This window comes from Salvia splendens, chromosome 11 (genome assembly GCF_004379255.2).
Source record: "Salvia splendens isolate huo1 chromosome 11, SspV2, whole genome shotgun sequence".
Lineage (NCBI taxonomy): Eukaryota > Viridiplantae > Streptophyta > Magnoliopsida > Lamiales > Lamiaceae > Salvia > Salvia splendens.
In genome coordinates, this window is record NC_056042.1 from 5,270,007 (window position 1) to 5,341,345 (window position 71,339).

Genomic DNA, 71,339 nt, shown 5'->3' on the forward strand with positions numbered 1-71,339 from the left:
TATAAATATTATATTTTCTCTTTTCCCCTAACGCATAAAACAAAACCTCCTAAAATCTTGTGACGTCCACAAGTGTGACATCTTTAGTGGGACGGAGGGAATATATAATACTGAAAAATATTGTAAAATCTGAGAGTATTAATTACAGTTACCATGAAATATAATAATTAGCTCAAAATATGCAGCCGTTAATTATTTTATACGTCTGATGATTTGAAAAGTTGGTGTCATTTAAAATCCTTATACAATAGGTTTTAGTATTTTATATATAAACACAGAAAGAATGAATGAAAATACTAAAAGTAGTGCAAGAAAGAGAAGGTATAAAATAAAGAATGAAAATATTGAAAGAAGAGAGAGAAAGAGATGGCTGAGTTTTGTTCACAAAATCTTGCGTATTATGCACAGCATCTTGTGCTGTGTTTTTTGGCACAGTAGGGGATCCATCCCCGGGAGAGAGAGGGGGGTGGTCGGTAGGGAGGGGCAGTAGAGAGAGAGGGGAATATTTAGAGAGAGAGATGAAATTTGAGGGAGGGTCGCTAAAGTCATGAGTGTAAATTTGAAGAGATAGATACACAATCACACTTTTTTTATGATTATTTATCAAAATGTGATAGCTATTTTGCGCTTGCTTTGATCGGGTTGACTATTTGCTTTAATCGGACCGACTATTTAATACAGATCACACTTATAATTTATCTAAGCTACCAAACATTGATAACTTAACTATAATACCTTATCTATCCTGCTTATTATATTATCTATGTAGCTTGCTCGGTAAGGATCACACCGTATGCGCACATTTTCTCTCTTTCTCCTCACATTCCCACTCCCACTCCCTATGGCCTATGCACACATTTTCTCTCTTCTTCGTAGAAATATGGTGAATTGGTGATTCCTCGCCACATAATAACTTGCCCAAACACCCATTTTTATTTTCATTTCTTCTCCATTTAATTATGTCTGCCTTTCTTTTTGCCATTTTTTATTTCCAAGAAATAAATTAGTTGTCTTCTTTCTCGGAGAAGCGTCGGCGACAGATGGAGGGACGACCATGGCAGTTTTCCGACAAGAGCAGGTAGACACCTGCCACCACTGATATATGGCGTCTGGACCTCTTTCTACTAGATAAGCCAACAAGGAAGTATAGGTAATAATTGTCGATATTACTTTCGTAGTGAGTAAAGGGTAGATCAATTTTCAGTAAAACAAATAAACTCACTCACTCTGTCATGCTCTTTATTTATTTCATATTAATAACCGCCTAAGAATATTATCAAGTACTCACTAGCAGTTAGCCTCCCATATAAAACATACACCTCATGCACACTCTACCCTCAAATCACTAACAAGTATCATCACTACTCCAGTATCTCAACAACATATATTATACATATATATTATTAAACAACACATTTTGATTTGAACACCTATGGTGTGGCGGGCAGGGTATCCGTCCCAGAGATGTGGGATGCTGCATCCTCTTTCGACATGGCCACGTAGTTCACTGGGGAGACCTGCCTCGTGTCTCTCTTCCCATCTCTGTTTATGGACCTCGAACCATTCTGGTGAGAGTTAAGCGAATGACGCCTAGTGGAGCTTCCATTGGCCCCTCCGTTGGCACGTGGCCCTAACGCCTTCTTTGTGCTAGGCTGTCGAGCTGGGCTTGGCGTTGAGCTAAATGCTTCCGGGTCTTTACTGAACTGTTCATGGGACTTCTTCTGATCCTGCAAAGAACACAAACATAGTTAAGAACATTTGAGCTCAAATGAATGGTCATAACTCATAAGCAAGCACAGCCACATTCTAGGGAACCAGGCCTACCCGCATTCTCTTCTTCTCCTCTTCCCTGTCTTGTCTGAGCATTGCATACTCATCTAGCATGGCAAGTAGAGGAACACCATCATAAGTAAACGTAATGCCACGATCTTGTTCCCAAGCACGAGTTTTAGCTACTAAGCTGTCTACTAGGGCTGCAGAACCAGAAAATGAAGAGTCATGAAGTCATCAAATATGCAAGAGTGGTGGCTAATCTTATTTAGCCTTAACTGCTCATAAGGACTCAAAATAAGATAGAACTACATAAACATATGAAATTAAAAAATGATCTACCCTTTACTGACTACAAAATGCAACTATTATTAACCTATATTCCTTATCGGCTTATCTAGTAGAAAGGGCTATTGACACTATATACAATACTAAGGATCAAATAATTGGAAGTTCCAATAGCAATATAGTATTGCATAATTAGGTCAGTACCTGGAATCTTATTAACCAGGACGCGTGCCTTTTCAGCTCTCTTCAGATTCAAGTGGGCACCTCTGCTAGCATTGTACCTGTTTTCATCCTGTTTTCACAAATGAAATCCTTATTGAGAGTTTAAATTCAAGTTTTAGGGAACTATAGAAGTGAATGAGATAGCAGATTTAGTTTAAGCCCTGTAGTTCAAAAGACATCTTTAGTTACAGAAGATACAGAGTGTTATTTTTAATCACTTGATGAATGATAAAATTGCATAAACCAAAGATCATATTGGGATGACCAAGTGAAAAATGAGGGCTGCTTAAATAATTGGCAATACTTGATTCTGTAATGAGAGAATATACAAAGTCACTGTTGAGCTTCAGATATAGGAAACGGTTTGACAAAATAGCTTAGTCTAGCAGCATGTAAATGACTAAAGAAACCATCAAATTAACACATGTACATAGTAAGTAGTACATAGCATGTAGCATAAACAGAGTGATGCATAGGATATGACAAACAAGGAGAGGAAGAGATTGGTGGAACTACTACTCATGTGATTCTTCACAACTTCAGCAAATATAATCACTGTGCTAATTGCTATTTACTATTTCCGAAAAGAGATCAAAATACACAATTTTGAGAATTCAGCAAGACAACTAAGGATTTAGGAAAAATCCTCATGATATTTGTGTATATATCCAAGTTCTAATTGCCATAGACAAGCGAGATATAGAATGTGAGAGTGAAGAAAGAGGAAAGATGCAATAGACAGTATTACCCTATTGTAATCTTCGAGCCAGCTTTCTTCTTCACAAGCTGACATCCATTTTTCAACCTTATCCAATATCTCCTTCCTGCTCAAAGCCTCTTCTTTTGCTTTTAGTATCTGATTATCCATGTCGGCCAATAACTCTACAGGCTCAACGTTCCCTGAATCAATGAGTGACAAAATCTTTTCTCGAGCTGCCTCACCATCAATCTCTACATGTGCATGAGAAAATATCTCTTCAAGCTCAGATTGCCTCTTAAAAGCAATCTCCTTCATTCTGCTTGCTTTCAGCTGATCAAGCCTCTCAACCTCCACTTCAGCCTTTCAAGGAACAGGATAACATCAGCCAATGATTGCCTATGCCATACACATTCAACAAATAAATACATTGTCGTACCTGTTCGATTAGGTCCAAAGCAAGAGCCCCAGGAATAGTAACTTCATCCACTGAAGCTGAAATATTACAAGTAACGTGGTCAAACAGGCTGCGCTCTTCAGGGGGGGTGTCCATCAAATTCCAAAGGTCAATTAGCTGAGTTGCTAATTCTTGAAGCTGTCAACACAAAAGTTCAAGTTAGCTGTCATTGTCTAGTGTCTAAAATGCAAACACAATTCTCAATGCAGCAATATATAGTTAAAAGTTTAAAACAAATGCAATAAAGACTGATATGCAAAGTTCATAATCAATGGAATCAATAAAATGGGAATGGGGATGGAAATTAGAGGATTTCCGTAGGTTCGAATTTTTCTATAATAAGAGAGAGAATTAGGTAGTATGGTGACAAAATGCAGAGAGTTGAGCTTCGATAATCAAATGGATTGATCATGTGTGTCTCATTTGACCAATGTAAAAAGAGTGGTTGTATAATGTTCAGAGTTCATTATCATAAATCATCCAAAAGTGACAACCTTTTGCAATCTCTGCTTCTTGTCTTCCTTTAGTGCTAAAACAGTCTTTGCCAGCCCAGCTAGGGTGTCATTGCTGATGCTTTTTGACTGAACACCAGTGGCGTCATTCAGGCTTGGATGGACTTCTGTGACTGTAGTAAAGAAGTCCATGCCAAGGACAGCACAAAGATCGTGAACTGTGCTGACAAATTCAAGAACCTTGTGCAGCCTGTCACTCTAGAAAACCAAGAAAGACAAGCCAAGAACAGTTCACTGTTTAGAGAAATAGTCCGAAAGCATTTAACAAACTCAGCATGTAAAAAAGTCATCACCTTTTCCTTTTGAAGATCTTGAAGTTGAGCATTAAACTCATCTAATTTTTTCATGGACAGATTGGACTCATCAACTGAGATATTCTCAAGCTGGGCACTAGTTCCAGCAATCTCCGCAGATATCTTCTGTATTTGATATTGAACATCAGAAAACTCTTTTATCTTCTCATCCTTTTGTTTCCATAGTTTATCGAGTGCAGGAGCTATAGCTTCAAGCTGTTCCTTGATCGTTCCTGACGTCTTCTCAGGCTGCAAAAAAAGTAAACAAACCAAACATTTAAATTTTACTAATTGAGACATTATTCAGCAAGAATAATTTTACACAAATGCCACTAGCTTGAAATGATTGCCGCATTTCTATAAAATCTAGAGCTTTAAGAAAATGTCATTATTGAACATCATCACATACTATTCCGACATAAGTCTTTTCTCCAAAAGCTGATAAGAGATTGGTGAGTTCAACTCTAGCATCTGCCAATGTCTGAAGAAGGTGGGCTCTAGATTTCACAGCCAGGTCAACTTTTCTCTTGTACACATCCAAGCACTCCTGATCCAGTTGAAGAAGAATTTTGTCTCGCTCTTCGTCATTTTCGCCAACTTCATCCCAAATTTGCTGCAGAGAAAAAGTTCATTTCTGTGTCAAAATGCAACAACTCGAGGGCAACTGAAACACTCAGCAAAGATCCCAAATTAGTCTTTAATGAGAAATTACCTGCAGTTGCTGCAGCAAAGATCCGCAAGTGGTTTGCTTCATATCCATTCTACTAGTTCAAATGAAACCTGAAAAAACAAAAGAAAGATAAATCATGAATTTCACCATATTCTAGTAGAACACTACCTCATGTGAGTTAAACCCCACACAAATCACTTTAAATCAACTCGACCTAATTCGTAAAAGATCAAAAGCTGCAATTTTGAATATCAATGTATAGGCAGAACTTAATCTCATAGCATCATCGACAAAAAAATCGGCAATAATCAGAAACTCAATGCAGCACTGCACACTCACATTCAACACACACATAATCGGTAAAGTCAAACTTCGGAGCAAGTGGATCTCTTCGAAAAAACCATTGTCGATTGAATCGAGATATAACTCCACAACAGTGAAAACACTCAAAGCTACACGAGCATTCTCAACATTTGGAACAAATTACAGAGATGAGGGGTTGAAAATGAAGATGAAAGTTACCGGATCGTAGTAGGCGGGTCGGGTAGCGGGATATGTAGGCTCAGATCTACTGTACTTTGATGGTAGGTTGAGTGAGTGAGAGAGATGCAAAAAGGATAGAAAGAAAAGGAGAGAGAAATAAATTGGGAAGGGGACGGGTGGTGTGGTGGGGTCGGGGGGTCTCCATACGCCGTCGTATTTGGTTCGGAATTGCCCGCGTTTGGGGCGAATTTAGCATATTCGAATGACAAGTTTGCCCCTGTCGGAGTCGTGATTGGGATTAATAAGTGCTGTCAGAATCAGTGTATTAATAGAGCATTAACTAATGACTACCTACTAAAATAGTTGCTCCCAATTTTAATTGCATATTTCAAATTTTCACAACAATTTAAAATCTTACTTACTTAAAAAGGGCTAACACTAAACTTTGTAGTAATATGCGTATTCAATTCATATTTTATACCATATCCAAGACCAATCGCATCTCTAAATTCCTTCTATTTTAGATTTTTGACAACTAATTTTAAGGTTTATATTTATAATAAACTCAAATCACTTTTTAAAATTTTGATTTATTACATTATGGAGATAATTCAAATCATTTTATATTTTATCAAAATAGAGAAGGAATGCAAGATTATGTATATATATAAAAAAAGTGAATTGAATTAGATTAGTTTAATAGGTTGATTCAATTTAATAATGAGTTTAGTTAATTGTCTTTTAAAGCTTTATTGAGAAATTATTTAATTTAATAAATTCTTTTATTACGTTAATTATCTCATTTACTTAATCTATGAAATTTGACAAAGCAATAGTTAAAATAAGATTAATAATTAAAAGGGAGTATAAAATATGGAAATTATAAAAATAAAAACAAATAAATAAATTATAGCAATTAAATAATGTGTTTATGTGTTTATTGTATCTTTAAATGTATTTTACTTTAAGTTGGAATGTTATTGATGTTTAACGTATTAAATTTTCTAGCGGTGTACTTTTTTAATAAATAATATACAATTTATAAATATATTAATAAAAAATCTTATTATTACAGTATAAGATCTATCATAAAGTATTGTGAGTGAATGTGTAATGTATATCAAATATAGATAAGATTGAAAAAATATCCAAAGCAAGTTAGTAGAGAGTATACATTTGAATTTGGTAAAGGATGGGCTAAAATCACATGTAATGTGATATTCTGGAAAATGAGTTTGAGATTAGTGACTAGGTGTAAATAGTTAAAGATAATCTTAATTAGGATTTAAAGCATCCACAATCATTAATCATTTATCTTCTCTGTCACGTCATCATTCCTCTATTTTTTTTTACGCCGAGCCACAAACACTCTGATTGTATCACCCTTCTCAAATTAATTTGAATTATTCAATGTTTTCACTTCAAATAATTGCAAATTTAAAATATGAAAAAACAATAAGTAGTAAAATTGTGAAAATACTTCATCTACGTGCAATTCGCATTCTGACCGTCTATCAATGTTCCAACCCTACCTCAAGCAAAAAGTCCTCCATCTTTTCTCGATCGTTTTGGTTGAACAAGAAAATGTGGTTGGGATCAATCTTTTTCCATAATAAAATAAAAATTTGCTAAAATTGAGAGTGGATTTGAATTAAATGAAAGCAAAATGAGCTTGTATTTATATGGTACTGAATTTGGACTAGAAAATTATATTAATAGAAAGTAGATTTGAAACGAAAGCGATCAGCGCTCACCATGCCCTTCACTACCCCCAGCGCACGACTCCTTGTCCGCCCCCCAATTGACGCCGCCACCGTTGGGAAACCCTGGGCGGTGCAACCTCTATGCATCCATTGTAGATGCTCTTGAAGTTTAGGGGGATAAAATCGAATAGAAAAAGACACAATTTTAAATTTGGTCATCAACCACTCACCCTACTAAACATTAATGAAAAGAATAGATTTTACCACCTCTATCTATATACCAACCTATTCCTCTTTGATCTAAAAACTCCAACCTAATAATTTCAGCCTTCAAGCTCCATACCCGTGACTCAACCTCACATCTATAAAAAGATAAGAAGTCATTTCTCCATAACATAAAAATAATAATCTAAGCTTTAAAATAGTACTTGGACTTGCAATAAGGGATGCTACTTTTCGTTGCATCTAAGAGTATAGGTTGGGCTATTTGGGGTATGTAAGACAACCGATTAAGCAATCTCATTTCTTGATAGGATTTATGATAACAAATGGGGTAGTACTATATTTGAGACATTACAAAAAAAAAAAAAGCAAACCCATAAAAATAATTGTATGTGGAGTAATTTTTTTGGCAGTGTAATTTTCTATTTCAGCACTTACAATTATTACTTGAATAAAAAAATCATACAGCTCTATAAATTATATTGTTGGACATAATTAGTTTAATTTTAATATTAACTTTAAAAAAATAAATTAATTAAATATATCAAAAATAAAATAAAATAAAAACACATGCTACACTGCGGCGCAATATTATAGGAACAATATATTTAGCATTATAGAATATGACCAACAGATTCGAGCCCCTAAGAGCACCCGCAACGCGGGCCGTGGGCATTCCACGTTTCGTTCCTTCGGAGCGAAACCGTAGCGGAACGCGTTGCGGTGCTGCGTTTCGTCGCGGTTCCGTTCCCATGCCGTCCCGGGTGCCGTCGGCACGAGACGCTGGCTCGCCCTGCGTCGTGTGTGACGCCCACTCGCCGGCCCGCGAGTGGGCGTCGTCACGCTGACGCAATAAATTTATTTTTTAAAAAAAAATGAATTTTTAAAAAAATATTTTTATTTATAAAAATTGTTTTTTATATTTAAAAACAATTTTTACAAATAAATGAATACTAGAAATTCGTATTAGCCAATAAATATTTGATGGGCTTGCGAATTTATAAAACTCATTCTTGGTTATCTCTATTTTATAGAGACATCCTTGAATGTTTTATGTTCCACTTTCGATGTGGGACAAATGGACAAACTCATTCTTGGTTATCTCTATTTTATAGAGACATCCTTGAATGTTTTATGTTCCACTTTCGATGTGGGACAAACTCATTCTTGGTTATCTCTATTTTATAGAGACATCCTTGAATGTTTTATGTTCCACTTTCGATGTGGGACAAACTCATTCTTGGTTATCTCTATTTTATAGAGACATCCTTGAATGTTTTATGTTCCACTTTCGATGTGGGACAAACTCATTCTTGGTTGTCTCTCTTTTATAGAGACATCCTTGAATATTTTATGTTCCACTTTCGATGTGGGACAAACTCATTCTTGGTTGTCTCTATTTTATAGAGACATCCTTGAATGTTTTATGTTCCACTTTCGATGTGGGACAAACTCATTCTTGGTTGTCTCTATAAAATTGTATTTTAAATTATGTCATTTTTTATTTTTTTAGGATTTTAATTATGTCTTTTTCTATTTTTTTGAATTTTAAGTTGTAATGTTATTTTAATTTTAATGAAGTGTGTTTGTTTTAATTGAATTGGGTTGGAAATAAAAATAAAATATGAAATTGAATGAATAGTAATTTAAGGAACGGTTAAGGAACGGAGGGTTGCAGGTTCCGTTCCTTAGTTAAGGAATGGAGTAAAAAAGTACAGTGGGGCCCTCAAATAGTGATTTAAGGAACGGTATAGGAACAGCGTTGTGGATGGCCTAACCACTGTATATTCAATTGATAATGGAATATATTCACAACCTATTTAATATGATCCTCCTAACCTTTTTTCGTGTGTTTATTTGCCCTTTTAAAAATTATTTGGAGCCACTTACTAAATCACGTCTTAGGAATAGCCAATCATCAGCCGTTCTATTTTAATAATTTAATACGGCTTGGAGCTCTATGAAATATTAATTGCATTTTTTATCACCCCACAAAGCCGTGATTCAATTCTATATACTAGTAGTATTATTCATTTTGCACAAAAGAATTATTCAATACTCTATCCATCTGTCTATCTTTTTAACACGCGGACGTTTCATTTTCTGTACTTTTTTTAAAAAAATAATTATTAATAATTAAATTGAAAAAAAAAGTAAAAATAAGAGAAAATAATATAGAAAAATAAATAAATAAAGTAAGACATTATTCTGTCTCTTACTTTATATTTTTTCCACTAACCATTTACTAGTATTATTTTTTCAAAATGAATGTAGAAAATAAAACACTTGTATTAAGGCAAAACATAATGAGTATAGTCCGTCCGTTGTACTTTGGAGGCTAGATGGGTGCCCTTGACGAGGCTAGAACGAGGCGCCACTGCAGCCCTAATTTTAGTGCTAAGCGGGGCGGAATGCCCGGTTGCACGGCTGATTTCGGTAGCAGCACGCGGCGACTGTGGCAGTCGGCCGCTAGCATTTCTCCTTTTTATTTTATAGACTGGTAAATTATGCATGTAGAATTAAAACATTCCAAAATATAATGTGAGCACGGGACTCGGGACAATAGGGGTATTTTAGTTCAAATGACATATATTCGGTGGGAAACATGACAATTACATATCCATCAATCACATTGCATCATGCTATAATTGATCTTGTCGTGTTTTTTAATTCCTAGACTAGATTATAAAATAAAATCAAATAGATACCATAAAGTTTTATTTTCACCCCTAGATACGTATGTTAAAACAAAAATTGATACTTACAACAAAAAATATCATAAATAAAACGATAATATATGTTAATAGTTAATACATAATGTTTACTTTTAATGTAGTGGAAAACATTGTAAATTTTATCCCTTATTAGATATTAAAAGAGCAAGTGTGGATTTTCATGAATACAAAAAACATGTATTTTCTTACTATCTTTTTTATAATAGCAAAGTTACTAACAGCAAGTTACTAAAGTAATAGTATAATATTTCTTAAACTTGTAAACTTTTGAAAACAAAATATGCATATTGGTAATTCAATACTGTAGCTATATTAATATTAGTAGAATTTGCTAAGAATCAAAGATTGGCTGCAATTCTAAATAATACTAATAAAATGCTTAAAATGCATAGTTACAATAATGACTAGAATATTACTATTATTCAAGTTTTAAAATGTTTTTGACGTAAACCAAATTATTTAGGATTTAATCCATAATAGTCTTGTTCCAACAAATATTCTTAGAAAATTAATTGGATAAACTTAAAAATGATTGAGATGCAGCGAGCGGATAATGGGATTGGACTATCATAAAGTCTCAATCGATGTAGGTGTCGCATACAACCACTCGTCACAATCGACTAGCTACGTATTTTAAAAAAGTGATGTTAAATGGTCATATTATGACCAGCCATATAAGGGTAATTTAGTTATTTTATAGATGTCAGAAAATTTTAATTACTTAAATATCCTTCTTTCATTTTCGGTCTTGCTTTCCCTCTATCGATTTTAGAGAATTAAGCCTCATTCAAATTTTAAATTTTAAATTAAAGATGCATTAATTACTCCTTAATAGCAGATTCAGTTACAACTTAATGAAAGTATAATTTATCATCTCTTGTAGTACATATTAGTGATAGCACGACAAATGCCATTTTAGTAATACTTATCTTTCTTAGTTACTATAAAATTTAATAGATTAACAAAATCAATTTATAAATTTAAAATACTACTACTACTTATGAATCTTAGTTATAATTTTTAAAAGGAAAACTTTATAAATAAGTGTATGCATAAAATCAATTAAAGAAAATCAATCCTAATGGAAATGATAATTGAACAAATCAATCTACTACGTTTTGTATTCTATTTTTAAAATGTAATTGACCAACTAAGGTGAATTTTAGATACAAATGAATAAGTAAATAGTGATTAATGTATAACTTTAATTCAAAATTAAATATAAGAAGCTGTCCTATCTAAATTAAAAGTCACCTCTAATATTGAATTAAATATAAACACTATTGAATTGTTTAGTTTTAATCTAAGATTCAATTGAATTGAGTAGTATGAATAAAATTTCTCAAGTTTGTCAAATTAATTCATTTACATAAGTAATTGGAAAATTAATGTAAATTTTAGATTCAAGTGAATCTAAGCACGATTGAATGGCTGAATCGATTCTATATTCAATTAACAGTAAGTTCAATTAATTTTTTATTTACATCTTATAATCGAGTAAATCGAAGCACTATTGAATTGCTCAATTGATAATGTATTCAATTAGCTCTCAATTCAATTGAATTATTTAGTTACATCTCATAATATCTTATAATTGAGTGAACCAAAACATTATTGAATTGCTTAGTTGATACTATATTCAATTATGTTTAATTTTGGTTGAATTGTTTAGTTACATCTTATAATTGAGTATCTTATAATTGAGTGAATCTAAACATTATTGAATTGCTCAATTGATATTATATTCAATTATTTCTAAGTTTAGTTGGATTGTTTCATTACGTATAACTTAGTGAATCTAAATACTATTGAATTTCTCAATTGATTCTATGTTGAATTTATTCTAAGTTTAATTAAATTATTTAGTTATATCTTACGTGGATTTATTTAAAATCTAGGCACCATTGAAGTGGTCAATTCTTTTTGTGTTCAATTGTTTATAAGTTCAATCCAATAGTTTAGTTGCATCTTCCTATATTTAAGTGAAACTAAGCACTATCAAAGGTCCAGTCGACATGGCTTTAATTAAATATCAAATCAATTTTATATTAGATTGAGTAGTCAGATTTGTTAATATTTAAAATTCATATATTTATTTGAGTATATAATAATAATTATTATTTTTTTAAAAATAAACTTTTAATTCTTTTCGCCGTTGCACTATCCACACTAAAGTAATCAAATAATGCCATCGAGTATTATCGTCGTTGCAAACATTTTTTCCGGTTCAAAATCACTGTTAAAATATGTGACTTGAGAATTGCAACTTGCCTCAAACAACACGTTTCAGTTTGAAATTTTAAGGTAAAATCATTAATTCCATCCTGAATAAATTTATCCAAATTGAAAATTTGAATTTATTATAAAATTAGTTTATTCACATATCCTCAATAATCTATGTTTAATTAAAAGTGAGTAACAAATTTTTATACCTCATATAGTTTATCTATTTATTCTGAAATTATTAAAATATAAATTGTCAATGTTTTAAGGGCCTGTTAACAATTTTTTTAAGCTTATGCCATCTCATATTTATTTATTTTCAATAAAAATTGTAAACTCTTAGGCCATCCGCAGCGCGTCTCGTTGCCATCTCTATCTCGTCTCGGCGAGACGAGACGGCGTTGCAGCCCCGCGTCTCGTCCCAGTCTCGGCGAGCGTCTCGTCCCAGCGAGACGGTTGGCGCGCGCTGGCGCTAGGCGTGACGCCCACTCGCCGGCCCGCGAGTGGGCGTCGTCACGTTAACGCAATAAATCATTTAAAAAAAATCGATTTTAATAAAAAAAAATGGTCATATTACCGTTCAACAGTTATTTTTTTATTCTATAAGTACTTCTCTTTCATCCTCATTATACACACAAACACACATCTATTCTTCTCAAATCATCTCCACTACTTTACGTGAATGATGTGGTTTGATGCTCGCAAAAGTATGTTTTATGATGTAGATAGCAAAATGAATGGTGAAACAGAACATGGAATGAAGCTCGCGTGCAGAACAAGGTCATTGAAGAAAGTCGTGCAAAATGCCCAATTTGACAGACTGCGCAGTCTGCGTCGCGAGTCCAGAATAGGCTGAAAAAGAGCCACCCGGCCGGATGAATTTCATGCCTAATAATTCACTCGGCCGGGTGAAAAAGTCGAAAAAATTCCAGTGAGCCCTCAAAAAGAGCCACCCGGCCGGGCGAATTTAATGCCCAATAATTCACCCAGGCGGGTACGAAGACGCAATAACCGCTGAATTCAGTTTTCATATAGTTTGGAGGCATTTTTTGGGCGATATTCAGACAGATTTTGGACGAGAAAAGAGAAAGGAAAAGAGAGAAAGAGAGGAGGAAGAAGAGAAGGAAGAAATTCTAGTCAATATTCCAACAATCCGTCTCCGAATCCCAATTCCACTCAAAGAGAGCATGATTCCTATGGTTTTTATTGCAAATTCCACCATGTGTTTATGCTAAACTCTCTATGTCGTTCCAAGTTGTAATCTAGGCTTTGTATGGATGTTTCTACACCATTGAATTACCAACAATGTGCTTAATGTTTATACACTATGTTTGGCTAATAATGTGGTGTTGTTCTTTCCTTTGCTATTGTCTCTTTAACATAGTTTAGGAATGCTTGATTGTTGGTATGCTATTGAATTAGAATTGTTCAAAGGATAATTTGATAGTGGATTAAGGGGGTGATTATAGTAGATGTTTATTTCTCCCGCGCTTCCGCAGGAGTTTATTTACATTGAAAATTGGTTCTTAGGTAATTAGGTTATGTGTTCAGCTAATTGTGAACTACTCATCGTGTACACGTTCAGTGTATGTGATTAAGTTGATGTTTTAATCCCTTCATATGTTTCATTGTTAAAGGTGTAGAACAAGACAAGTCTAGTGAGCAACTTGGAGTGACACATTTTTCCGTTTGAAAAGTCTTTCTTCAGTAAATTTGTAGCTTTATTTTGTCAACAACTTTCAAAATAAAAAATCAAACATTTGCATGTTTTTGTATGCTTTTAAGTGTAATCAATCTCTCACCTCCCTGTGGATCGACACTTGAAATACTACTACTACGTTGTATTCCTGGAGTTTTGTAGTAAACTTGATAACTTGTGTGAACTGGTCTGTCTAGATACTCTAAAATACGCATCAACTAGTCCGCGGATGAGAGCTCGTCCTACTTTTTCTCGCCCGACTTTTTCGCCGCGCCCAATAGCAGACGGCCGCGATGCCCGAGGCGCTAGCCGGTGGCTAGGGCGTGCGTTCGCCCGCTATTGCGGATGCTCTTATAAATACTTTTAGTGAACTTGTATCAGTCGAAAAATCAGTTATGAGTTAAACAATTTTTGTTTTCTATATAAATAAACAATTTTATTCAAAATATAAGTAACATACCCTATGTCCTAGTCGAAGTGATACGTTCTTTTTTGCATGTGTTTTGTGAAAATGATTATAAATAGTTAAAGTGGAAGAAAAGTAAAGTAAAAGAGAGATAATGCATATGAGGTTGTCCTCTACATTATTCACTCTGTCACTTTACTCTCTTTTCACTTAAATTATTTATTACTTTGTATTATTTTTTCAAAACACGTACGAAAAAAAAATGTGTCACATAGGCTAGGATAGAAGGAGTACATTATGCATAGACAGACATAATTTTCACTATAAGATAACTGAAAACAAATCCGAACAATCAGTTTTTCTGAATATATTCAAAATTGGAAATGAAGAATGATTTGATCAAAATCTCATTATCTATTTGACAATTTCTATTCTCTCCGTTCCGTTCCATTCTACAGTAGTAGAGTTATGTTACCACTTTAGTACGTTCCATAGTAGTGGAGTCATTTTCCTTTTTAGTAAAAGTCAACCCATTTCTTCGAACTAACTTTATCCTCTTTTACTTTATTATACCTTCATCTTGCTACTTTTTTCATTTTCTACTTTATTCTTCCTTTATTTAACTCACCTAACACAATTTTTCTTAATCGCGTGCAGAAAAGAAATGCCTCTAAAAACCGCGGTAAGGAGGGAGTACTTTTAATGACATTAAAACAACTTGAACCTCGTTTTCCGATTGCAATATAAATTCGTCAACTTTATATGCGTGAAAATATCTATGCGCGTACGGAACTAGCGACATGGCATGTGGTGGTGGCTTTTCGTCCCCTGGAGGATCTACGTCCTCGAGGGGACTTGATATGCCGCCTTTACATCCACCAGATAACACACACCCCTCGTGAGAGCATCTTTGAGAGGCTTGTTTCACTCGTTGAACGAACTATCTTCATCGGAGAAATTACCAGCATCATATAGATTCGTATAAATAAGGAAAATATGAAAGAGAAAATGATTAAATACAGAGAGAATGCAGAGGAAAAATGGAACACAACTATTAATTTTCATTACAGATACCAACTTTATAAGCTGGCTAGCTATTACTCTTTGATCCTTAGTTCATTATATTATGAGTAGGAACGAACTCAAATCAAATGAAACACAACAATTAATTTTCATTATATTCTTGCTAAAATGGATCCAAAAAAGCTCAAGAACATGTCGAATCGTCGAAAAAGAATGTGCGAATCTATACTAAACCTGAGAAGTGGAAGGGTGCAAACCTTGATATATCATCTCATACTACCTCTCCCTTCAAAATCGGGTGTGACCGTCTCCGACTCTCTTACTTGGTTATGAACTGGATGTCCGCACGCTCTTTCAGCCATTCGAGTACTTTTGCTCCCTCGAGTACCTCTTGTACCTGACCAACAAAACATCACTCTTCTTTTCAGGATGAGAAGCTGCAGATTCAAACGTTTATATTTTTCTGATTACAGAGTGCAGAAAATGAATAACATAGTATAGTGACCTGTTCCCGGACTCGTTCCTCATCGTATTCTTGGTTGTGCCGTCTAAACTCATCAATCGAATTCTCAACCTCCTTCACTATCTCGTCTGTTACTATCTGCATCACACCAAATCATAATAACCACATTGAAAACAGCTTGTGCCACACGGGAGGGATTTAAACTGAACTCAACAAAATTTGGAGTCGGAATGTATATATACACTCGCTGTTTTTTAATATGAAAACCCCACCATGTCTACGATAAACATAGGCTAACACCCCCTACACTAATGCTATGATTCACGAGTACTTCATCCATGTTCGATTTCTCAATGTGCCACGTACTTTATCACAACTACACAGATAAACGCATAAAATAGGTTCAAGAAAGAGGAAATTTTTACGACACCTGCAAGTTTTCGCGTTTGAATATGTCACCAACAGCTAGATTCTGCTTGATAATATTCGTTATGTTTTCTCTCTGGTTTTCGAGGAAATCCTTCACTGCCTTGGGACTTGATAGGGCTTCCAGTTGTTTTTCATTGAGTTTCATATTAGCCTGATAAAGTACATAATCGATCCAATGAGTATTTTTTCAATGGAAAACTACTGATGTTCTAAATAACCAGTTAGATTTCCAGCAAGCCTAACCTGAATTTGCAGAAGTTGTGCTCCATAAAGCTGCCTTCCTTGTTCCTCAAACAAAGATGGAGGAATATCGACTTCAACCATCTGAATTGAAGCACAAAATGCATCAGTCTCAGTTCAAATGCATGAGCAAGGATACGACGAGCAGTCTTTAGTAACGAGGACATGAACTGGTCGTGTAACTGCTCTTAGTAGATAACCAAATAAAAAAAACAAAAAACAATCTTTTTTTTACAAAAAAAAAGAGATTACTTTGTGTAACTGATCCAAAATTGCATTGTCTGCAGCTTGCTCTTTAGCTGTTTGCTCCACCTCAAGAAACTTTTGCAGCAATGTTTCCTTAACCTGCATAAAATCAACACTAAATCACGTGTCGTGTGTCCTGTGCAGATAAACAAACCAATTGTAATTTGCTGTATGTGCAAAAGTTCGGTGCAACAACTTGCCTCCTCAATGGTGGAGCAACCTGCCAGAATCTTTTCAGCAGTTGCATCATTCAATTCGGGCAGATCTCTGAAGAATAATTCCTTGCAGTCCACCTTAAAAAGAACAAGTAATGAAAGATTAAGCATAGGGAATTACTTCGTGCATACTATTTCCGACATGAAAAATTATATTCATTGAAAATTTGTGAGTGCATCACATCTTATGAACTATGAAATGTTTCAACCACAAAACACCTCTTGATATATTTATCCAGAAATATGGATTGGAAATGTGAACTATGTAAAGTAGAACAACAATATTTACACGGTTTCACATTAGTATATGACTTTTGAAAATCGATTCTAGTCAAGAACTACATACTTTATGTTCACTCAGTCTGCTAAACAATGTACCCAACATAGGTTTTGAGACAGCCATTAAGTACCGTTGAGACTCAGTTACGAAGCGCAATAAGAAAAATGATAATATAATCAAACTGATAGGAATCAGCATAAAAAGATACGAGCAAGTGTTCATGGTGCGCGTGATGAAAGAACTAACCGTGAACAGAGCGCGGACACCACGGAGATCTTCTTGTTCCCATGTATCAGGGAATGTATAAGGGAATGTCTTAGTTTCGCCACGTTTTATTCCAGCAATTGAATTCATAAAATCTGGAAGGACTTTATCTTCGTCTTCAGTGTCAAACCGAAATCCTGAAAAAATGAAATTGCAAAATAATATAATAAACCTTTAATGGATTTGAGGTAGGAATGACTTCCATAATCATCATAGTTAGTACCTATAAGAGAATATGTTAAAATATTGAATGTAAAACTAATTTATAACTCAATGTATACATGGAACTGCCAAATCAAACATCCACTTATTTAAACTTTACAAAACTCTTTCACATTTATGAAGATGCATTCACTCTTTTGCAAAAATCTATACAGTCTACTCTCTCAGAAGGTTAGACATTTGTAGTCAACCTAAACAGAAAAGAATGAAAATTGAACCAAGAAAGCTCATGTTTCCACTCAGTCAGTGAAGCCCCTTTTCTATTGTAAATCAAACTTCTGCAGTTTCCGCATAAGTACTTCAAGAAACAAATAATCAACGATGAAAAATATGCGTTGGGATTTATTTGTGAGTTACAATAAAGACAAGCTACGATGAAAGAAAGAGCTTGTTACAAACCTTTGCTCTCAGCAGATGGTATACTTTTAGCAGTTGATTCATCTTGCTCAATCGTCGCAGCTGATATATCAAGAATTGCAACATCACCTAGCTGAACAGGTTTTCAGCTTATAAATAACTTCATCGAATGAGAAAGAACCAAATTACTAGACTAACAACAGAAGCAACTACTTATGTCAGCTTCGTACGATTGACAGAATAATCACTGTAAACAAGAAACATAAAACCTAAACTTGCAACCAAAAGTATTAGATGAACGTGAAAAAAAAAGTTTAGCATGTTTAGTTACTAAGAAATGAAAGAAAAATTCAGCACAGAGGTAGCAACAGATCATGATCTAAGATAGACATTCAAAAAACTTACTACTAGGAGTTTAACACAAGACACTGCATTTTCCAGGAACCTCAAATCTTACAAAAGAAATTTATGTTTCACAAAATCTTGAAATGAATAGCAACTATATTGTTTTGAATTTACCTGAAGTCCTCTGTCAACTACGATTTTTAAAGCACCGAGAGCCTTGTGACGGCGCCGCAGTTCTTGTTCAGCTGCAGTCTGAGCATCTATCTCCTTATCAATCTCAACAACAACCTTTAAATTCTTGTATCCATCTTCAGGATTCCATTTGACTTCAGGCGCAACATCAACAAATATATCATATCTGACCACAAGTTCGGAAGCATGAACTCCAGCTGTGAGTGTTAAGATGATAACTTTATAATATTGTACGAGCAATCTTTAGGTGCATTGTGTCATAAATGCATGGTATATACGAAATATCCTAGTACCAGGAACATCATTTTATATTTTACACACACACACTGGTTCAGGCAAAACTCATAAAATAAGATCCACTCCCATCATCACTAACCGAAAAACAAAGTAAAGGTCAAAAGGTCAGAATCTCTGATCTCAGCACATTACATACATCTACAAGCATAACTCAATGTTTTGATGCATCAATTGTGAGGAAATTCTTTTTGTGAAATAGCTAACATACCTCAAAGATTTCATTGACGAGAACGAATTCTCCATCTCCGAAAATTTAGTTGAAATGCGGATTGAATCTTCCAAGGCTTTTCCGCTTACCTACAAAATGTAAGGAATTAAATATAGTTTACAAATAAAATAAATCTGAGTATCTATAAGACAGTATACCACTGCTAAGTATGATTGGAAAACAGTACTCCATCTTATATTAACAGAACAATCCTATTTGAATTTATCGTATCAAATGCTGTGACAACAAACCTTCATTATAATTTCTTAAAATGAGCAATTGTTACATGCATAAAAGAACCAATAAACACGTTAACGCCTATCCTAGTCGTATTTCAATACACAATTTACCCTAAGGGAAACAAATTTTTAGAAACTATTAAGTGAATGCTTACTGAAGACAAGGCATGTGGAAGTGTTCTCTTTAAGATAGATTCTATTGTGGCTCCTTTAACAGTCTCTTTCCCAATGTAACTAATAAGTATACTTTCTGGGACATTCTTCCCTGGACGAAACCCTGGGATCTGCAACAACAGAAATAACATTAATCAAATCATCTGCTCAATATAGCGGAGTAGGTAGAAGAATCACAAGGGGATGTACTAAAAGAAAGTGAGCACATTGGCAAGTGCGAAAGCGATCTCCGATGAAAAGGTGAACACCAAACAAAGCAATCAAATCTCAATAACAGAAAAACAATGACTCGTACCATCTTTTGGAAAAGAATCATCACCATAGTTTGTAAATAATATGATAAAGCCTAAAACAAAGCACTTCAAATATGATAAATAGACATAATTGATAGTATACTCCAAACAAATCAAATCTAACAGATGCTACAAAATACATCAAATATATATAATTCAACATTCACACAACCTTGTGAAAGTATGTTCTTGAATTAGGCTAATATATGAATTTTCCCTAAAAACAAAGCATCTAAAGCTAAGAAGTCCAAGTTACTACCTTTGCTTGTTTGGTGAACTCTCTCATGACTCTTCTGTAACAATCCTCACATACCTCTGCGGGAACCTCAACACTCAACTTTACCTGCAGACATATGAAAATCAGAATTGTGGATTGCTTATAACTGTCACAAACAAAAATTGACTTATTGTGGTGTCAAGTATCTGAAATTATGTTTTAAAACAGGAATTCAATCAGTATATGATGTGAATCAAATTGTACATTTTTATTCTCCTAACTTTACATGATTTATATAGTTTGATGCTCGCAAAAGTATGTTTTGTGGTGTAGGAAGAGGAATAAATGGTGAAACAAAGAATAAAGCTCGGATGGTGAAAAGGTTGTGCGAAAATTCCAGCAAGTCCTAGAAATAGGCCACCCGGCCGGGTGACTTTTTAGTTGTAAAATTCTACCCGGCCGGGTAGTTCATTAGAATATATTGCAGTTTTGTGGCAGAAGAAAAGGAGGGAGAGAGATAGTGGATGGGACGGTTTTGGAAAAAGGAGGAAGAGAGAGGAAGTGATTAGAAAAAGAGGAGGTGACGTGATGGGGAAATAAAAAATAGAGGAAAGAGAGTGACTTGGGTGGCGACAAATTCAGAGAGGAGGAAGACGAATTCAGAGAAGTTTCGGCCATCATTCCGACGCTCCGTTTCCGAATCCCATTCCACTCAACAAGAGCACGCTTCCTACGGTTTTAATTGTTATTATTACCATGTGTTTAGGCTAAGCTCTCTATGTTGCTCCAAGTTGTAATCTAGGCTTTGTATGGATGTTTTTACACCAATGAACTCATATGTTTGTGTCCAACAATGTGCTTAATATTATTCACTATGTTTTTGGCTAATAATGTAGTGTTGTTATTTCCTATGCTATTGTCTCTTTAACATAGTTTAGGAATGTTTGATTGTTGGATTGCTATCAAATTAGAATTGTTCAGAGGATAATTTGATAGTGGATTAAGTAGGTGATCATAGTAGATGTCTATTTCTCCCGCGCTTCCGCAGGAGTGTATAGACATTGAAAATTAGTTCATGGAACAAGTGTTCAGCTGACTGTGAACTATACGTCGCAAACATGTTCAGTGCACGCGATTAGGTTGATGTTTTAATCCCTTCGTATGTTTCATTGTTAAAGGTGTAGAATAATACAAGCCTCGTGAGCAACTTGGAGTGACATCTTTCTCCATTTTCGTACCTTAGTTTGTAACTTTAGTTTATTAATTTTGTCAATTCTTGTTAAATAACCTACGTCTCCCTGTGGTTCGACACTCGAAGTACTACAATCGACTCTGTACTCTTGCAGATAGATTGTAATATTAGAGCTATTTTATTAAACTTGTGTGTTATTAATCCATTAATATAAAAGCTCGAAAATTACACATCAAGTTTTGGCGCCGTTGCCGGGGAGGCAACTGGTTATTTAATTTAGGATTCTTTTTGTTTTTATTTTTGTATAGTTTTCTAACATTTTAATTTTTTGTTTCAGAGTTGTAGCTAGAAGACTAAGTCGAGCCAACGACTTTAAACAAAGGCGCTAGTTGGGAGGCAACCCAATGAGTTTTTAGTTTTCTTTTTTTTTTCTCTTAATAAATCGAGGGTTTTGTTCGCTCAATTCTTTCCTTCGATGTATTTTTATGAATTGAGTATTTTTGTTTTCTTTTTGTTGTTTTAATTTTTCTTTTTGTAGGAGCAACGTGGAGATAGGATTCACATTGGAGCTTAGGAGGAACCACACCCACAAAGGAACTTACACCCACCCACCCACCCGAATGCACTATGGATATCACGCCAAGTTTGGGGGAGTCTTCTTTCCCTTTACTTTATATGTTCTTCTTTGCTTACATTGAGGACAATGTAGCATTCAAGTGTGGGGGGATTGTGAATGATTTTTATGCATTAGGCATGTTTTTTGGGTGTATTGCATGCTAAAGTGTTGTGAATCATGTAATTGACGGGTGCAAGCTTTATCTTCGGCTTTCTGGTTGGGAAATCTTGCTTGATTTTACTTGATCTTTGAAGCTTAGGATGGATGGAATTTGTGCATGTATTTATTTGAAAGAGCATGTTGTGACTACATCCGATTTCTTGAGTTGAGGAGAGTATGAAAGTCGCATGTCTTGTGGAAATTATTTTGGGTTGATTTGCTTTATCGAGTGAAGTGCTTGCGTTCGTTTGTGTCAACGATTTGGGAGGATAAGGCACTAGGATGAACTCAATGGCCAAATAATCACATGCCTAGTCCATCAAATGATCCCCTAGAATCCACTTTGAGCTTAATCTCCTATTATTTGTGTAAACACTTAGCCTATCACTTAGCCAATTAAATAAGCCTCATTTTAGCCTCATCGAAAGACCTTGCTACTATTTGGGTGCTAAATACTAATTTGAGCTTTGTTGGTTGAGTTTTGAGTGTTGGGTGGTGTATTGCAAAAGTGTAGACATTTTTAGACTTGATGTAATGCATAGGTGAAAAGAATGAAGTTCTTAGAAAAAAAAAGAAGAAGAAAAAGACGACCTCCAAATTTGCAAAAGTCGAGGTCTTATCTAAAAAAAAAAAGTTTGATGAAATAAAGTTAGAGCTTCTATATTTGTGTAATATGTAATCTTGTCTAGATTTGATCTCAAGTTTGGGGGAGTGAGAATTTGGTTGTAATATTTTGTTGTTTGATCTTTGGAAGGAAGTTGTAGGAGGGAAGAAATTGGCACTCAAATGTGTAGCTTTTGAGCTCACTATCCATATTTATCCTACCTCATCCTTAGCCCCATTACAACCTTTAATTAAGACCTTGGACCTTGTTGTTGATGCTTGTGGATGTTTTGTAAATAGCTTGGTAGAGTTAAAAAAGTTTGATTTGAAATCCGCGAGTCTATGTGGTAATTAATGCTTGACGAGTCAATGATGACGGTTTGAGTTGTATGATCACATGTTTGGACTTACTTTGAAATGCACTATGACTTGAAGTTCTAGGTTGATAAGTGATGGTTCATGAGAGTGGGAATTCTTGATTGGAATTGTTGGAGGTTTAGATTTTGTCATTCATGTCTCTATGTGATTCACTCTTATGAAAACTTTTGTGAGCTGAGCTTTCAAGTTTTGTGTTTATTGTGATCTTGCTCGAGGACGAGCAAGCAAATAAGTTTGGGGGTATTTGATGTGAATCAAATTGTACATTTTTATTCTCCTAACTTTACATGATTTATATAGTTTGATGCTCGCAAAAGTATGTTTTGTGGTGTAGGAAGAGGAATAAATGGTGAAACAAAGAATAAAGCTCGGATGGTGAAAAGGTTGTGCGAAAATTCCAGCAAGTCCTAGAAATAGGCCACCCGGCCGGGTGACTTTTTAGTTGTAAAATTCTACCCGGCCGGGTAGTTCATTAGAATATATTGCAGTTTTGTGGCAGAAGAAAAGGAGGGAGAGAGATAGTGGATGGGACGGTTTTGGAAAAAGGAGGAAGAGAGAGGAAGTGATTAGAAAAAGAGGAGGTGACGTGATGGGGAAATAAAAAATAGAGGAAAGAGAGTGACTTGGGTGGCGACAAATTCAGAGAGGAGGAAGACGAATTCAGAGAAGTTTCGGCCATCATTCCGACGCTCCGTTTCCGAATCCCATTCCACTCAACAAGAGCACGCTTCCTACGGTTTTAATTGTTATTATTACCATGTGTTTAGGCTAAGCTCTCTATGTTGCTCCAAGTTGTAATCTAGGCTTTGTATGGATGTTTTTACACCAATGAACTCATATGTTTGTGTCCAACAATGTGCTTAATATTATTCACTATGTTTTTGGCTAATAATGTAGTGTTGTTATTTCCTATGCTATTGTCTCTTTAACATAGTTTAGGAATGTTTGATTGTTGGATTGCTATCAAATTAGAATTGTTCAGAGGATAATTTGATAGTGGATTAAGTAGGTGATCATAGTAGATGTCTATTTCTCCCGCGCTTCCGCAGGAGTGTATAGACATTGAAAATTAGTTCATGGAACAAGTGTTCAGCTGACTGTGAACTATACGTCGCAAACATGTTCAGTGCACGCGATTAGGTTGATGTTTTAATCCCTTCGTATGTTTCATTGTTAAAGGTGTAGAATAATACAAGCCTCGTGAGCAACTTGGAGTGACATCTTTCTCCATTTTCGTACCTTAGTTTGTAACTTTAGTTTATTAATTTTGTCAATTCTTGTTAAATAACCTACGTCTCCCTGTGGTTCGACACTCGAAGTACTACAATCGACTCTGTACTCTTGCAGATAGATTGTAATATTAGAGCTATTTTATTAAACTTGTGTGTTATTAATCCATTAATATAAAAGCTCGAAAATTACACATCAGTATACAAGTCCAAAATGCCAAAATTTTTCAAAGAGGGAATAAATGTGGAGAGATGATCACGGGCAGGGAAAAGAAAACTGACTCTTGAGTTGGGTTCGGGGGTTTCTGTAACAATGAGGTCGGCGGGGAGCTTGTCGGAAACGGCGCCGTCGGCAGTGGCGGTGGCCGCACACGCCACAAATGGGGTGGAATTTGTTCTTGGGGAGAGTTGGCGGGAAGAATGAGCTAGTGGGGACTGCTTGAAGTGGGATTTGAGGAAAGAAACAGAGGAATAAGAAGGAGAAGAAAAAGAAGAAGAGGGCTTGAGATTGAAGAAGGTTTGGACAGTGGGAGCACAGAAAGACTCCATCTTTGTAATTGCAGCACCACCTTCTTCTTCTTCAGGCTGTAATGCAATGGAAACATAGATATAGATAAACAGGATAAGGTATTTTAATCAACAAATACGACGTCGTTTTATATTTATTTCCCTACTCTTCATTTGTTTTTCTTTGTTTAATTTTAAACTTAAAATACAATCTGATGAATGAATTATTTGTTCATTTCAAATGGATCGATAACAAGAATTAAAGATTAAAAAATTTAAATGGATCAACAATGCTTTTAGGTAAAGGCTGGCCTAGGAATATAAATGAAAAGAAAGCAAAATTATATGCAAAGAAAGTTTGAGAATTTGAGAATTTGAGAAAGAACAAATATAAAGAAACTCTAAAAAAAATTTAAATTGGAAAAAAAAAATAGTAGTACTGTATGTTAATATATTTGAGGAGGGTTATTTACCCCACCTTAATATATGCTGGCTCTGCCCACGCTTTTAAGCCTAACTCAAAAATCAAATTTACATTGCTAAATGGTTAAGACTTAAGGTTATCTAAATTGATATCAGTACTTTTTATAAAAATAGAGATATTACTCACTTTACATTATAAACCATCCTCATAATTAATATACACAACATCACCAAATAAAATTATTATTAAATAATAAATGTTTCATTTTGAAATTTTGTTTAGTCAATAAACATTATAATTTTTATAATTTATAAATATAAGAATATTCATTCATAATTCTTTTTGTATTCTACCTAAGATAGAGTATATTTTTAATTGAGATGAGAATTTAAAAGTTATTGATTAATGCATTTAATTTAAGAGATAATTTAAGAGAGAGAAAAGAATACTCGTGCGAGAAATGACAAAAAAATGTGAAAGATCAATCCAACGGCTCAAAAGCAAAGGTGGAAAAGGAAAGGAGAATATAAAATTGGGAAGTGTGAATTAATTACCTAGGAGTACTAATAAAAGCATAGTAGTAGAGAGAAGTTCTCTGGTGTCTTCCCTATCTGCCACGATGGAAGCCGTGGGGTCCAGACAGAGCCGCGCCTCCTCCCGCTACGCTTCCGGCCCCTCCCCGCCGGTCTTCACCGGCCGCGTCAGGAAGTGGAGGAAGCAGTGGGTCACCTCTCCCGCCGCCACCATTTCCAAATCCGGCAAGCGCAACGACGCCCCGCCTCTCCGCCTCTGCCGCTGGACCCCCCTCTCCGCCGCCGCCGATGACCCGCCCAAGCGCCGCCAATTCCGCTACGCTCCGGTACTATTCACTCTATTTTTTTTAATTTTGATTTCGGGATTTAGAAATTACAAGGCGAATTGAGTGAATTTTATTATGCAGATTGTTCCGATTGAAAAGGGGAAAATGAAAAGTGTGGAGAAGGAGAATGATGTAGTAGTTGTCTCCAAGGAAGAACCACCTCAGGTTACTTTTTTTTTCCCTCAATTTGATGAAAATGTGAGTTGCTCAACATTTGTTCATCTTTAGGAAATCAATGAAGATGAAGCAAACACTGCTGAGATGTGAAGAACAAAGTGAGGAGGATTAACATTAACTATGGTTTAGTAAGTATTAGTATTAGTATGTATTAGCTTTGTGTATGTTAAGTAGGCATGTTGTATGTAATGTAACTCAGCTGAATCTCTTAATCCTATCCCTGTTTATTAGTGTCACTAATAACATAGAGTAGTAGTATTCAACTTGCTTGTTTTTATTCTATGTTGCACTATAATGTCATGATTTTGTATTTGATTTGAATGTTAATGCTTTGTGACTAAGACCCCAAAACTCTTTTGGGAGTCTCATCTTTCCACCAATACCACTGGTTACAAGCGCATTCTTTGTGGTAATGACTTTGGAACTCTGGTTTCAAAACTGTACACCACAAAGTAGACAATGCATACCTCAACTAAGGGGTCGTTTGCTAGGACCGATTAGAGACCCAATACAGAACTCGAGATGTTGCGGTGTCATAGCAATGCGTTTTAGAAATTTTTTCGATTTCTGTGACCTTGGTGCCTCTGTCGAAGTTTGATCACGCAACAAATCTATTCCATGATTATCATAGACTTGAACCAAGTCTAGCGCACTGATACGAATTTAACCAATTCAGATCAAGATTGTAAGACATCCTATTCTCTCGGTATCATGATATTGTGTCTGCGGAATTGGAATTGGAGCTTTGATTTCCATTGGAGCTTTGATTTCCAAATACAATGTTAGATGCTGCAAAATATTTAATTTGGAATTGAATTACAATTTCAATTTCTTTCAATTCCATAATTTGAATTTCATATTAAAAGTAGATAATTGGAATTTCAAATAGTTATAAAATTGAGCATCTACACATATTATTCATACATACACACACAAGTACAACACAGACACACACACACTTTCATATCAATTTTATCATTTTGATCGAACAAATGAGTTAGAGTTAGAGTTAGAGTTAGAGTTCAATTCCTTCAAATTCAATTATGCATAGTTCTAATTCCAATTCAATTTGAATTTCATGTATCAAACGGAACTAAGTGTTAGACGAGGACTTACATTATGATCTTTGCCGGCTAAATAAGGTAGAGAGATCAAAGAAGTAGAGGGACAAAGAAAGCTCAACAGCATTCTTGTATTTAACATGTAGAATTTCGCGACAAACTAAGAGTGTCAACTATTTTAATCGGACACCCAAAATTTTTAAATAGTTCTCAATCGTTATTAGTGAGTATATATGCATATCTGAAACATAAATCACATACTGCTAAGTTATGAGAGTCTTCTACATATTTGTAACCAAACACTAATATTATGGACTAAATATATATTGACGTTAATTGTTCAATGAGAAAATCATGAATTTCTTAAAAAAAAGGAAAAGTACAATCTTAAATTCTAATTCACTCCGTGATTATATATTTTTTTTATTTACTTTTAGTTAATTTATAGATCAATTTCTTTATGTTAATTTTAATTACTTTTACGTTACTTTTTTAAATCGGACTTTGATCATGCTATTTAAATGAATTTTATAGTTATCTAAATCTATGAATTCGTTAGATTTCATTATAAACAAATAAGAAACATTTCAAGTTTTTTGTTTGTTTTGTGTGAATAATTATGATTGTCAAGAGAGATGGACATAAAAATCCATTCAAAGGCTTATTCATTTTATTAGCTATGTTTGATACTAACTCATACTCAATTATTAGCAAAATATACGTAAAAATTATTTCCTCTCCTCGATCCATCATCAAATGACTCATATGTTATCATCCTTGATGCAACGACATTTTCCTTCAGAGCACCTGATTGTAGCATCGATACATGCTATGAGAAGCTTGCAGTCCTTGTCTTCCTGGCACGTTGGAAAGCCATCGTCTTCGGGGAGGGTGTTTGGGGCATCGGCTTCAATCAAGCTTTGTATGACACAAACGCACTCCCCATTTTCACATACCAATGTTTCAGCTTCAGGGCATATCAATTTTTCGTAGCAATCCTCTCTCGTCTGGCACGTTGGTCCCGCACCTCTTGCTAACTCTGTCAATCATAAAAATTGATAAGAGTCAAGTTATGCATGAAACAGATAGATAGATATAGATCGAGAAAGAACCTAGAGCGGCAAGCAAGAAAGCGAACACAATGATCAATTTTGGAGAAGCCATTAGTCTTTTAAACAAATGTATGCTATTGTTGTAGTCTGAAGAGAATATATTACTTGTTGATTGACGTACACTTTCATATATATAGATGTATTCACAAGATGGATTAAGTGAAGGATATAAGAAATTAATTCATATGCTCGATACTCTCACATACATTAATGACCTATGACGTGTCTAATTAAAGATAGATATAACCATTTCATCTAAAACTACAAACGTAATGACATGATATAAATGCCTCACATATGTTTGCAAAGGCTTACAGTATAAAAAACACACAAATGTTACGTTGCACGAATTAATTAATAGGTACGTATGTTACTAAAGCAAATAAATCTATGTTTAATCAATCCTACATTAAGAGAAATGAATATAGAATGGAAAATTTAAAGCTCAGAATGCAGTTACTTAATACATTAATACTGCTATTTGACATGCTAAAGAGGACAAAAGAAAAAACTAACAACAAGTGTTATTGTGCAGGCAATAATAGAAATGACAACAAAGATTTACGTGTTTCGGTATAAAACCTACAAATAACAATCAAAGATAAAGTTGCTAACGGTGAACATAAAATGAAATACAAAGATAAGTCAAGAAGATAAGTCATGCTTACGGGAAACAATAAGAGTGTTGATGATAGGGACTCAGACTTGTTGGTTATTTTAGTGTAATTGGATTAACTTGATTGATCAATATTGTTATAATGAGATATCATATAAGTTGGGAAGTGCGGGGTGCTCGCTTATTTGAATTCATTATGATTAGACGGGGTTCGGGGGCAGCGCCCCCGAGTAGTGGGGTCCAAGGGGCAGAGCCCCTGGCTGGGGTCGAGTTGACCTGGTCAGCTTGGAAATTTTTTATTTCCATTAAAGTTGCTGTGTAGAAAATTCATCCGGAAATGTAATTTCTGATAGTCGAAGGACTAATTTGCAATTTTCGAAACCCTTGAAAAACAGTTAAAATCGGTTAATATCCGAAGAGACGCGACGTTTCGTTTCAGGCCTCTTCTTATGGATCATTTTCGGTTCAAAGTTGTAATCGCAGAATCAACATACGAATCTTCTACAAACCTGAATTGTATCCGATCAAATATTGGTAGAACCACCAAATTGATTTGATCTGAAAGTGTTTCACGCCTTTCAGGATATCCAATTGTTCACATTTAGTAAATCTCCCTAACAAAGATCAAATCAAATTCTGAAAATGTCGAACAAGGAAACGGCGAAGGAAGCAACGAAAGGTTTCGCGAAATCGGACAAGTTTGCTGGCCAGGATTTCAGACGCTGGCAAAAGAAGATGCATTTCATGTTGATGAATCTGAAGGTCGTGTATGTTCTGAGTACTCCCATGCCCGAGGCTGTTGAGAATGAAACTCTGGAACAAACAAGGAGGCGGATGAAGTGGGAGAACGACGACTACATATGTCGTGGTCACATCTTAAAAGGTATGTCTGATTCCTTATTTGATGTGTATCAAAACGTACAGTCTGCTAAAGAGTTGTGGGATCCACTCGAAGCCAAATATATGGCAGAAGATGCCTCTAGCAAGAAATTTCTTGTTGGGAACTTCATTAATTATAAAATGGTTGATTCGAGGCCTGTCATGGAACAATACAACGAATTGTTGAGGATATTGGGCCAGTTTTCCCAATATGATATGAAAATGGATGAATCCATTTCTATTTCTAGCATTATCGATAAACTGCCACCCTCATGAAAATAATCTGAAACATAAGAAGGAGGAGTTGAATCTGGTCAAACTTGGAAGTGACTTCCAAATCGAACAGTCCATACGTGATATGGAAAAGGGCTCAGTCGGTAATGGGAAAACATTGGTTGGTTCTTCTGTGAACATGGTGGAAGAGGGTAAATCTTCCAAGGCTGGTAAAGAGAAACGAACATTTCAAGGGAAATGAAAGTTTCAAGGAAACTACAGTAAGGCTGGGGATAAGAAGCCTAAACTGATGTGCTGGAAGTGCGGTAAATCCGGGCACTTGAAGAGGGACTGCAAGTCTGGAAATAGAGGAAGTAAAGGAAAGAACGAGGCTGGTACAAGTGGATCCAAGGATCCAGGAAAACAATTAGGTTCGTTTTCTGTACCTAATGATCATTCGGTTGAAAATTATTATGCATCAATAATTTCTGAAGCACTTTATGTGCAGGATGATGATCTCTCATGGTGGGTTGATTCGGGTGCAACATGTCATGTGTGCAAGGATCGTCAATGGTTCAAAGATTTCAAACCAATTGAAAATGGATCTTCATTGAAGATGGGCAATGTTGCAACTGAACCAATCAAAGGAATAGGAACTGTTAGCCTAGTGTTTACTTCTGGAAACTCTTTAGTTTTAAAGAATGTTGTATATGTACCTGGTATTCGTAAAAACTTAGTATCTGGTATTGTATTAAATAATTATGGCTATAAACAAGTTTTAGAAAGTGACAAATACATTCTGTCAAGACATGGTACTTTTATTGGTTTCGGTTATCTTTGTGGCATGTTCAAGTTGAATCTAGATGTTTCTTTGGTTAATAATTCTGTTTGCATGATTTCTACTAGTTCTAGTAATCATGTTAGTAAATCAGAATTGTTGCATGCTAGATTAGGACATGTACATTACAAGAGATTGAAAGACATGTTGAAAATGAGTTTAATACCAGCTTTTGAATTGAATATTGAAAGGTGTAAAACTTACATGTTAACTAAGATTACTCGACAACCTTTCAATAAACATATCAGTAAAGATACTAAGGTATTAGATCTTATACACAGTGATCTGTGTGACTGTCATTCGACTCCATCACTTGGTAATAAAAAGTATATAGTTACTTTTATTGATGATGCTACTAGATATTGCAATGTGTATCTGTGCCATTCAAAAGATGAAGCTCTTGATAAATTTAAAATCTTCAAAGAAAGTGTAGAGTTTCATCACGGTGTGAAGATTAAAGTTCTTCGCACTAATAGGGGAGGTGAGTATTATGATCCAGTATATTTCGAATCTACTAGTATAGTACATCAGACCACTGCTCCATATACACCACAACAAAATGGTGTAGCGCAAAGAAAGAATAGAACATTGAAAGAAATGGTTAATTCAATGTTGTGCTATTATGGCCTAAGTGAAGGATTTTGGGGTGAGGCTATGTTAACAGCCTGTTATTTATTGAACAGAGTTCCTAATAAAAGGAACAAGATAACCCCTTATGAACTTTGGCATAAGAAACCACCAAAACTGAGTTATCTCAGAGTTTGGGGTTGTCGGGCTGTGGTAAGACTAACTAACCCTAAAATTAAAACCATAGGTCAAAGAGGTATAGATTGTGTATTTCTTGGCTATCCTGAAAATTCTGTCTGCTATAGGTTCTATGTCATAGAACCTAATGACTACGTATCCGTGCACTCTATTATTGAGTCAAGAGATGCTGATTTTGGCAATGAGGATAGATTCACATCTATGCCTAAACCTGGAGGCATGATTGCAAGTTCTAGTAACAGTAATGTGACTAACAAAGTGACTGATACACCTCATGAGGTTAGAAGGAGTGGTAGAGCAAGAAAAGCTAAATCTTTTGGTAATGATTTCCAATTATACTTGGTAGAAGGATCAAGGGATGAAATTAACTTTCAATATAAATATTGTTTTAATATTGGTGATGATCCAAGGACATACAAAGAAGCTATGGCATCGAGAGATGCTGCATTTTGGAAAGAGACAATCCAAGATGAGATGGATTCTATAATCCAAAATAATACTTGGAAACTGACCGATTTACCACCTGGGTGTGAACATTTGGATAGTAAATGGATCTTCAAAACGAAGTTGAAAGTGGATAGAAGCATAGACAAATATAAAGCCAGATTGGTTATCCAAGGTTTTAGACAAAAGGAAGGAATTGATTTCTTTGACACATATGCTCATGTTGCTAGGATTTCCACTATTAGATTATTGTTAGCACTTGCTGCTATACATAATCTAATAATTCACCAAATGGATGTTAAGTAGGGCTGTCAAATCGTGCGGGTTGGGTCGTTATCGTGTTAACCCATTATCGACCCAACCTAATCGTGTCCCAACCCTACCCAACCCGAAATCATCGGGTTCTTATCGTGTCCCAACCCAATGGGTTCGTGTCGGGTTCGTGCGTGTTATCGTTGTTAGGTTTAGTATACTAGAAAGCATGTTTCGAGCGAGTTCGCACGAATAGAATCTTGCTTGTGTACGGAAAAACTCTACAATCCACTTTTGACCCGATTCAGTATTATTCGAGCATTTCGCACGAATAGAATCAGTAAATTATTACATTTTTGTTTGCTTGTGCGTTTATAAGATGTTTTATAAACATTTAAATGCATAAGAAGTAAACGAAGCCTAAGTCTTTTGCTTAGTAGACTGGTTGTGGGCGTCGTCCACTTTAAGGTAACTACAGTCGGTTCTATGCAATGCTTTGCAAAAGAAAAAAAGAATTTCACAACCTAGATAGGCTTTGGCTACCTATCGTGAAAGGTTGCAATGTCAGTCCGATTATTTCTAAGCCTTATTGAAATAAGACGACGTTGGTGTGGTATAGCACTGAATGGATCTAACAGCAAGACGTGTCTTTATGCAATCTACTGAAAGACGAGGTCTTGATAAATATCTATTTCTTAATCAATGTACGTTAGCATTGAGCATACGATATTGAGTATCTACTACTTTGACTTATCAAAAGTGCGGGTTTTTCGTCACCCAACGATCCAGGTATATTGGGTAGCGGTGATCATTATCTAGCGGTGCTAGGATTGCTATTATGTTGAATCGTGCGCGAGGTGAGTCTCGTTTGATAATGTCCTCAAGAGGAGCTTGAACAAGGTTTTATTATTCGGAAACTGACCAGTTGGAGTTTTATTACTCTATGAATAATAAATAAGTGTTTCTTGCTAAGTCCACTCTTGGAATTAATAAGATGTTAATTAATTAAATCCATAGCAGACTTTAATTAATTAATGGACATTTATATCTTAAGCGCGGGAAATAAATAATAAACCAAATGGAAACCCGGAATACTTATAATTTCGGATTTGGATGGGGAGTTCAATATTACGTCTGTAGTGGTTGCTCGTAATATTCCAATATAAGCTTGTATTAAATTGTGGGTTCAATTTAATTAGTAAAAAGCTAATTGGGGGGAGCCCATATCCAAAACCTTCCATAGATCCCTGACTGGGCCCAATATGAACTTAATATAAATAGGAGAATAAATGAGACAGAAAACACAATTGATTTTGATAATGAAAATTCGCCCCTCTCTAATTAGAAGAGGAAATCGAAATTTTCAGTTCTCCTCCGTGAGAAGTTCTGTCTTCGTTATTCGAGTCCTAGTGTTTCGATAAGATCAGCTCACCCTGATGTCGAGATACAATTCGGGACACCAGTCAAAAGATCTGTGGTCTAGTATTGAAGATCATCGTGGAGAAGGCGCGAGCAATCGACGATTCTTTGGAGAATCAAATCGGTAACTCTAAACCGTAGAATTCATGTTTAGGATTTATATTCTATGAGCATGAATTATTTGTGTTCTAGCATGCAATTCTGTGTTAACATGTGAATTGATTAATCCCATAATATGTCAAATAGATCCTACGTCTGATTTATTTATTTTGTACAAGTCTTCCGCTGTGCAAGGGGCTCCAAACCCCAACAATCGTGTACAAAAAAAAAAGTCAACTATCTATTAATGATAGTAAGTTAGCTTGACACGACACGATAACGACTAAAACATGATGTTATTATACGATTTAAACATGATATTACACGATAAAATAAAAAATTACCAAATTAAAATAATTATTTTCTTAATCAAAATAATAAAATTAAAGTATAGTAATATTAAATATATATAATTAAATTAAATAATTAAAAAAATTAATTAATATTTTTTAATTAATAAATTTAAAGTATAGTATTTTTTAATTAATTAAAATTAAAGTATAATATTTTTAATTAATTAAAATTAAAGTATAATATTTTTAATCAACAAAAAAAATTAAAAATTAAAGTTTAATAATTTTTTAATTAATAAAAAATAATTTTTTTTCTTAAACGTATAACTCAAACCCGACCCAAACACGACCCGTCCCAACCCGTTATCTTCGTGTTCTTATTGGATCGACCCTATAAGGACCCAAATTCTGAACGTGCGTGTCCGTGTCGTGTTAATTTCGTGTCGGTCCGTGTCGTGTTATCGTGTCGTATCAAAAATTGTCAGCCCTAATGTTAAGACTGCCTTTTTGAATGGTGAATTAATTTAAAATCGTAAAGTAACTTGGGTTTGATTTCATTTGCTTATTTTTGTTGTTTAATTTTGTAAATTTTAATTTTAATAGTGGAACATTATGTATTTTATTCTTCAATTTTACTAGTTGCTTTTGAAAATATATGTAAAAAATAATTTTATTTATTTATGTTTATAATAAATTTATATAAGAAATTAATACTCCCTCCGTCCCAGTTTAGGAGTTAGAATTGGTTATGGCATGAGTTTTTTAAGAAATTGGTGGAGTGTGTAATAAATGAAGTGAGCTGTTGTAGTCACTTGTAGTGTGTAATAAATGAAGTGAGTTGGTGAAAAGTAGGTCCCTTTTGACTTTTTGGATTTAAAAGATGTTTCTTTTTGACTTGTAAGTCAAATTCATTAAATTATTTAAACTTATGGTTTTTAATCTTTCAATTTGATTAATCTTTCTTCCTTAAATTTAATAAACCTGCTGCCAACCTTAAAAAAATTGATTAACACATGTGAAGGAGTGCATCGACCATCACATCTCAAACAAATTTAAAGAGGGAACCAACAACTTTTTCACTAACTCAAACTCCAAATTAAGGAGGGAAACATTACAATCCCATGGAGGGAAAAATCCAAAACCATTCAAAAGCTAAACTACACCTATAAATACATTCACTCCACCATTACTATCAAAGACTTCAATTCCACCTACCAAAAACAAAGTAAACATATTTATAGCTAAAATACCCTCAGAAAATTCTCATCATAGGGCAATGGAGATGGAGCAGGAGCAGTTTCAAGAGGCAGAGCAAGAGCAAGGGCCGAGGGCCTCTCTGAGTTTGTGCAGCCAAGAGAAGAACCTTATTGTGCAGTTCCTTCAACAGCAATGCCGTGCTGGAGCACTTCCACATGGTTCATTTGAAGAGGCAGCCAAAAAATTCAAAGTGCATGCAAGGACAGCCAGCCGCTTATGGAGGATAGCCAAGCAGCAAATTGAAAATGGGGAACCTGTTGTCATGACAGGCAAAGCATCAGGATATAGTAAGAAAAAAGGTAAAGTAATTCCTGATGAAGATAATTTTAGACACTTGTCTGTGCTTGAGAGATCATCAATAAGAAAACTTGCTATTAAGATGGAAGTTAGCAGGTCCACAGTTGGTAGATGGGTGAAGGATAACCAGATAAGACCACATACAAATGCCATAAAGCTAGCATTCACTAAAGCAAACAAAATTGCTAGAATGAGATGGTGTCTTACTCATATTCAGCCAACTATAGCTGAAGGTAAGCTTCTTTATCATGCAATGCACAACACAGTTCATATCGATGAGATGGTTCTACATTACAAAGGCTTCAAACAGATACTATCTGTTGTCGGATGAGGATGAGCCTTACAGGTCTTGTAAGTCAAAAAGATTCATCACTAAAGTTATGTTCATGTGTGCTGTAAGTAGGCCACAATTTTGCAGTGATGGGCAGACCATCTTTGATGATAAAATAGGCATATTTCCATTCACACAACAAGTTCCAGCCAAAATGAAGTCAAAGAATAGGCCAAGAGGGACACTTGAGACAAAGCCTATCCCATCAGTTAACAAGGAAGCCATGAGAGAATGTCTCTTGAATCAGGTATGTACATTTTTTTTGTTTCACATTACTATTATACATTTGTAATGTCATCACTTAGTCATTCATTCATAAATCATGCACAGATTATTCCAACAAGTAAGGCTAAGTGGCCAGCCAATGCAAGCAAGGAGATATATATCCAACAAGATAATGCCAAACCCCACCTGAAATCCTATGACTTACAATTTGAGGCTCTTGCAAGTTTAGATGGTTTTCAATTCCATCTAATTAGCCAACCAGTTAACTCCCCAGACACCAATGTATTGGACCTTGGCTTTTTTAGGGCCATACAATCACTACAAGATGACAAACTAGCCACCAATATAAATGAATTGTTGGGTAATGTTTGGAGTTCTTTTGAGGAACTCACACCACAAACTCTGAACAATGTTTTCTTAACATTGCAAAGCTGTTTCAGCAAGATCCTAGAAGTCCATGGGGGCAACAACTACAAAATCCTTACTTGAAGAAAGATAGGTTGAGTAGGACAATGGGGCTTCCTACCTCACTTGAAGTTGAAGAAAATCTGGTAAGGGAAAGCTTGGAGTATCTACTACTCTCTGAGAATGATGTGGGTGCCTCATATGACATAGGGCATCTAAGCAATGTTTTAGGTTTCTAGATAGGCCACTTGGGTCATGGGGTTTACAGTATAAGCATCAAAATAGGTTGGTGTTTAGGATGTGAACTTGTTTTTGGGTTATAGCCTGCATTTTGGGTTAGGGTAAATAGGCTGCATTACAGCTTTATAAGCTGCATTTTGTATGAATTCCAGGTGTAAGTGATGTAGGTGTGTTTTTTTGTTTAAAAACTATCAGAAAAGCTTCATCATATGGCTTAAGCCTCCAAACCTATTACAGGGGTTGCTTATCATCAGAAAAACTTCATCACAGAGGAGTAATAACACAACATCAGAGCCAACAAACCATTCAAAGGCCACAAACATTGCAAATCAGAGCCTCCAAACCATCACATGGGTGGTTAAATTCACAATAATCCAACCAATGCAGATAATACATAGATTAGCATGTTGTACTCTCAGAAAAATTTCATCACAGAGGAGCAATAACACAAAATCAGAGCCAACAAACCATTCAAAAGGCCACAAACATTGCAAATCAGAGCCTCCAAACCATCACAGGGGTGGCTAAATTCACAATAATCCAACCAATGCAGAGAATACATAGATTAACATGCTTTACTCTCATAAAAACTTCATCACAGATGAGCAATAACACAAAATCAGAGCCAACAAACCATTCAGAGGCCACAAACATTGCAACTCACAGGGGTGGCTAAAATCACAATAATCCAACCAACGCAAAGAATACATAGATTAGCATGCTTTACTCTCAGAAAAACTTCATCATAGAGGAGCATGCAAACCAACATAGGCAAGGCAGCAATAACCCTCAATCAATTCCCTAAAAACAACCTCCAAACCCTACACAGGGGGTGGCTTAGAATTGAAAAAATACTCACAGATTAGATGAGATCCTTTAAGACTAGGCAACAAGATCAACAACATTGTTTTTTCATTCTCAGTGTACTCCACCTTTGATGAAGACGGTGGTTGAGTTTTAGAGTCGTCAAAGGGGTGGGACGGTGGCTGAGTTTTAGAGTCGTCAAAGGGCAGGGACGGTGCCTGCGTTTCAGAGTCATCATAGGGCTGGAACGGTGGTTGACTTTCAGATCCGTGAAAGCCTTCAGACGGTGGTTGGGTTTCAGATCCGTCGAAGACCTCAGACGGTGGAAGAGTTTCAGATTCGTAGACGACCTCAGATGGTGGAAGAGTTTCAGACCCGTCAACGCCCCCAAACGGTCGTGGATTTCCCGATCGGTGGTACCAATTGACCGCTCGTTCGATTTCCCACCTGTCAATAACCTCCGGTGGTGTATCAGGGACGACGGTATCCAAAGATGACAGCGATTCAAAATCCGGTGTTGCATCCCATTCATCGGCCATGAGAATTGAACGGTGATGGAATAATGGCGGATATAGAGAGGAGATTATAGGAGGTGCCGATTAGGGTTTCGCCGGATGAGAGTGAGGAGAGACGAGAAGGGGGGAGAGAGAGAGAGAGAGAGAGATGAAAGTCAAATAAGGGGTGGCGTTTGGGGGGGGTGTTGGGGGCATGTTATGTTTTTTATTTTTTTTTGGTTTATTTTTATGTAAATAATGGCATTTGGGTGTAATTTTGATGAATAATGGGGTAAAATTTTATGTCCAAATATGGAATATTCTAAATGTGACTCTTAAACTAGGACGGACTTAAATGGTAAAATGTGACTCTTAAATTGGGACGGAGGGAGTATAAGATTATAAAATCAAGGTATTATTTTTTTCTATAAATAAAAATGGTCAAACCTGAAAAAGAGTGAGCCAGAACCTGATACTATGAACAAAGAGAAACAAAGCACACAACCAAGCAACTAGAGCAAAACCAAGCAAAAAAAATAAAACCAACGTAAAAAATCCCAACAACTAACCTACAAATGTGGAAAACAAACCAACACCAGCACAAAAATAGATAGTTCTCACAAAGATAAGCTGCCAAGCCTGAAGACAATTCCCTAGTTCATCGAGCTATGGGTTTTGTCTTTTGTCTGGCCATCTCCTCAATTCATTTAAATTTTCGAGAGCTTGTTCTGGATAGAAAGGAAAATCATGGCACTAACGCCGAGTCTTTGGACCAAGCTGCCAGAATAGTTTCCCTTTTTCAAAATCTCAATTCGAAATGGACTATGTAATGACATAGAACATTGACATATAATCTTCCTATCAAACTTTACGAATGGCGCCTATTTTCTAAGAGATGAGACTTGCATTTGCATGGTTTAGGAGACAGTAAGAGAAGTTTCATTGATAGAAACAATAGTATCACAAGCTGTTGGAGAATCTGCATTTAAAAAAGTGATGATCTATGGTTTCACTTTCGTCCTTGCATAACGCGCATATGTCATTACCGATCTCCTGTGCTCCACCCCTGAGTAATTTTTCCATTGTTTGATTTTTCCATGGAGCTAAAACCATATATACAATTGCTCTCGTGGCCTAAATCATCAGGGTACTATTCTATCACTAGATTATTAGTGCTTGTTGCTTATCTCATGTCACAATATTTTTAACCCAAAGTATATTTAGTGTTTTAGCTTCGCTCTATACACTTTCAATTGAAAGTTGAAACCATTTTATATACGTGTAATTTGTTATTGGGAGATATATTAGGAGTGAGTGCAGTATAATTAACCGATCATTGATGCAATTTTTAAACGATTTTGTAGATAAAATATTTGCCTATCAAATCAAATGGTCAATCATAGCAAAAGAAAGACTAATGTTAAAAAGAAAGACAAATGTCAAAAGAAAGACACTACATAAAAATGTATTGCATTTCACAGAATACACTCTTGATGATTATTTTCTTATGACAGATTATGTTGAGTTGGATAAGAATTGCTTTAAATGTTTATGTATGTAATAAATAGAAGAAAATAATTTGAGTGGCTTTAATTCGAATTTTCTAGTTAAAATGACTGTTTGCTCACGCATATACTATTAAATTATCTTTGTCTACAAAAAATATTTATATTTCTGTTTTGATCTTTCCATCAAAATTAATTAAAAATATATTTATGAAAAGTTCAGTGGTTTGTATTTTCACAAATAACATTTTAACTATTTTTTCTCTGTATATAAAATATTTGAATTGCGAATTACAAATATGCAACCAATGTACATAGTGTGTGCTCTATTATAATCACAATTAACAGATCATTGTCGCGTAAATGAATAAGTAATTGAATTTTGAAACAATTTTATCCACCAAAAATCGAATAACAAATTATTAAATGGTCAACCATAACAAAAGAAGATAAACACCAATGTTGAATAATAAAAGAATGTAAATGATAAATCGATAAGATAAGGCGATACGATTTAAAAGAGAGAAATATAGCTCAAATTAATATGGTTTCATACGCAATAGTCTCAAATGTCTCACACTGCAAACCTAGCACTAAAAATCATATTGCTAATTAATTATTCCAATCATATATTTTCTGTGCCTGATCTATAAATCTGGTGTGATTACTAAAATAAATACCATCACTCTTCGGTATCCACCACGACTCATGGGTTATGAGTTTAGTGAGTTTTTCATGAAAAACTTCAAAGGCTTGATTCTTTTTATTCCACCAAAAATGACAGAAATATAACGTAGTTGGGAAAAAATCGGCACAAAAACTCCATTGATAATCTTGATTTGGATAAAGGACATGATCTCCAAGATCATCATCTCCAGAAGCACAGTGAACCGTTAACGTTGGAGACTTTGAAGGCAAATTGCTAAGGATGTGGATATGATGCTTTGCTGTGGCAAAACATCCATTGACAAAAACAAACTCACTCATTTCCACAAAGAGAAATAACAAGATAATTCTCTTCATTGTATTTTAGATTTTCTGCTTACATTCTGGTTTAGGGATTTATATTTATAGTGTATTTTTTGTTTACAGACAAATGAAAATGCTTCTCAATCTTGAGCCCATTTAATCTTGCCCATAATTAGAATTTGAATTGAAGTGAAGTTGCAAATTCGAGGGAAGATAATATAAGATATAAATGATATTCTTTCCAGTTATATAGGAGTATATATTTATAGTTATAATTCAATACGCGGATAATATGTAAAATTTATTGATTTTGAGGAATATTTATATTTGGGGTACATATTTGCTTACTGATTATAGGTTAAAATAATTTGAGGGATACTAACGAAAATGAATTTACTTATATCGACAGTATATGATATATCTACATTCCTTCAATAATTGAGAAACCCATGTCAATTGATGGTTGACCGATTTGCTTAATTGACGTTCTAATTTGAGAAGGTATTTTGAAATCGGCGATATACTATTAAATCGGCTGAAAATTAGGGGAATATGCAAATTCTGAAATTATTATTTTTTGTGCAATCAATATGCATAAAATCAAATCTACTACGAAAAATAGTTTTTCCCCCTGCCCATAACTGTATGTCTCAAAATTTGGCAATAATATTACTTTAGCAATTAAATTGCTTCCAAATTTGCCAATAATTTTTATACAATAAGCATTCGAATCTACATATCAATAATATAGTTATAGACATAATGCGGTTAATGTTTATACGATAATAATTCAAAAATAATATTGATGATTGAAGCTTTTATCTAAACTATTACTCTACTCATTACGAAGACAATAATAAGCTTGATTTTTTAAAAATATTCATTAATATTTATTATTTAAATAATAAAATCAATTGAACTAAATGATCCTAAGATAATACAGTAAAATATTTATCCAAGTTTTTTACAATTTCTCCAAAATTCTCAAAAGCGACTATAAATTTCACAATTTCGGTAATTGGGAGTATAATGATATCGCTAATATTTAATCGTGGCCATAAAAAATGACATCGATATCGCTAATATTTAAACGCAGGTGTACAGCAAATACAGAGTATTAAATCCGAGTAAAGTCTATACATGTGACACTGTATATAAAAATGATGAACCAATTTAATGTTGCTTTTGTTACAAACACATGTGATAGACCATATCTCCAGCCATTGTTAATCATAAGGATTCCGAAAGTTCTTCAAGAGGTCGGGGATGTCGTATCCGAGCATGTCATCAACATTCTGTATCATTTTAGGCTTCAGCTTCTCAAACTTATCTATGTTGTACCCACTCAAACTCTCCTTGAAGTGCTCGACGTGAGGGAAATCCCCCGCTGGTAGATGGTGCTCTCTCTGAACCTGCAAATGCGGCGAGATGATGAAGTAAGAATCCATAGTCGTCATGAGCAACCAATAACAATTATGTGTCTATGTATGAATGTGTGTGCGTAGAGACTAGAGAGACACCTTTGCAAATTCATCGGGCAGATTATCGATGAGCCTTTGCTGTGTCTTAGCTTTACCCATCATTGCGGGCATCTCCTTTTTCAGGTGACCGATTATGTAAGCATGGATTTTAGCAGCCCTAGCACGTTTTACAAATTCATTGATCTGCAAAATGTAAAGATAATTACATATATATCATGCTTCACTTTGCAATGGAAATCTCCACAAGACAAGGATCTTGTACGTACCCGACGATCACAGGCCTTCTTTGGTATGTCCTTCAAATCATTCAGAAGATCTTCCTGTTCTCTCTCAAAGAGCTCTTTACCGATGGGACCTATAGCACCCTCATTTATAGGCTTGTCATTAAATGAACTGTGACAACAGAAAAACACATCAGGTGTAGTCGAAAGAAAATATCTTCAAGAGAGAAAATAATCATGAATATGCCAAGACCCCGGTGTGTAGCAGGAAAGGAGAATCCGCGGGTTGAAGGTGACTCAAGATGGAGGATAACAAAAGAGTGAACTCTAGCATCTGTCTTAACCACCAAAGAAAGAATATTTGGAAAATGTCGTGTCAAGAAAAAAATGGCTAAACAGAAAATTCAAATAGAACTTTTTTGTAACAAACAGGACAAAGTGAGAGTCCATCCATTACAAGCGCATCAATTTCTTTTAAGGAAAAGCATTATATAGGGGATATCAGACATATATATCCGAAAAGGTATAAAGATCATAAAAGAACCACCTTAATGTAACGACAGAGTAATCCTAATGATAAAACAAAAACCAAAAGAGCTCGGAACGAGAGAACAGCAAATAAAATGCAGCCTACTTTCCAATTGCCAAATCTTCAAGATATTAAAGTCCAGACCATAATATCTCAATGGATAAATGAAAATTTAACTTGCTGCATAGTTCACAACAGTTGTCATATATGTATGTGGTCTGGTGACAATGTAGCTGTTTCACCACTATTAGAGCTTCTCAGACAAACAAAAGAAAGTGTTTATGTACTATAAAATCACAACAGAAAAACAATAGCATAGAACTTACCCAATATAAACACGATTAACCTCAGGAGTATTTAACACTTTCCCGAGGGACCACATCAAAGCTCCATATACACGCATAAGCTGCAAAATGAGAGAAACCGTTGCAATCAATTTAGCACAGACAGCATAACTTTCATTGTGACATAGAAAGGTAACAACATGAGCTAAGGAACATCCCTAATTAGGCGTACCTGCTGTGTATCAACTTGGTCAGCCTTATTCAAAACTACACGTATCTTATCATCATGTCCTCGTAAAGATCCAATTACTCGTTTAAATTCATCACTAATATCAAGCTTGTGAGGATCAAATAAAAGCAGGATGAGATCACACTTGGCAGCGAACCAAGATGTCACACCCGTGAAGTCATAACTTCTTTGTGTGCGTTGCTTTTCTCCGGATAAAACTCCAGGAGTATCCACGAAGGTAATATGTTCCAGCAGCTTTCAATAGTTAAAACAAAAAAAGTCACTTGCTGCAATGTTAAAAGAAATTATAAAATCTAGAAAAATTTCCTGCTCCCCCCAACATGCTTTTTGGTATTTGTCAGATTATTCCATTTTCAAATGTCTTTTTTGAAGGTTTTTTCATGCTTTATGTTTTTACATTCAAGGTTGAGTCAATCATTGGGTAGCTAGGGTTGACTCATAATTAATCTCATGATCAAAATGCTTTTAGCTATAGGCATGGCCAGCATAACAAGGCTGGATTAGCAGGGGGAAGGTTTTTGACTTTTCTATTTGGGTTACTACTTACTATCCAAAAACGAGAGAAAAAGAAAAGAGCCCCAAAACCATGAGGCAGCATGCAAGGAGGAGCAGGGACTCAAGATCCTAAAAGACAGAGCTTGTTCTCACAGGATGTGGCATTTGAGAACATTCAAATTTTGACAAAAATGACGTTCCAAAACTAGTTAGGCCACCGAACGGCATGTCTGCTTGAACAGCAACAGTGTTCCCTGGAATACTTCTCTCATCAGGTCCATTCTGTACAAAGAAAAGTAATCCCCAGTAACTAAAAGTGCACAGGATGCCTTACCAGCTGAACTTGAATCGAAATAGAAAGGTTCTTAAAGCAGAAGTCAGCATCACTGTCACCCAGACATTCCACACTAAGTACACATCAGGACCAAACAAAAGAACCAATTGGTGGCATAAATAAACTGAAACAAAACCATGTTGGGCATTTAAAACTATAATAGTAGTAGTAATACAGTGATATCTTCAACTGAATTTCGTACACACAAATTGGGATCGGATACCACCGTTCAGAATCATATAGCTGGTGCAAATTGCTGGTAATAACTAACACAGTTCATATGGCACGAATTACAGGAAAGTAAATAGCATACCATCACAACAACAAATCTATCCGTTGTAGGCTCAGGTCCAATGTGAGCACCTATTCACATGGAGAAGGAATAAAATAAATAAGTTCAATCAGGAAAAGGAAATGGATATTATTTGGTAGATACCTCATACCTGGATAGCTTGACCTAAGCAAATGCTTGATAAATGTGGTCTTCCCAGTGGAGTATTGACCCAGTAGCATTACCATGGGTTTAGCATCAAAATCACTATTGTTCTACCAGAACATGCAATACATTATTGCAGAGTCAGTGTCAACCCACCATACATTATCAGCTAAATTGCAATATGAACTGAAACAGAAACAGACAATTGCGATTTGTGTTTTTAGTCTAAGGGGCAGAGATGGGAAGTTACCAGTAAAGGAGAAACAAAATCGTTAAACTTATAGGTCATTTCCAGGGGCTTCAGCTGCTGCACATATAGCTTTTTCAAGCCATCGACAATTGATGTGACAGAGCTCAGAGATACCTAATATAAAGGATGAAGAACCATTCATGGAACCAAACAATTTGATAATGCATTTGAAAGCAAGGAGGTGAAGAGAGGAGGCAGTAAGCATTCATAAAGATGACACATCAATATTTGAATCGATAGGTGTCCTATATAATAAAAAAAAGATCTAAAGCGTAAATGCATGGAAGTTATTAGAAATGGGCCACTCACCCCTTAAAAGGCCTCATAAGGGGGAGGGTTATCCACACTTATATAGATTAGATGGGATCTTCACCAAGTCGATGTGGGACAGAATTTAGAGAATTTAACACGCCCCCTCACGTGTGGGCCGGAAAGGACATCGGTCTTCCATCACTTGGGTAGGCAATGCAAGAGAAACCATCATCGATGTGGGCCGGAAAGGACATCGGTCTTCCACTCGTGAGGTAGATAAGAGATAAAGAGAAAACCATCATCGACTTGGGCCCGCTCTGATACCATATTAGAAATGGGCCACTCACCCCTTAAAAGGCCTCATAAGGGGGAGGGTTATCCACACTTATATAGATTAGATGGGATCTTCACCAAGTCGATGTGGGACAGAATTAGAGAATTTAACAGAAGTGATTGATACAACATAATGAACATGACTTTACCCCCACATGTTGTGTCTCCCAGATGAAGAGAAAGAAAAAAGAAAGGACAAACACATGGCTGAGAGATTCAATTTTTTTTTCCAGAATTCTGAACTGCTGGAGCGTATCTACTGAAGAAAAGGAAATTTTGAAAAAGAAAAAAAAGGGAAAAAAGAAGAAGCAGAAATCTAGCTACTCATCAAAATATAGAACAATGAAGTTAACCTGTGCATAGACATACCAAGTACAGAAAGATCTTATAGAAGCGGAAAAATCAAATAAATTGATAATAGACTCAAAGAAATCGATATTCAATCACGTTCTCATGCACTTGGAAATCCAATTCTATTGAACAGAGACCAAAAACAGCCAATCTAAACACTTGGGGAAAACCGACTGCATAAATAAACCATGTTGAGTTAGACCTAAAAAAATAACTTAGTGGAAAGCAATCAGGGTAATATATTAGAGTCTAAGATACACTGCAGGCAGTGGATATTTTAGAATAGAACATGGAACGGCATATGCACTGGAGCTATGAAAAAGAGTGATGCCTTGCAAAAATCCACTTATACATCGTAAAAGAGTGACTGGCATTGAAATGACAGCGTAAAGTGAAATAAACAAGAAAGAAGCCATGATAATGCCATGAGCTAGATTACCTTCTTTGCGGACTTTGTAGAAGAAAACCAAGCAGCAGCAGGTGATTGCTCTTTAGGAGTCCCTAAATCATGAGAAACCAGTGTTAAATACTGAATCCTACTCTACTAGTTCAAATACTACCACACATCTCACCATCCCCATTATCTTCAGGTTCTCTTGATAGACGTTTTTTCTTCTGCAATGAAGAAAGAAAGAAAGCTTGAATATCTGTTATATAAACTTAATAAAAGCATGAATATGAAGGAAAAAAAAACTTACTGCAAGGAGAACATCCAGACCTTCCATGGTCGGAGGTTGTATGCTTTCAAAGTCAACTGCAGATAATTGATTATTTCAATCACGTCACAGTCACTTTATATTACGACAAGAACATAATGAAAAGACATGCAGAGAAATCATGTCAGTTAATGTACTGAAAAGAATCTGAGACTCCCGAGCTTACCTATAGAGCTTATAGTATTGGAGGTGAGAGTTTGCCCGGCTTGTGCCAAAGAGATTAACTATGTTGCAAATTATAAAGAAATATCAGTATCAAAGTAACAATAGTTCTTGCAAGAAGGATGGAACAACAAATGTGATCGGATTCAAACCTGCATTGCTGTAACAAATTCTTTAAATCCAAGAAAGCCTTGCCGTTTTGTATCAGCAATAGCCCAAACCTTGTCAAAACGGAAGAAGAGAAGAAGCACAAGTTCATGATCAGAAGAATCATAGAAAGGGACAACCAAATCAAAGGAATCATAATTCATAACTAAGTAGTACAAGACAGGGAAACACATAATGCTCACTAAGCAAGACCTTATAGGAGCACAATCATCGAAGTATATCACATTTCAATTCAAGCCATCATTGCACGATAAATCACAGAACATACACAAGGGGCTTCAAACACCCCCAAAATAAAAGTTGGTACATAAATAAGGAAATATTTCAGAAAAATTATAAACTCCCAATCCCCGAGAGTAAAATCAACAGAAAGCATAGAAAAGCAACAGCGGAAATAGTTACCTGTTTGAGATCTTGACGAGGTATGTTAGAGAGAGAAAAAAACTTGGTAGCATCAGCTCCAGTTAAACGCCCATCGCCATCTAACAAATTTCACCATTGATTAATCAATGTGAAGCTCGGTAAATACAGAAAAAAAATGAAATTAAAGTGTGAAGAGTAAAGCACCAGAATCAGCGCAAGAGAACCATTGTTGATAAATCTTCTGGTGCTCCTTGGAGCACCGACTAATCGGAACCGAATCTATCTCCATTCTCTTCTTCGAATTCGGCCTTTTGGTTTGAGGTTTGGGTTCAGAGGATCATTGGTGAAGGTAATTTAATGGCTTCTCTCTGATTTTCCGGCCAAAACTACCAGTTTTATTCTGCTCTAGCCTCTAGCTGGTAGAGAGCGCGTTTACCGACTCGAACAACTCAAACGACGACTTATTTAGGCCATCCACGACGCTGTCTCTATACCGTCTCTTAAACCGTCTCTTAACTACTATTTGAGCACTATTTGAGGGCCCCACTGTCCTTTTTTCCTCCATCTCTTAACTAAGAGACGGAGGCTGCAACGCTCCGTCTCTTAACCGTCTCTATACCGTCTCTTAATTACTATTCATTCAATTTAATTTATAATTTTTTTTAAAACCCAATTCAATTTAAACAAACACACTTTATTAAAATTAAAACAATATTACAACTTAACATTAAAAAGCGAAGACATAATTAAAATTCTAAAAAAATAAAAATGACATAATTTAATATTCTCCGCCAAAGTTTTCCCAAATGTGCTCAATTAGATCCTCTTGGAGTTGGGTGTGGGCGCTAGAGTCGCGTGTCCTTGCCCGAATAGCCAACCGTTCTTGTATAGATGGATGCGCTCCACTTCGCGGCGGACTACTTGCAGTTGAGCTTCCGGGGGATTCGGGGTCGAACCAATTTCCGGCATCGGGTCCTTCGTCTCGGACAATCATGTTGTGCAAGATTATGCACGTATACATGATGTCGACCATGCTCTCCATGAACCACGAACGAGCCGGGGCTTTGATGATGTTGAAGCGCGCTTGGAGAACCCCGAACGCCCTCTCCACATCCTTGCGCGCAGCCTCCTGCTTCTGCCTCCTGCTTCGTCGAATATGTCGGCCGTTTGTCCAGTCGCAAGCTGCCGGATGGCTGCATACATTTCTGCAGCGTCGTGTGGCTGGGACGACCGACCGCGTCGAACCCTTCTCGGAAGAACTCCTCCCTGGCCGCCAAAGTATTCGCTATGTGGAGAAATAGCGGTTTCCGCATGCGGAAACGGCGACGGAAATAGGTATCTCCCCAAATCGGGTTATCGCAGAAGTAGTCGCGTACTAACCGTGCGGCGGCTTCCTCCCGGTTCCGATTGATGTACTTCCGGGAGCGTCGTGGGGGTGGTGCGGCTTCCTCCGCCTCTCGTCGTCGATCTTCTTCGAGTGATTGTTCCATTAATTGACGCATTTGCTCAAAAGGATCCATTTGTTTGAGTTGATTGAAGATGGAAATTGGAGTGATAGAGAGGATTTGAGAGGAATAGATGTGTGTTTGTGTTTGAAATGAGTATGGAATAGAATTATTTATAGAGTAAAAAAATTAAAAATTTAAAAAATGAAAATAAATATTTAACGGTAATATTACCGTTTGAAAAAAAAAAAAAAATTTTTATTAAAAATCGATTTTTTTTAAAAAAAAATGAATTATTGCGTCATCAGTGACGACGCCCACTCGCGGGCCAGCGAGTGGGCGTCACGCACGCATGGGGACGTGCCACGTGTCTCGGGCGCGTGGCGAGACAACTCGTCTCGTGTCTCTCCGAGACGAGCTACGCGACGAGCCGGTCGCGAGCTGGAGACGAGACGGCCGCTGCAATGCGTCTCGCGGGGGTCTCGTCTCTCCGAGACGAGACGCGAGCCCGGCGCGAGACGCGTTGTGGATGGTCTTAGACTATTTGAGTGTATTTCGGATCAAACTAGCGGGTAATTAACGTTTTTCTATTTAGCGCAAAGTATATTCTCGATTTTAAAAAATATATACATCCCTATATATATATATATATATATATATATATATATATATATATATATATATAGGGTAGTGATCAATATATAACTAATCTTAAGTGTATAACTAGAGAACAAATCTCAGCCACACATCTCAATGCTCCAAATTAATCTCATGGCTTAGCTATTTTTACATGTTTTAAATAAAAAGTAATTAACAAGGGTATTTTGGGAAATCATATTCAACTCCAACCATCTCCTTCAATTTTCCAACTCCAATTCACACTCCATTATTTCCGGCGGAGTACGGGGAGCTGGCAGACACGGCGGTGCATGGGGTGGTGGTGATTGGGAGGAGTGTGTTCTCCTACTGGGGCTTTTTTGGGTGCTGAAGCTGCTCTCGGGGCTGGGGATTAGCCGGGAGAGTAGAGCGGCGCTGGAGCGGCTGATTGGGAGATGCTCGATCAGGCGAAGCTGGACCTTCTGGTGTCCGGCGGAGGAGTAGGGGTGTATGATGTGAATTTGGTGGTGAGGCTGATCAGATTGTGTGTGTATCACTCAATTTTCCAGCTCCAATTCAATTTGGAAACTATATTTGGAGTTTCCGAAAGATTAGGATAATTTCTATATACATCTATTTAATTTTTTTAATTACCTAATTTATTTTTTGTTTTTTTACAATTAATTGTGTTGATTATTCATATGAAATTAATTGTGGTAATAATTATTCAACAAATCTAAGTACAAATGCATTCGAAGTCCACCCAACACAAACAGTGGGAATAATTATGTTAACTCCAATAAACCCATCTTAACCCATCTATAAAAAAAGTACTCTTAATGAAATCAATTACATATTCATGTGACTGCTGGGGTAGTTTAATGAAATGGGCGGACAAGAGGAATGATTCATTAATTAATTAGTTGATGTAATTAGTTGGTTTATAGGTGAAATGTAATTGTTTACAAAACACATCACTCATGATTTTACCTCACTCTTGTTCACAAAACACGTCACTCTTATTATGATTTTACCTCACTCTTGTTCACAAAACACGTCACTCTTATTGTGATTTTACTTCACTCTTGTTTACAAAACATCACTCTTGTTCTGATTTTACTTCACTCTTGTTCACAAAACACATCACTCTTGTTCTGATTTCACTTCACTCTTGTTCACAAAACACATCACTCTTGTTCTGATTTCACTTCACTCTTGTTCACAAAACACATCACTTTTGTTCTGATTTCACTTCACTCTTGTTCTGATTTTACTTCACTCTTGTTCACAAAACACTTCACTCTTGTTCTGATTTTACTTCACTCTTGTTCACAAAACACATCACTCTTGTTATGATTTCACTTCACTCTTGTTCACAAAACACATCACTCTTGTTCTGATTTCACTTCACTCTTGTTCACAAAACACATCACTCTTGTTCTGATTTCACTTCACTCTTGTTCACAAAACACATCACTCTTGTTCTGATTTCACTTCACTCTTGTTCTGATTTTGGGGATGAGTTGTGGGGATGATTTAACTTATTGTATTGTGGGGATGAATTGCACATGGTGCACTAATTTATAAATGGAGCTATATCCTTTTACGTTATGACCTCAATAAGTAGTCTTTCATAATCTATTTAATAATTTTTTAAAAATCAAAATTTAATTTAATTTACAAATATCGAATAAATCTTCAAAAATAATAAGTGTATTATAATTTCTTGATGGTAATTTTATAGTAGTAAGAATGAAGAATAACAAAGATTTAAATATGAGTTATTCATATTAAAACAACGACAAGAAACAAATTCACAAGTCACGAATTTAACTAATTAAAAAATAGTACTCCCAAATTTAATTTTATGCTCTGTTTAAAATGTGTTTTGCATCAATTTGATCCCATTTGAGGTTTTGCTGGTGTTATGACATTCAATTATTATGTATAAAAGTGTTTATAAGTTTCTTTCTTGTTTGTATGTTCCCGTTAAACTTTTTGATTGGGCAATGTTTGTTCACTGATTATTTTTTTGTAGCATAGCTTAACCATTTGATTTATTAATTTAATGTGAAATTATGCCTTTTTGTTGTCACTGAAAAATGTATGTGATCCTTTCCATTTTATTTTCTGCATATTTATCCAGTAGCTTTGATGCACCATTTTGTGATATTGGTCTAAATAATCATAGTAATGAAAATGTGCAATATTCCTAAACCGGGACAAAACACATCACTCTTGTTCACAAAACACATCACTCTTGTTCTGATTTCACTTCGCTCTTGTTCACAAAACACATCACTCTTGTTCTGATTTCACTTCACTCTTGTTCTGATTTTACTTCACTCTTGTTCACAAAACACATCACTCTTGTTCTGATTTTACTTCACTCTTGTTCACAAAACACATCACTCTTAGCATGATTTTACTTCACTCTTGTTTACAAAACACATTACTCTTAGCATGATTTTACTTCACTCTTCACTCTTAGCATGATTATTTTTGGGACAATTCAACATTGATATTATAATTAGATCAGAGCAAGAAGAAACAGAAAGGGGCTACATCTGAAATGCATAGCTAAAATCTCACAAAATTCAAATACTACACTACATCCCATCATAAAAATTGCAACGATAGCTTATCACCTAATGTTAATTCCGTAAGTAAAGGAAATCAAAACTAAGAAAAACAGAAGATAAATTGGGAAATGCAGGCTAAATCATATCATAGATCTGTGTGTTCCCGCTCGGGGTCAGATGCCACGATCATGTGCGACAAGATGTCGTGGAGCGGCCCGCCCTTGGCCATCGCCTCCTTCTTCTCCTTGATCACCGCGATGAGCTCCTTCCGGAGCGCCGCCGCCGCCTTGTTGATGGTGGCGGTGTTGTTGGCCGCTGGAAGAGTGGCGGAGGGGCAGTCGTTGGATTGCGCCTCTAAGCTGGTGCCCTGCGGGGCCTACTTGAACTCGACGAAACCCTCAGCGGAGTGCTGCGACGCCATGAGAACTGTGATAACTTGATTTTGGTATCAAGCTTTTACAAAATTACCATAATACCCCCGTCTGGTTATTATGGAGTAAATTTATGATTGAGGGAACTAATTTCTCCTTAAATTAGAAAAATTAATACTAGCCCTTGATTTTTTTGATCTTGTGGCTATTATTTGTTCTCTAGTTATAGGTTTAAGAGGTGTTTGCCATAGATCATGACCCTATATATATATATATATATATATATATATATATATATATATATATATATCCTATTTTGTGCATTATGAGGGTATAATAGTAATCTAATAATGGCTGGAAACCGCTACGAATAATGCACTACATGGTCACGAGTAATGCATATAATTGCCTATATAATGCACAATATGTGAACTGCAATGCATACGAACAAGATGTGCTGTGTTATGATGTTTGACACACGTTTCTTGTTTCCCCTAAGGGTTTAATAAGCTTAGGGGCTAGGGTATAGTACGTAGACATGTATGTAATCTTCACATGGTAACGAGTAATGGATATAATTGACTATATAATGCACAATTTGTGAACTGCAATGCATACGAACAAGATGTGCTGTGTTATGATGTTTGACACACGTTTCTTGTTTCCCCTAAGGCTTTAATAAGCTTAGGGGCTAGGGTATAGTACGTACTCGTTAATAACAAATTATAAAACGATACGAATAATTCACCAAATTGTCACGAGTAATGGATGTTATTAACTATATAATGCACAATATGTGAACTGCAATGCATACGAATAAGATGTACCATGTTATGATGTTTGACACACGTTTCTTGTTTCCCCTAAGAGTTTAATCAGCTTAGGAGCTAGGGTATAGTACGTAGACATTACTAAATGCACGTATGTAATCTTCAATCCGTTGATTAACCCATATACACAATACCTCTAATAATGCATAATATACTGAGATAATGACAATTAACAGCTACATAATGCACTACCTAAACCAAATAATGCACATACGTATATTCCAATAACAACAATTTGTTAGTAATGTCTACGTACTATACCCTAGCCCCTAAGCTTATTAAACCCTTAGGGGAAACAAGAAACGTGTGTCAAACATCATAACATGGTACATCTTATTCGTATGCATTGCAGTTCACATATTGTGCATTATATAGTTAATAACATCCATTACTCGTGACAATTTGGTGAATTATTCGTATCGTTTTATAATTTGTTATTAATGCGTACGTACTATACCCTAGCCCCTAAGCTTATTAAACCCTTAGGGGAAACAAGAAATGTGTGTCAAACATCATAACACAGCACATCTTGTTCGTATGCATTCCAGTTCACAAATTGTGCATTATATAGTCAATTATATCCATTACTCGTTACCATGTGAAGATTACGTGTCTACGTACTATACCCTAGCCCCTAAGCTTATTAAACCCTTAGGGGAAACAAGAAACGTGTGTCCAAACATCATAACATGGTACATCTTATTCGTATGCATTGCAGTTCACATATTGTGCATTATATAGTCAATTATATGCATTACTCGTGACCATGTGGTGCATTATTCGCAGATACCAAAATGTGGCAGTTTCTTTTCCGTCAAATGTCAATAATAACCATGTAATGCATACAACCACCTTCTATAATGCAACACGGAACCAGTTTTATAGAATCAATCTGATCTGTTGATGCATTAGATCTAACGCGTAATATTAAGAAGGAAAAAGGATCTAAGATGTGAAAAGGAGAATAACGCTCCCCTATATATATATATATATATATATATATATATATATATTCTAGTTTCATTTTAATAGGGTGTACACTATTTATGAGCATGACTTTTTATAGCATGAGTTAATTAATGATAGTTTTGAGTGGAAAAAAAAATCTCACTTTTTATTGTCAACTGTGTGATTAAGTGGAAAATGCATTTGTTGTGAAATGATAAACGGTGTAGGCTATGCTATCCTTACTTTTTATTACTATATACACCAATATTGTGCACAAGTATTTATAAAAAATGGAAAAACATATTAAATATTCCAATATTGTGCACAAGTGTTTATAAAAAATGGAAAAACATATTAAATATTCCGTCCCATTATAAGTGACATATTTTTTTCTTTTTAAAAATATCTAACTCTAAATGACACAATTTTATACATAGAAACATCACTCTTTCTACCTTTTCCATCTCTCTTATTTTATTATTTTTACTTTACTCACAACACTATATAAAATCTCGTACTGAATTAAAAATGCTACACTTAGGGTACACAAATTAATAACATGGAAAAAAAATTAATAACATGGAAAAGGATTTGACCACTGGGATAAGGCTATTAGGTGGTAAATGAAGGATGTTTAACCGCCCCTAATTATATTTTATAGTATATTTTTTACTTTAGATAAGACCATCTCCAACCATTTACATCAAACTCAAACCCATTTTCGAGTAGGTGTCACACTAAAAGGTAGTTTTACTCCAACCATTTACACTAAATTTGAAATTTACACAATTTTTGAGTTTTTGTCTCATAAAATTTTTGCAGTAACATCATATTTGGTGTTGTTTCACAAAAAATATTAAAAATGGATTTGAATTTGGTGTATAGTTGGAGAAGATTTCTACACCAAAACTCATTTTTAGAGTAATATGTAAAAAAAATAGGGATGACAAAATGGTTACTCGCAAGTATTTGATTGATCCGACTTCGGTCAAAAGCGGCCACACATCCACCATTGGAGGGTAAAATCCCAACCCAATCAAATTAAAAATTTTGCATTTTATTTATTAATTACTTGAATTTTATTTTTCTAATGAATATAAGGGTGGAATTGGTAACTTATACGTACTGTATCACACAATTCGTACAAATTTAAAGAATGGAGACCTATATTTTCTAATAAAATTTGAATTATCCTCTTAATATTTTTAATTTTTCACCTATAAATATGTAATCCAGTTTCTAAATATATTCCAAATATCCAATTTTCTAAATAAATCAAATGTAATAGGAATATCAAATGAAATCACCATACGAAATTTTGAAATAACTGAATAAGTCACCATGAGTCATAACCATTCACCAATCAATAAATCAAAATAAAACAACTAAAACTAGAGATACTCCTATCTTATAAAATCAACAAAATGTAACCAATTAATTAAGCAGCGCAATCACTATTCATTTAAGAGTGGGTCACTTTGACTTTGCGCATTCTGCACAATCTTATGTGAACATTATACAAGAAAGAAGAAGCAAACACATGGTATACATACAATACTCCATCAAACAATATAAAATAAAATGAACGAATAGATTGGTCACATCTCAACATTTTCTTTCTCAAAATCGATCAAATCACAAACACCCGAATTCTCTCTCTTTGCTCGTTCAAGAAATGCCTACCGTCTTCCCAAGCAGCCAGAGCACCAACGACAACTCTATCCCAAAAATGGTGTGAAGAGAGCTTCTATCCAGCATGAATCCAAACACTGTTATTCCAGCTCTATTGTTCTCAAAGTATGTCACTGCAACCAAGCAAAATTTAAATACAATTACTTCTTATTCAGTTCTAGGAGGATAAGTACATAGCACAGGGAGATGAACTCACCCAAGGCTTGCCTCTTCTGGAATGAGATTGTGCTGTATGCATATGCCGGGATAAATTTTGTGTTGTCCAGTTCATCTTCTTCATCGCCAACATCGTCATAATCAAACGATCCACTGGAGTTCTCAAGGAACGCTTGTTCGTCACCTACCTTTGCAACCGGAGTCTCCCCATCTCCTCCATCGAAAGAGTCGATTGTGGCACAAACGTGCCACTTGGCTGCAAGGCACGTCACGCCCTGCGCCTTGTGTGTGATTCTGGCTGCGCTTCTCAACAGAATCAGCAGCCCGGCTAGAAGGCTCACGGAGCAAACCTGCGCCAACGCAGAATTTGAGAGAGCTAAACATTATGAATCGATGAAGAAAATTATCACAAGACGAATAAGATGTTTGGATGAACTTGTATAAGCTGTGAAAATAAGCTCCAAACATAAGCGAATGTGTTGCATACCGCGAGTTCTCCACAGTTGAATATGTCGAGATGAGAGTTGGGGCGCGTAGTCATGAGAAGGGAGGCAAATTGGCTGGCAGTGATGGATATGAGTCCACATAGAATGAATGATCTGTACCTATGGCTTATGATCCTAAGCTGTCTTCTGATTCTGAGGTGTTCCTTCAACACTGCTTCAACCTCGGAGTTGCCTTGGAAAACCAAGGCGAAATCTTGCATTCGGAGAATCTGGAGATAGCATATCAAACGGAACAGAACACAGACCAGGAAGAACACAACTGTTCTGTAAAACCATGAGCATAGATCAAGAATGCAAGCAACGGTGTTGCTAACGACAACATTCCCCAGGAACGGAATCTTTGATCCTCCAGAGCTGTACCACCATATCTTATAAGCGGCTTCAGCAGCAAAACACGGCAGCACGAAAACAAATAATATCTTCAGTGATCTCTGCATGCACAAAATGGCCATTCAGAATTCAAGAGACAATAGTATGGTATTACTACATGAAAAAGGAATCCACAGTTTGATAATATCATAGATAGTGTATCACAAATAGCCAAAGAAGTGTTAAATCCAAGATACATTGTAGAACTAGAAAATAAGCTCTTGTTACTTTGATGCTCAAAAAGGCCAAAGAAGTGCTAAAACCCAATATTCTATACATGTTTTTCGTTGTAGAACTAGATAACTCGAGTTTCTTGTTACTACTTTGTAACGCCATGAGCCCACAGAATGGGGGCTCGTAGTGCTATCGGCTCCTCTACCTCACATTGCCAAAATGCACAGTCAACTCAAATGCCTAGAAGAGTTTATTGATTCATACATATATCTCTTATATTCATAGAGATAGAAGTTGCAGTATAAAAATCCCAAACATTTGCTCTTCCACAGCAACTTTTTAGGACCAAACCACTAGATATTCTTGAAGTTCATACCATATATCAATAGTCATTAAGTTAATCAATGGCTGAATATAGATTAAACAGGGCTGGCTTGAGAAATACTAGCATAAAGTAGGCCTCCTACTATCATCATAAAAATTTATGAATCATGAAAAGCGATGCAAATTCTCATGCGATCCAATTGATTATTCTGAGCATTCAATCAAACAATGCCTTGGAGAAATGTACTATATGTCAGTAATCAATTAAATATATCCAAAATTCAGTCAGTCAAACCCCGTTAATACTTAGTTTAACCCCAAATCCTTTTCGATCCGCCTCATCTAAAGATAAACCCTAATAATTTAACACAAAAATGGGGAAAGAAATGGAAACTCACGTTGAGCTGCTCGGTGTAGCCCTGCCTAACGGTCTCGCTCTCGTGCCTGAGTTTATCGAAGAAGAGAAACCTCCGGAGGCCGTACCTCCGGACGAAGGTGGAGAGGCAGATGAAGGAGATGGCGGCGACACCGCTGAGGGAGAGCTGGGCGACGGTGTCGTAGGGGCGGCTGTGGCGGCTGTCGCAATCGGTGCAGAAGAGGACGAAATGGGAGAGGGCGGGGACGAGGATGGCGAAGAGGAGGAAGACGAGCCAGGAGAGGCAGGCGGTCCATGCATTGGACTGGTCGACGCAGAGCCACCTCAGCCACGTGCGGAAGCTGTGGAGCTCGTCGCGCGCGTGAGATTGGCATCGCGCGAAGGCCATACTCTTGTCGACCAGCAGCGCCGTCTCTCTCTCGTCTCCCATCGATATGTGTCACACTCACACCAGGTATCTGGATTTTAGTCCTTTTTGGTTGGGGAGAGAGATTTGATGTGAAAACGATGAAAATCAGAGCTTTAAATCTCCCTATGTATTTGTGGCTGATGATGAAAGGTCGTATATGAATGAGCTGTACACAGTCTAATTGTAATTTGTCAGTGTTGATCTGTGATTTTGATACGGGGTTTGTTTTGAAATGGAGACTAGGTTTCATTCTATTTTTGTGATTTATAATTAATACACCACTATTATTTTAATTTTATTAAATTTCAGACTGGACCCACCTGCAATTTTCTAAAATTAAAAATTATTCATCTAGCGTGCTATGTCAAGATTTCGACATCCTTGTGATATTTTTTGTAAAATTGATAGTTATCAGCTTAATTAAATACTATTCGTTAAGGCTCATGATACTGTTAATGTATGTTACATAAATCCTTTTGAAAAATAACAATTAAGTGATGAAACAGTATGAATCTATGATTTTATTAAAAAAATTGACAGAAATATACTTATTTTATTTAAGGTTTATTGGTATACGTAAATATTAATTTCCTTTTGTTTTTATGTAATACTAATATAACTTCTAATGTTGTGTTTAATTACTCTTTATTGGTTATGCTCGGAGTTTGGAGTTTATTCAACATGTTTAGAGCTTATAAACTCTTGGCGTGTAAATAGTGACTTACTAAGCTCTCTGAAATATACTCCGTATTTAGGTAAAACTCCTATAAATTATCAAAATGTTGATGATATTAATTGATATTGAGTAAAGAAAGAAGTATGAGTTAATAGAGAAATAATTGACGAGAGATAAAATTGGAAAGGATTTGTTGAAATTGGAAAGGATTTGTTGGAATTAACAAATTATAATTAAAAAAAATCATAAATATGGGATTAAAGAATTTTTTGGTTTGTAGAGGTTTACTTTCATAATTTATAAGCTAATTAATTATGAACGCTTATTTTACCAAACACTTATCAAAAAAAATAAAGAGTAAAGACCAAATGTAGTCCTAAACATATGGCGGTTTTTATGATTTTGGTACTAAACATTATTTTTTAATTATTGCATCCTAAATATTTGAACTTGGGCCATAATCAGTCCATTTTGGATGGCTCCGGTTAAAAGTAACGGTCAACGGCGGTTTAGCCGATTTTGACCGGATTAAGCACTTTTATAAAAAAATTTAATTATTTCAAAAATAAAAATTATTATTCTAAAAAATTTAAAACTAAATAATCAAAACCTCTCTCCAATGAGCCACCACGACTCCCGCAGTGGAAGATCGTAATAGGCCTGCTATCCCACCCCAAATTCACAGGATAAAGGCTTCTCAGCCGTCGTCGGTCCACAGCCGGCCGGCGCCGCTTATCCTTAAGGGACAGAAATATAATCTCCACTCATCTCTATCACCTACAACCACCACACGATTAATCCACCACAGATCTAAGTCCTAAGCTCAAAAATCAAAATCAAGCACATTAATGCTCAAAAGAAGATAAGCAAGCTTTTTCTAATTGTTTTTCCTTTCTGCTCCCCTTCATTCCAGTACTGTTCCGCCAAAGTGTATGCTCCTTTCAAATCCTAATTCGATGGAGTAATTGGGGATTTAGCACAAACTCTAATTTAAACCCAAATTCAGTCTAAATGCTGGAAATTAATTAATGCAAATTTGAATTGTAATTGACAGGTGTCGCCGTCGATGATGGAGGTGGGGGTAGTGCCGGAGGCTGATGGGAGCGAGAGCGCGGTGGCGGTGGAGATGGACAGAGAAGAATGAGGTATAGGAGAAGAGGAAGAAAAGAAGGTTCGAGAATATGATCCGGTACGCATCGAGGAAGGCGTACGAGGCCGAGAATCAAGGGGAGATTCGTGAAGCGGTCGAAGCTGGAGGTGGAATCTGCGACGTACAGCGTCGTTCCAAGCTTCTAGTGAGATCCAACCAGATGATCTTCAGCAAGGTTTTTTTGGACCACTGAAGATGATGATGATGATGAAGAATAATTTGAGTTTGTAAATATTGTACTCCTCTTTTGTGAAGTTTTCTATTTCTATGAAGATGATGATTTGACGATGAAGGTTTTTTTGTTTCGCATTTTCTGTTTTAATTCATTTTTATGTATTTTAGTTTCATCATTTTGATAATAAAAATTAAGAGATAATTAGGGTGCTAATAATCACAATTAATAATTTAATTGGGTCAAAACTGGTTTAACCGCGGTTGACCGTTACTTTTAACGGGAACCGTAAAAAATGGACTGATTATGGCCCGAGTTCAAATGTATGAGATGCAATAATTCAAAACATAATGTTTAGGACCAAAATCGTAAAACGACCATAGGTTTAGAACTACATTTGACCTTTACTCAAAAATAAATTCATAAACAATTTTAAAACTGTTTTAAAGAGCTTAATCCCAAATCCGCAAAATCAATCAAATTTGTTTTGATTTTCATTAAATTTAATCCAACAAAGGTAGAATATTACTATCAAAATATTACCTGTGTTTTTTTGGAAAGAACAAACATTATGGTCCAAACGAACAATAATTGGTTCGATATTGGTAGAAATCATGGTCCAAAATTCCAAATGGCCATAATACGCGGCGTTAGCATGTTAGACGGTTTTGGAGTTTAGCAGTCACATTATGATTAATTAGGGAATAATTTTAAAATAAATTTCATAATTATGTTATTTACAAAATTTCACTCTCTTCCATTCTCTATTAGACGTCTCATGAAATATGAATCCTGAGTATCAGTAAGTAGCACTCCTAATTTTAAAAGGATTTTTATAGCAGTGAGAAATTTTCTCAAAAAATATACTCCTAATTCACTCTATTGATCTACTCAATAACTCAATGAAATATGGACCAGTTTTGAGGAAATATTTATAGTTAATGAGTGAAAATAGTGAATCCTTTCAGACTTCAGTACTCAATGAGATAATATAAATAAGAATTAAGATTTGGGAAGATAGATTAAATTTATATAGATACGGCGTTTGGACCATAATATTAGTGATAATTTTGAGTAGCATATTCTGCTCCTCCACGTTTCAATCAAGCAGAGCAAATGGCCAACGTTACATGTTGTCAATTCATCGACAATTATGTTATTTTAAATTTATGAGATAGGATATAATATGTGTTGGGTCAAAAATTAGGTTGTGCAAGGTTCCTTGCTTGTGAAAAATTGATTGGACGTGGAATGCATAGAGTTAAGGAGGCCTTGCCTGGCCTGGCTTGGCCTTGCATATCATTTACTATTGCTTTTACTGTCAATAAATCTGAATTTCACAATTCAAGCACTGACAAATGTATAGAAACAATATACAAACAAATCTTTAAGAGTAAAATAATTTAAATATATTCGACAAGTACAAACGTGTAGCAATAGCAGTCGACCATTTCATCACATGATTGGATTTAAAACTAAACAAAATTTTTAAACACTTAATAAAGTATAAAACAATTGTAGATCTAAGGATGTCCACAATAGGAAGGACACGAGGGCCGAAACAAAATTTAATTTTTAAACACTTAATAAAGTATAAAAGAATCGTAGATCTAAGGGTGTCCACAATAGGGAGGATACGGCGGCGCCGCGTCTCCCTATATTGCTGGACACATGATGCGCGGAGGTGGGCGGCGGACAGCACAAGGCCGACTAGTCGGCCTAGACGCGGCGGGTGTGGAGAGCCGCGGCGGTATATTGCGCATATCTGGCGCCGCGGCACTGGACAACTTAATTTAATTTAATTTTTTAATTTTTGTTTATTTTTAATAAATACTAATTTTTTTAATTTTTGTTTATTTTTAATAAATACCCCTTCCACTTCATTTTCACCCTACACACATCTACACCACTAATTTCACACTTTATTAATTTTTATTCACATTGAATTAAAATATACAAACAATTACAAATAAAATGTGTTCACTATTGCCGTTGATACTTTTTTTTGTGGTTGTGGACAAATAAAAGTGGCTTGTCCACTAATGTGTCCTCCCTATTGTGGATACTCTAAAGGCTCACTCATAGCATAATACCGTATTAAAGCTACTGGGAGAAGAGAAAGAAAAAAAAAGGGACAAACTACAATCTTAGGAGTATCATTTTTTTCATTTCGGTCTGTCCCACAATAATTGTCGCACTTCATTTTTACCATAAATGGTAAGTAGGTACTATAAAAAGTAGGTCTCACCTCCCACTAACTTTTTCAATCAAATTTTCTTTACACTTCTTAAAATATATGCCCACAATAAGAGTGACAATTATTGTGGGACGGGAGAGTATCAGATAAGTCTCGAGTTATGCGTGAGGGAACGAAGCGTCGCTCGTAAAGGGCACGGATCCTTGTTGGGTCGAACTTCGGATAGTACACGACATGGCATCTGGGTCAGCGGCCTTTTTGTTGGGCTTCAGGTATGACTTGGGCCACCTATAATTCGGGCCAAAAACTGTGCAATCAAATGCTCTAGTACTCTGTACTCCATATTCTTCATCCTCTGTATTACTTTCAAATCTGGGACAAAATCTACACGTTATTATTCGTAGTTAAATTGGATCAAACAAATTGATTTTATTTATTCTTTGTGTATGCATTTCTAGCTTCTCCAAATATTAAAAAGATTATAACATTGTTCATCTTAATCAAACAAATTGATTTTGTTTATTCGTCTATTAGTAATCTTTCTTTATATATGAATTGATTGGGGAGTGATGAATTGCTAACTCATTCTCTAGTTGTTAATTATAACTAATTTAAGACCATAAAATTTTAGAAATTTAGTGGTCTAAAATTTGCCACGTGTAATTTTTATTTTTATTAATTAAATCGAAAAAATAAAATAAACTACCAACTTAGGGTTTTGGATGAAAATATCAATATAGTTTTTTGAAAATATCAACACATTGCTTATGTCAACACATTGCTTTAAGAATGACATTCTATGTGTATTATATTTACATATTTTATATACTACGTTGACATTTGTTGTTGTACGAAAAAATTGAAAATTTTTATTTTTTTAAAATTTTGACATCGGAACATATGCAAGTGAGATCTCGTTAGAATCCTTAGAGCATCTCCAATAGGTTAGAACGTCAAATAGCCATCAAATAGCCTTCACACTGCCACATCATCAGCACTACAATTCTCCTGCCACATCAGCTGGACATCAAATAGCCATCAGATAGCCTTCACACTACCTATCCACATCACTAATAACAATTATATAATTTAATTTACACTCGTATCAACATACGGAATTTAATTTACGAGACAAATACGGAAAATTTGAATAAAAATATTAAAATTTAAAAAGTACATTAATTTTTTAAAAAAAGTACAATAATTAAAAAAAATTACATTTAAAAAATTACATAAATTTGCATAAAAACTAACGCCTTGCAATCCTCCGCGCCCACAACTCTTCAACTAAATCCTTTTGCAGTCGAATATGAGCCTCCGTCTGACGCATGTCGGCATGTGCTTGGAGGAGGGCTTCTTCATCGTGCGGTACCCCACCTCGTACGTTGGCGGTGGTGACGCCGTGGCTTGGACCTGCTTCATTATCGTCGGTGGCCCAATCAGTCAGTTGTACACCTTCATCTTCGACGATCATGTTGTGCATGATAATACATGCGTACATTATATCAGCAATGCAGTCGACATGCCACAATGCGAATGAAAATGAGGTTCAACGCGCGTATATATAGTGTTTTCGAAAAACAAAAAAAAATTTAAATCCGACGCCGGTTTGGCGCCGATCCGGGACGCACAATGGCGCCCGTGAGGATCGGCGTCGGAACCGGCGTCAGCGCGGGAATCGGCATGGCGACGCCGATTTCGCCGACGCCGGTTCCAATGGTTCGGCGTCAAACCGGCGTCGGCGAAAAATCGGCGTCGCGGTGGTGACGCCGGTTATTGGAGATGCTCTTATGAAATTATCTTTAATTTGATATATGTTGTGCGAAAAAATAATTTAAATCGAGAAAGATATATGCGTTTTAAAGTTATGTGATATTTTTCAAAAGTTAGTTACAAATAATTTGTTGTAAATTGACCTTAATACCTTATTGCCGTTTTTTTAATCATATTGACATTTTGAGACTGATGATCTAGACCCTTAATTTGAATATCTAAAGACTATTATTTAATTATAGTTAATAATTAATTATTGAGTTAGTAATATAGCAAACTCCTTAATTGATATATCTTAGTAAAATTGGATCAGCCAATAGATAGAAGACAAGTATGTATATTCCATAGTTGAATACTGAGGAGAGAGAGACCATAGTGTCTCATTTTGGCAATGGTCTAATTGTTTGCTCTCATTTCATTTGTTCAAATTTTTCAGTTAAATGATATGTCGCATTCGACCTATCAATTGGGAAGGTCTGATAAAGATAGTCTTAATGTGAAGTCTATATAGTATACAATTATTTGTTGTGTATCTATAAAATTTTTTATATTAAAATTTTACTATTATTTTAGGTTAATTAAAACGTGTTTTTGTATTTTGGGAACTTTGTCAACAAATTTAACACCTGCTAATGTAACATAGCTAGATTATACATATACAATTATTTATGGATGTCTAAATAAATCACAGTTATAAGCAACATATAAACATCGGAATCTGTTGTTTTTTCAGAGAAAAACCAATATGAAAAAATAATTATTTCACGGACAACGCATCATAGATATTGAAAATTGTGTTGTGCAATAAAAAGTCCACTAATTTTTAATTTTACTAAAATCAAATTATTACATAACTAATTTTGATAAAACATTTATTTAAAGAAATCCATAAAACTATAAAACAGTGAACTACATAAAAAGACCCTGACGTTTCCATTTGTTTCACTCCAGACCTCTGACTAAAAAAAATATCACCACAAGTCTCTGCCCTTTAACATAATCACATATGAGGTTTTTTCGGACAAAAAAAACCCTTCAGCCCTAAAAGGGCATTATGGTCATACCACTGCATGATGACTGCAACCACTGGCGTGATTTGACGGCCGCACGTCAGCCGTCAGTTATGATGGTGCGTCAGCGGTGGTTCAGACGACATACCACACAATCACGCCACGTATTGAGGACTTCATACGTGATTTATCAAAATAACTTTCTTTGCAGAATATGTTCCATCTTTTAAAAATTTAGGGCAAATTAATGGAAAATTCATGAAAGCTAAATCAATTTTGGTTTGTCTTGTGACTTTGAAAATTAGGCATAAAAGCATGATGTTGTACTAGTATTTGTTTTGAATTATCCTTAAATTGCATCTGATAAGGGTGAAGGCCTGAAGGGTGAAACTGTAGTATCTGACAGTTGAAAAAAATTCTAATTTTTTTTGCAACAATATAAGATCAATTTTAATAAATTTCAAACCATATTAACATAATTGTTTGTCGTTCTAAAATAACGTCACAATACTTTCTTTTTGTTTATCTAAAAAAAGTGCTATATTTCCATGTATTTAAAAGTAAATACTAAATTTATTATTTGTCTCTACTTATTATTATTTCAATTAAATTTTTCTCTTGTCAATTACTAATATATTGAAAATAAATACTTCATTTTACTTTTTACCACTTTTGACAAATAAACATCACATTTCAATAACTTATTTCACTCATTTAAATCATTTTATTATAAAATCAATGATACTTCTAAAAGTAGGATCCATGTTTACAAATTTTTTCCATAGCCTTACACTTGACTTTCCTGTTGCCATTCTCTTCACATAAAGCTCGCTGGAGTTTCCGGAGATTTCACGTAAGAGAAGGTGAATCATACCTCCGATTTTTAATATCTCTCATCAATTAAAATTCAGTTTTTGGAAGGTGACTTATTCTATATTGATTTTGTTATTTCCCCTTCTTATCTGAACCCTAAAGGTAATGAACGGTCCGCGCTTTCTTAATTTTAGCCTTTTTTCGTTAAATTCTAGATTTTCATTTTGCACAGTAGATGGCAGTATGTGGAACATCAATTTATTTCATACACTCAAAATATACATGCACATTAGACGACAGCATGTGGAACATCAATTTGAGTTGACAAAGGTACAACCCTATTTTCTACAAAAGTGCAGCCTCCCTGCAGAGTAGTAGGCCTGCAACAGGAGGCAAGATGACTGAAATGCCCTTCAAGACATAAGGGCCTTTTAGTCCGAAAAATGACTACAAATATCTGATATGTGATTATGTTAAAGGTCAGAGACTTGTGGCGATATTTATTTTAGTCAGGGGTTTAGAGTAAAATAAATGGAAACGTCAGAGACTTTTTATATAGTTCACTCTAGTCTAAAAGGGACCACTAGTGTACTATGGATAATGATTAATGTGTGGTATGTGGGTTAATCGAGGGACCACAAATATATTTCGGCTACTCTAACATTAAGCGACGCATTCTCTCAAAAAATTAAAATATAAAAACCAACACATTAGGAGACACACAAGCATATATTTAAAAATTTAGAGATATTAATTTTACAAGTATTAATGGGTTCACGACCTACCCAAATCCTAATAAGCCGCACCTATAAGAAGAAATTAATTTGAATTCCATTAAAATATAATTCAAACTCTTTAGCACTTGGCCAAAACCAACTTGGTGGTTTTCGACCTGACTTTTCAACTGTCACTTTTTTATCCTATATGTTATAAATTTAAAAAGTGATTTAAAATATTATAAAACATATCACGGTTGTCTACGTAAAATAAGATTTTGATGAATATATCTTATTTAAGTGAGTTTGGAAAATACCAAACAATATGCAAAGTTTGTGATATAATTTGCCCTAAATTTTCTTAAATTAGTAATTTATTTATATATAACTTACTTACGCTTTCGAGTACTCAAACGCATGTACACTATTTCATGAGATCATGGAGTATATAAATATAAATATATCAATATTTTAAAATAATAAAAATGACAGAATATGATTATTTGTTCTATATTGAATTTCTTTTACATTTCCGAAGCGTGTTCGTGTATATTGAATTGATGCCAACTACTTTTTCAGGATAAGAGCATCATCCCTAATTTTTACAGCTTTTTTCTTCTTGCAGAATTGATGTTGAACGAAGTCATCTTTGAAAAAAACAGTAAATGTGCCAAATTTAATTTGAAAAAAATACTTAATGGAGTATAATGTAGGTGTATAAAATTTCACATAGAGCAATAATACTAATAATAATTAATTAATGTAGTACGCGTGAAGAAAGTAATGCTCCATATTTTATAAAGATAAATAATTGACATAGCAAAAAAGAGTAATTTTTGGGAAGTATGAAAATGAAGTTGTAATTTGCAAATAAAATAAATTATACTAGTATTTAATTATAATCAAAATAATCGAATTTCCAGTAATCAATCATGAAACCCAACTTAAAAGAAACAATAAAATGTGATAAACACCACTAAAAAGTCGACACGAAAAGCACTAGTAAGCAACAGTAAATGCCTTGGTTAAAAAGAGAACACAGATTATGATAGCCATATCCAACTTTAACACACACAAATTTTCCAGACCCCAAAGAAGCCAAAGAAATGGCTAATGAAGATCATACTGTATATTTTGTTAGCATTTGATTGTTTTCAGATCCAAGTATGAGTTCCTCTAACACAAGACTCCTCCATTAATGAAACCAACCTGCTCCTGAACATGGGCCATTCAACCAAGTTCAATACACATGATGACAGACAATGGAATAGCAGGCATAACCATAGTTGCCAACCATATGAAGTACTGTACTACTGAAAACAAATGTTATTATGATTGAAAGCCAAGAGAAACTTAATACTACTTGAGACAGTTTTCTACTCAGTGTCAACAAAACTGGAGAGAGCATGATAGGTCACATAATAGGAGTAAGGAAGGATATGCAATGCATGTGTGCCATTAATGTCAATCAACAGAGAAGGGAAGATATACTATTAACTTCAACTATATGAAAATAGTATATTTCAGGAATCTCTAGAGTAATTTGTCAGAAAAGCATGAATGAATTCAAAATCTGACAAGCATGTCCTACAAAGAACAGACAATCACACATTGATTATACAATAACAAGAACAAAAATGGATTAACTTACCAATATGATTTCAATGAACACTATAGAGGAACATACTCAACAGCCAGAAAATAATTCTCTAGTTCAACTGCAGCCAAATCAACAAGAGCAACTGGAGCTCAACTTACCGGTTGATAAAACTTGATTCCACCTCAGTTCAACAAGAGTGATTGAAGCTCAACTTGCCTGTTAATAAAACTTGACACCACTTCAGTTAACTGGCACTGATTCTTCAAGATTCTTTGCTTCTGTTTTTTACAATTTTAAAGAGCACAACAAAGGCAACCAAGAAATACCAAATGGAAGCAAATCATGATGATAACAATCAAATTTCTATGGAACAACTTCTCAACCAGTTACAATCATAAACACAGAGCACAAGTAGTCCAAGCACTCTGGGGAAGTTAACCACATTTAGATTTACAAGACCAAACTAAACCAGTGACATCATATTGCTAAAGAATCATTGACAGGGGACTACTGGAGAATGATACTAAACATACACATAATAAGAAAAGAGAAACACAAGAGGTAGTAGAGGCATATAAATAACCCGGTAAACTAGTAAATCTAATGAGATCCCTCTGTTGTCCAAGAATCAAGAGAGCCAAACAATCTGCAAGCAAGCAACTAGGATACAATCCCATACAAGATCTTGTGGCAAAGAATCTCATCTAAACTAGCAGCAGCACAACATGATAAAACCAGAATAACTCTTCATTTATCTTGACACAGAATCTCATCTAAACTAAACCATAGATCTTAAAGAGATTACAGAACAAAACTTGAGTGCTTAGTGCAAATGACCATAACATTCAAACTAATTGTCTCAGAGGGTACAGATCATTCACAAAAAATTGACAATAATAGTAAGATACATCTAGCTATCACTAACCAAAACACACTAAAAGTAAGAACTGATACGACAACAGAATTCACTATCATCTCGAACAACATCACAAACACAACAAGAAACACGACCATATACACCAGAACAACCTTGATTATCAATAACATTGGAGTTTATAAATGTGAAACAAGTGAATTCTCTTCAAACAACAGACACTCACAGAAGACAGACTCTTAGACTTAATAACGTTCAGTCATCTATCCTAATCTGCGAGCATTCTCATCCCCCTCTTTTTCTTTTTCTTTCCGCTAGTAAAAACAAAAAATGGGGCAAAGAAGCCCCAAAAAAGAAAATTAAAAAACAAAGAAATCTTGGTAATTTGACCAAATGGTTTCTTCCGAATGATAAGACCATCCATCATCATCTAACGCGTCAGAGCCTGAGCGCCGTGCAAGCTAGCTCGTCCATATCGGCGTCCACGGGCGGCGGCATGTTAAGATCAAAAAGCAGAGGCTTTTTACTAGAGGAAGAGGCGATGTCACACTCAGTATCATCAACGACGGAGGATGAAGAATCACAATCGCTGCGACAGTCATCCGGAGCCATCGGCGGCGAGCGCGGATACCTCCTCTGCTGCGGCTGCCGCTGCGGGAGCGGGAACGGCAACTGGCGGGGCCCACTGAAAGACTCGACTGTGCTGCTCATGCCGCTGGAGGTCGGCCTCTGCTGCGCTATAATATGGTGCTCCTGAGGGTAAAACCAGGAGTCCACGAATGGATCGCTAGGGTTATCATCGATCAGCTGCAGATTAGGGTTTCGGTGGTCCAAATTGGGGGGAACGACGCCGCTCACCGGAAACGGAAAATTCGTCTTCGCCTTGGGGCCACGGAGCGTGCGGGCGGCGGCGTCGTAGGCGCGGGCGGCGTCCTCCGCCGAGTCAAAGGTGCCGAGCCAGACGCGCGTCTTCTTCCAGGGGTCTCTGATCTCCGCCGCGAATCGGCCCCACGGCCTCTTCCTGACGCCGCGGAACCTGAGCTCCTTAGCAGCACCAGATCCGTTGACCTGGCCGCCGTGAACCGCCGCCGCTCTGCAGCGCCGCATCGCCCAAATCAAAGTATGCGATGAATTGAAAAAAATTCAAATCTATCCGTTGAATTGATTGTGCGAAGCAATTATGAGGAGGCGAGGTTTGAGCTAGGAAGAAACCATATGTACAAGGGGGACAAGAACGCCGCAGAAATTGAGATTTGGGATAATCTTTTTTTTTTCTTCTCTCTCTACTTCGTCTTGTTGCGTGTGAAAAGAAAATGGGGGGCCTTATTTTCTGAAATAAAATTTTTAATAATTTTGGGGGTTCGAATAGCTTTCTCGAATTCTCATCACAGAGACAGACGCCCCCACAAAACCGACTACGTACCTTGAACCCATAGATTTAATGAGATTTAGGGGGGGGGGGGGGGGTGAAATGACAGGAGTGGCCCTGCACGCGGCATATTTCATTGAATGGTGGTGGTCAGAATGCAGTGCAGTGAAGTCATTTTCGGTTATATCATGCTTGTGCATTTGGGTTTCAGTTATAATCACCTCCTCTTTTAATTAGGTACACCGCAATTTGGTTTAAGACCAGTCAGAACAACCTCATTGTCATTTTTCTTTTAATGTTTGAGCATTCGACGGGATTGGATCCCAAGATAGAGAATGTATTCCATCTATTATACTTCCTCCGTCTCATCTCAAGTATTGACTGATTTTTAGCACATGTTTAGAAAAAATGATACTCCCTCCGTATTAAAAAAATAGAAACATTTGAATCGACACGGTTTTTAATACACAAATGTTAAAGTAAGTGACAAAATTGGTAAAGTAAGATAAATGAATAGAAAAATGAGAAAAGTAAGAGAGCGGAAGAGAAAAAATAGTGAAAATAGAGTTAGTGGATTGTGAGGTTCATGTCCTAAAATAGAAAGATTCTAAAGTTTCTATTTTTAAGGAACTACCCAAAATGAAAATAGCTATTATTTTTATAAAATGGAATGAGTAATAAATAGTTAAAGTGGATAAAAAGTAAAGTAAGATTTAGGTATTGCTTATTATATAAGAGCATCCGCAATAGCGGATAAAGGTAGGACTAGCGGTTAGTCCCTGGGGGTGTCCGTCGCAATAGCGGACTAAAGGTAGGACGTCCCGAAGTAGGACGAGCGC

At 35.6% G+C, this 71,339-nt stretch overlaps 7 protein-coding genes across 10 annotated transcripts; 1 reads left to right on the forward strand and 6 right to left on the reverse strand.

Moving 5' to 3' along the window:
• Positions 1-1,197: 1,197 nt before the first annotated feature.
• LOC121753654 (65-kDa microtubule-associated protein 1-like) lies at positions 1,198-5,569 on the reverse strand. The gene is made up of 10 exons (XM_042148887.1): positions 5,432-5,569; positions 4,952-5,019; positions 4,649-4,852; positions 4,240-4,488; positions 3,929-4,144; positions 3,417-3,572; positions 3,029-3,340; positions 2,263-2,350; positions 1,825-1,973; positions 1,198-1,727 (listed from the first exon to the last, which is right to left on the reverse strand). Exons 2-10 carry the CDS (start codon positions 4,997-4,999, stop codon positions 1,431-1,433), a joined length of 1,719 nt encoding a protein of 572 aa, XP_042004821.1. The 5' UTR covers positions 5,000-5,019; positions 5,432-5,569; the 3' UTR covers positions 1,198-1,430.
• Positions 5,570-15,532: 9,963 nt separating this feature from the next.
• Positions 15,533-24,840, reverse strand: LOC121753877 (trigger factor-like protein TIG, Chloroplastic). Of its 4 annotated transcripts, none has more exons than XM_042149148.1 (13): positions 24,544-24,840; positions 20,127-20,210; positions 19,556-19,684; positions 19,162-19,250; positions 18,639-18,822; positions 18,162-18,252; positions 17,523-17,677; positions 16,982-17,074; positions 16,788-16,880; positions 16,539-16,619; positions 16,297-16,446; positions 15,909-16,004; positions 15,533-15,800 (listed from the first exon to the last, which is right to left on the reverse strand). In XM_042149148.1, the coding sequence occupies exons 1-13, from the start codon at positions 24,808-24,810 to the stop codon at positions 15,723-15,725; spliced, it is 1,590 nt and encodes a 529-aa protein (XP_042005082.1). In that variant the 5' UTR covers positions 24,811-24,840; the 3' UTR covers positions 15,533-15,722. The 4 variants fall into 4 exon arrangements, with proteins under 4 accessions (XP_042005082.1, XP_042005084.1, XP_042005083.1 ...); XM_042149150.1 differs by lacking the exon at positions 24,544-24,840 and adding an exon at positions 23,320-23,613; XM_042149149.1 differs by lacking the exon at positions 24,544-24,840 and adding an exon at positions 23,298-23,613.
• Positions 24,841-25,754: 914 nt separating this feature from the next.
• On the forward strand, positions 25,755-26,549 carry LOC121754276. Its single transcript, XM_042149651.1, has 3 exons — positions 25,755-26,051; positions 26,133-26,216; positions 26,280-26,549. Exons 1-3 carry the CDS (start codon positions 25,812-25,814, stop codon positions 26,316-26,318), a joined length of 363 nt encoding a protein of 120 aa, XP_042005585.1. The 5' UTR covers positions 25,755-25,811; the 3' UTR covers positions 26,319-26,549.
• A 1,485-nt stretch (positions 26,550-28,034) lies between these two features.
• On the reverse strand, positions 28,035-28,478 carry LOC121755498. The gene is made up of 2 exons (XM_042150794.1): positions 28,402-28,478; positions 28,035-28,328 (listed from the first exon to the last, which is right to left on the reverse strand). The coding sequence occupies exons 1-2, from the start codon at positions 28,451-28,453 to the stop codon at positions 28,051-28,053; spliced, it is 330 nt and encodes a 109-aa protein (XP_042006728.1). The 5' UTR covers positions 28,454-28,478; the 3' UTR covers positions 28,035-28,050.
• Positions 28,479-41,811: 13,333 nt separating this feature from the next.
• LOC121756223 (EH domain-containing protein 1-like) lies at positions 41,812-47,807 on the reverse strand. The gene is made up of 16 exons (XM_042151715.1): positions 47,576-47,807; positions 47,411-47,490; positions 46,993-47,061; positions 46,845-46,902; positions 46,661-46,716; positions 46,535-46,577; positions 46,402-46,463; positions 45,027-45,140; positions 44,784-44,886; positions 44,654-44,703; positions 44,160-44,288; positions 43,494-43,745; positions 43,304-43,383; positions 42,494-42,620; positions 42,267-42,410; positions 41,812-42,158 (listed from the first exon to the last, which is right to left on the reverse strand). Exons 1-16 carry the CDS (start codon positions 47,658-47,660, stop codon positions 41,973-41,975), a joined length of 1,638 nt encoding a protein of 545 aa, XP_042007649.1. The 5' UTR covers positions 47,661-47,807; the 3' UTR covers positions 41,812-41,972.
• Positions 47,808-55,571: 7,764 nt separating this feature from the next.
• LOC121756491 lies at positions 55,572-58,364 on the reverse strand. The gene is made up of 4 exons (XM_042152048.1): positions 57,764-58,364; positions 56,480-56,929; positions 56,033-56,342; positions 55,572-55,949 (listed from the first exon to the last, which is right to left on the reverse strand). The coding sequence occupies exons 1-4, from the start codon at positions 58,169-58,171 to the stop codon at positions 55,813-55,815; spliced, it is 1,305 nt and encodes a 434-aa protein (XP_042007982.1). The 5' UTR covers positions 58,172-58,364; the 3' UTR covers positions 55,572-55,812.
• A 10,908-nt stretch (positions 58,365-69,272) lies between these two features.
• Positions 69,273-70,524, reverse strand: LOC121755552 (ethylene-responsive transcription factor 3-like). Its single transcript, XM_042150865.1, has one exon. It carries the CDS (start codon positions 70,236-70,238, stop codon positions 69,570-69,572), a length of 669 nt encoding a protein of 222 aa, XP_042006799.1. The 5' UTR covers positions 70,239-70,524; the 3' UTR covers positions 69,273-69,569.
• Between the last annotated feature and the right edge of the window lie 815 nt (positions 70,525-71,339).

Excerpts from the sequence above, each read along its gene's own strand:
- LOC121756223 (XM_042151715.1), bottom strand. The coding sequence starts at position 47,660 with ATGGAGATAGATTCGGTTCCGATTAGTCGGTGCTCCAAGGAGCACCAG. Across the intron at positions 47,491-47,575 it reads GTTCTCTTGCGCTGATTCTG|ATGGCGATGGGCGTTTAACT; the intron begins GTGCTTTACTCT and ends GAAATTTGTTAG. Across the intron at positions 46,464-46,534 it reads ACCTGAAGATAATGGGGATG|GGACTCCTAAAGAGCAATCA; the intron begins GTGAGATGTGTG and ends CTCATGATTTAG.
- LOC121755498 (XM_042150794.1), bottom strand. The coding sequence starts at position 28,453 with ATGGCTTCTCCAAAATTGATCATTGTGTTCGCTTTCTTGCTTGCCGCT. Across the intron at positions 28,329-28,401 it reads TTTCTTGCTTGCCGCTCTAG|AGTTAGCAAGAGGTGCGGGA; the intron begins GTTCTTTCTCGA and ends TATGATTGACAG.
- LOC121755552 (XM_042150865.1), bottom strand. The coding sequence starts at position 70,238 with ATGCGGCGCTGCAGAGCGGCGGCGGTTCACGGCGGCCAGGTCAACGGA.
- LOC121753654 (XM_042148887.1), bottom strand. The coding sequence starts at position 4,999 with ATGGATATGAAGCAAACCACTTGCGGATCTTTGCTGCAGCAACTGCAG. Across the intron at positions 3,573-3,928 it reads AGAAGCAGAGATTGCAAAAG|CTTCAAGAATTAGCAACTCA; the intron begins GTTGTCACTTTT and ends TTGTGTTGACAG. Across the intron at positions 2,351-3,028 it reads GGCTCGAAGATTACAATAGG|GATGAAAACAGGTACAATGC; the intron begins GTAATACTGTCT and ends TTGTGAAAACAG.
- LOC121756491 (XM_042152048.1), bottom strand. The coding sequence starts at position 58,171 with ATGGGAGACGAGAGAGAGACGGCGCTGCTGGTCGACAAGAGTATGGCC. Across the intron at positions 56,930-57,763 it reads GCTACACCGAGCAGCTCAAC|AGATCACTGAAGATATTATT; the intron begins GTGAGTTTCCAT and ends TTGTGCATGCAG. Across the intron at positions 56,343-56,479 it reads TCAACTGTGGAGAACTCGCG|GTTTGCTCCGTGAGCCTTCT; the intron begins GTATGCAACACA and ends GCGTTGGCGCAG.
- LOC121754276 (XM_042149651.1), top strand. The coding sequence starts at position 25,812 with ATGGAAGCCGTGGGGTCCAGACAGAGCCGCGCCTCCTCCCGCTACGCT. Across the intron at positions 26,052-26,132 it reads GCCAATTCCGCTACGCTCCG|ATTGTTCCGATTGAAAAGGG; the intron begins GTACTATTCACT and ends TTTATTATGCAG. Across the intron at positions 26,217-26,279 it reads CCAAGGAAGAACCACCTCAG|GAAATCAATGAAGATGAAGC; the intron begins GTTACTTTTTTT and ends GTTCATCTTTAG.
- LOC121753877 (XM_042149148.1), bottom strand. The coding sequence starts at position 24,810 with ATGGAGTCTTTCTGTGCTCCCACTGTCCAAACCTTCTTCAATCTCAAG. Across the intron at positions 16,447-16,538 it reads CACAACTTCTGCAAATTCAG|GCTAATATGAAACTCAATGA; the intron begins GTTAGGCTTGCT and ends GTACTTTATCAG. Across the intron at positions 16,005-16,296 it reads TCAAACGCGAAAACTTGCAG|ATAGTAACAGACGAGATAGT; the intron begins GTGTCGTAAAAA and ends GGTGTGATGCAG.